Raw genomic sequence first — 57,818 nt, forward strand, 5'->3', positions numbered from 1 at the left:
TGAGATCGTATGGGACGATCCCATCGTTAGCATCTCTTCACCATGTATGAAATGTTGTCTCCATTTACCCTTTATATTTTTGTGAGAACTTTTCATACTCTATATTAATTATTTATTAATATGCTATTTAATATTTATTGTGAAGACTTATATGTTATTAAATCTTAAGTCTAGTATGAGATATTTTCTTTAGTTGAAAGATGGCACCATTCTTGTTTTCCACGTGTAAAGACTTGGAATTGATTTTTATCAAATCATCATTGCCATGCCACCTTGCATGCTAGTAACAAGTGGTGTTGAGATATCATTGGTCAAAGGGGGATGAGTCACATTATTTCCTTACTTTTCTATCTTATCTTATTATATATATATATATATATTATTTGGTTGCATCTGTAGCCTCTCATATAAGTATAATCATTCCTTACTTCAATCATTCATTCCAATTCTTTAGAATAGATTTCTACCATGAAGTAATGTTTGAGAGAGAGAGAGAGAGAGAGAGAGAGAGAGAGAGAGAGAGAGAGAAGAAAAAAAGAAACAAGATGAAGAACGTGTGTTTTTGTCTTGCAATATTTCATACTTATCATGGTGAGTGGGTTATGTAATGTGTCCTAAAAGTTCTTATTTTGTGATAAATGTGAAAATCATGGATTTATTCGATTTGCAAATCTCTCTCTCTATTTTCAAGTCAAGCATGTCTAATTTGTGCAATATTTCATACAATATATATATTATTTGGAGTTTTTGTGAAGTACATATTATTCATGGAATATGAGAACTTCAGTGACTGGTATCCGATTGATAAATGTACCAGACGGGGACATAGGGCAGTGAGGCCAATAGGGGTCACGTGCTGGGTACAATTTGTGAAGGATAACCAAGATATGAAGTAATAATGTGATATGATTTGGATTGTGTATCTCTTTATTATATTTTCTAGAGTGTGTAAAATGACATTGTTTGACTGGCATATTACATAATCTACTCACTGAGCGGTGGTTTGCTCATCCCTCACCTATTTTGTTTTTCAGATCAATTAGTGGGCAAGATAAAGACGAAACCAGAGAAGTTGGATTAGTTTAGAGTGATAAAATTTTATTTATATCTTGTACACTTGTAAGATTATTATTGTTTTATATATATAAAGGAAATGTATTTTAATCATTTTTTCAGTTTTTTTATTTTATTTCATTTAATTCACGCACCCTGATTCGAGAATATTCTTTATTCTCGGATCGGGTTGTGACAATATTGATGACTTTTGTTTGCTTATTATCTGGCTTCTTTAGGTAAGAAAAAGCACCTAGTAAAACAGGCGGATCTTGAAAGGAATGTAGCCGAACAAGCAGTTGCTAAGTCAAGGATGAGGGAAACGATGACCGAGGTTCAGTTATCTTCACCTTTACCTCCTTCATTTGACACAATGGTATCATCTTTACACCTAGATATTTTTATGACTTTGAACCACATTTTCCCAATATGAGTCCTTTATACTTTTGTGTAGGTTGCATGTGTCAATAGCTAATCCTTCATCTAGTGTGCGGCGGTACCTTTGACAGTGATGGCTCTTTCCGCTATAGAAATGACTGCAACTTCTCTTGTTATGACTTTGCCTAACACCTTCCCACATTCATCTCTCGTTAGTTCAATCATGATGATGACTTCGACCCCACTCAACACCGTATCAGTTTTTGTTCTCTTGCCTAGTCATACGTCATTATTAGCCCATTTCCTGATTGGTTCTAGCCTATCTCCTCTTACGAAGATTTCCAAAGCATGAGAGTGTATTTGTAAAAACATAATTTGTTTTGCACAAAACCACAATCACTCTACAACACTGCAATCTCTTAAAGCCAATTTAATCAGGGGCGATCTTACAGCAAGTGCAAGGTAGGCAGCCGCCTACTCAATTTTTTTCCCAACAAAAAAAAAAAAACCTATATGTAATCATACCTTTTCCTACCCAGCCTATGTGATTATGTGAAACATACAAAGCCCATGCCTACCCAAACACATAAAAAAAAAAAAAATTAAAAGCAACCCACAAATCAAAGCCGAGCCCACTCAAACTATTATAATTTTTTTTTTAAAAGAAAAAAAAATAAAAAAAGGAAAACAAGCGAAGAAATATAAGCAACAAGACTTTTTGGTTTTTTTTTATAAAAATTATAGAAAAGATGGTATTTCAGTAAACCAAAAGGAACAATACATGGTAAGAACTAGCATGTTAAATGTGGCCTCGTTAAAACCTTCTCAGAGAAAACAAAACCTCATGGTAGGAAAGAGTACCACATATGCTATTGACTAAACATAAGAGTCAAACAACTTATATAAAACAAACAAACCTAGAACCCAACCTCAAAACCCTTAAAATAACATCTCATTATTACGTATGTACTGTCAAAGAAGTCTTCCTATGATCTAGAAAAAGCATCATAGTTCTTCGTACATAGTCAAAAATGTACTTTGAGTATCAGAATAGATCCAGCTACTATAGGTATCAAAATAGATCCAGCCAATCACCCAACTGCAAAACCATTGAAACACATCCCATCACTACGCATATACTGTCAAAGAAAGTCTCCTATGAATATGATCTAAAGAAAGCATCATAATTCTTCGTACAGAGACGTATTATGAGCATCATAACATATCCAGCCAAACACCAACCGCCACCTCCAATTTTCTTAATCTAGAACCCCAATTAACAAGTAAGGGAGACCAAGATTGGCCTCTTAGCCTGAAGTAATTTCCAAAGAAAGATCTTCATAGTAGGAACGTTCATCGGTTGCCAAGCCCACGAACGTTAAATAGGATAATTATTAGGGAGACCTTGGAGACCTCTCGAGGCTAGTCTCCTCCGCCTTGTCAACAAAATCCTTGATACAAAAACTACGCTTACCAGAAAAATCCATGCCACTAACAATCAGATGTCCAATACTAGTTTCTGCACACTTCTGATTTCCGCAGGCTGCATACTTGTCACCCCTCTTGAGCAGAAGAGGCGGTGGCCACCTCTATAACATTAAGATGGAGACCCCTCACTAGTGATTGGCTCTTTGGTAACCCAGAAAGGAAGGTGACGCAGCCACCCCACAGAGAACAAAAGAACAAAAAAACGTTGTACCCAATACACCGAGAAGAACTCAAAAAGACAATCAGAGATGACTGAGAGAGATGACGTAGAAAATCAGTAAAGAAAACTGGAGAAACCCTAATCCTAGCCGTCAAGGCTCTCCTCCCGTGAACGAGAAAGCGACCCACCAGCCAGCCCTTTTGGTTGCTCATAGGCATAGCCAACAGTCCTCACCTCCTCTTGGCAGCTTTAGCAGTAACTTCTATCTTTGGGCTGACAATAACCTCTCTCGTGGCAACATATTCTCCTATATAGCAGAAAAACTTATATGGAATGGGGATAACACTGATTTGCTATCCCCAGCCAATCACATAATGTCACGTAGAAAAGTTATCACGCATGTCATACTGTGATTGGTCGAGGATAGCAAAATAGTTATATCCCCATTTCATTTAAGTGTTTCTCCCTATCTAGGCAACAAGTATTCTTCTCATGCTCTCCTCTTTAATTATCTTCTCATGTTGGATTTTTCCTAAAATAAATATGTGCATCTTAATTTTAATTTTAATTTGAAATGAGTATTCTAGGGTTTAATTAGGAATGAATTATAATTTGGAGATTTTATTGAAATTAATAAGGTCTTTGATTTTAGGAATTTTGTTGAGATGTTTGATTTGTTGTTAGTATGTTAATGTTTGATTAAATGCATTAATGCTATTATGAGAATTTGTTTGATTTTTTGTTGGGATGTTTGATTAAATATGTTATCTTTTATTATGTCGGATCACAATCGAAACTCTAAGAAAACAAAAATTTGTTATCTTTTTTTGTTTTTTGGGTCTGAATTTGTTATCTTTTTTTTAAAAAAGAAAAAAAAATATTTAAATAAAAAAAATGATCATGACTTTCCCACTGTTAAGCCTCAAGTTGAAAAAGTTGAGGTCCAAAGAGTTGATAATGGTCAAGATTTTTTTAGTTAAACTTTTATTTATGTATATTTGAAGGTAATGATCATTACGTTCCCTGCCTAGATCCACCACTAATTTCATGTGTCATTGGTTGATCATTACGCACCCACATTCCATGTTGCCAAGTTCATGCATCCCTCATGTTTCAATTTGATAGCCACCGTACGGCAAAACTCAATTAACTCTCTGTCAAAACCATGATTACCTCTACCGATCTCCATTAGCCTCACTCAATTATTCCTTGATTATTGTTATAGTATTTTCCTTTTCTAGAATATATATTTGCATAAACTTGGTGCTTTGCACTTTATGAAGCACCACACACACATTATTTTACAGCCTCTTAATTAACACAAGGATGGTGGTGGCAAGGGTGGTGACGACAGTCGTTGCTTCTTTTCTAAAATCACAATGTGGTGAAATTTGAAAATAACCCTCAACTCCCAATTATTATTATTATTTATTTCCATGCTGAATTTAACAATTTTCTTGTTTTACAACCAATGTTGTTTACAAAATTTTGAGTTTTGCCTAGTAGCAATATTTATATTTTTTAATATAACCCATATTTAGGATGGGGGATTTGGATATAAAACCTCATGGGTGTAGGGGTAAATGTTCTTAATCACTTAAACTACAAACTTCTTATGCCGAGTATTAATTTTCTCCATTCCAACACTTAAAAAACAAAAATACAAACGATGATCTAAACTACAAGAAGTTAAATCTTTGTTTTCAATATGAGCTTCTATGACTAGGTTACCTAATTTATTTAATACCATGAACGTATCAACGGTCATCATGTAATTGTTCACACCTTCCCAAAGTCAATTTCAAATACTTCTTAGCTTCTCCAACAAGAAAATAAAAATAAAAATTTAGCTTCCTTTTACAAAATCTGCCCATTTATAAAAGTCATAACCAGCGAATATTTTTATTTCTTACATAATTGACTGGCAAGACACCAACCAAATTTAATGAATATTTTTCTCTCCGTTAATTTACGATTAGATCTAAATTTGAAGATTTCTGAACATGGCTCTTTTTCTGTCTTTGAGGAAATCTAAATCCCTATGGAGCCTGTATAATCAAGCTTGAAATATAGGAAGGAAAAAAGAGAACAAATATAGAGAAATCTTCTGGGTATATTATAGTGATAAGCTTGGTTTTTCAACTGTTAGAAGCTGACGTATGTTTGATCTACGGTGAGATTCACATATATCAACAGTTGACAATCGATCCTCTGTAAGTCGATGATATCAACGGTTGACAATAGATCCTCTGTAAGTCGATGAGCGTTCTACGTTATACTTGAAAAAAAAAAAAAAGGTAACAACATCAATTGATCATGAAGTCACTTCCAAATCATTATACTTTGTTCTTGTTCTCTCTGGTGTTTGTGTTTGTTCCATGACCTTTCTCTTGTTGATGTTGGATTGGTCTTCCATAGCCCTACCCTTCAACATGTGGGGTTTAAGCTTGTTCACATCTGACAATTGCACTGGTTTTAGAAAGAACTCTTCTGCTCCTTCCTCCAAGCATCTGATCAAAAACCCATCAAGCCACATGTCAGATCATGATCATAAAATGAACCAAGCATTTCTAATTTGAGATCTGAAATTTCCCCTAACCTGTTGATCCTTGATGGCTCATTCTCTGAGGACATAATAACAACTGGTATGTCTTTAAGAACATGAGATTCCTGCAAATCAAAGTAAACTTTTATTAGTCTATCCTAGATGATGCACCAAGTTTAATCATTCATTCATGGACAATAACAACTCCAATTATACAAGTCTAGGCCCAAATATTAGCTTGATTGAAATGGTTTTGGGCTGGAAACAATTCCAATTGTGAAATCTGATACTGATCCTCAAAACTTTGCTGAATTGAAAGTAAGATGCATAATGGTTTTGGGTCCTCTTTTTACCTTAATCTTTCTGAGGAGATCATAGCCTGTCATTCCTGGCATACAGTAATCTGTAATGATCAAATTTACTTCTACATCCTGTAAAAAGAGGCAGGGGGAAATGAATCAGATCAGACTGATGAAATTGCAAAATAGAAATTCAAATAAAAAATCACAAAATTGAATCAAACAGGAAACACAATATAAACCTGGTGATGATTATCTGGAGACAGAGAGGGAATATCTGCATCAATTTGATCATCTTGATCATGCAAACCCAAAAATTCTAAGGCCTTACTTCCAGAATCAACAGCAGTAACTGCAGAAATTGACAAAAAGAAAACAACCCAGAAAGATTTTAGCACTCAATTAAAGCCAAAACAATGATTCAAAAGCAGAATTGAACAAAACCAAAAGAAACCAAAAACTCCATGAACATATAATACCTTGGTATGAAGAAGTCTTGAGAAGTCTCTCAATCAACTTTCTATCAATAACGCTATCATCAACAGCCAGAACATGAAATTGGGCCTCTGCAGACAAACCCATGATTGATGAACTCTTGTAATATCAAAAGCAATAACACCGGGAACAGAGGAGGAGGAGGAAGAAGAAGAAGAAGAAGAAGAGCAGAGGATAATGAAAGGGAAGAAAGGGTGGGTGGGTTTTAAATGGGAAGCCATCGGAGTCAGAGAGATACAGAAAATCCTCTTGAAAATCTGACAGTTCGGAAAGAAAGATCCGACAGATTTCGTCCAGAATCTCGAGGATCTTCTTGGTTGATTTTTGAATTAGTGAAGAAGCAAAGAAGGTGCTGTTTTTACTGTTTAAAATGTGGACTTGTTCATTATATTCCATTTGACCCTTCAGAATGACTATTTCGGTCCAATCCATTATCCAATGGTATTACTGTTTAGTTTTGGAGGAATTTTCCCCATTCAAATTTTTTAAACGAGATTTTGACATCTTTTTGGATTTTTTATTTATGAAAATATATATACGATCTTGTGATCCAATTCAAAACAAATTGACACAAGAGACAACCATTTCGTCTAGTCACAAAATTTCACGAATGCTAGCATGGTACTTAGGACAGTAGAATAATTCCAATTGCACACATTCTCATTTCATGTTTGCTTATTAGAGATAACAGAAGTCATGAATCGGGGAATATAGATGGGGTAATCAAGGCACGGAAATCGGATCAATAACTTCCTCTAGTTGATTTCACTTGATTTGAAGGATATTCCATTACGGATTTTAACATGTGGAACACACATAATTTTTTTTATAATCCCTTATGTGTAATAAACACATGAAGAGTAGAAATTGGAATCATTCCAATACCCATTCTTTATAAGTAAACACTCATATTTGCCAACACATAAAAGAATAAAAATTATATAAGTATACCCTCAAAATCAAATCAAAAAGAATAATTTATCCAATTCCAATTCATTGATTTCTCCAACTAAGTTTTTCGATTTAGTGGGTAACTAAACATGTCAAAATTTCACCAATGCTATAGATATATGTGAGCATGATAGTTATCACAAGGGGAGAAAAAATAATGGGACTTAAAAAAGTTGTGGGAGATTTTTTATTTTGTATCTTATTAAAATAACTTATATTAGTTGCTTGTCCTCAATATATTTGTTTTTTATTTTCATTTAATAAAAATAAACTTGGTGAAATAAGGACGTACAAAATATATTTTCTACAAGAATGAAAGAATACACAGTAAGAGAGACGTTTCCAACTTTCCATGCACGTGCATGACCAACTTCGACCCCAATAATACCAAATTCCATGTGTACTTTATGGGCAAGTTGTATGTCCTTTGTCACTTTTGAAGGGGCAGTCCTGCCAGAACAAAATGTTTGTATCATTGTATCGACTACATCAGTCACGAAGTCATGAAATTGACGCGTGTCACACTAATTCCACACTTGAAGCTCTAAGATGAATTCTATAATGCTGTTATGATTTTCTTTGGGTTGCCCGAAAGATGCGGAGCGGTGGTCCTATTTGATGTGAAACGGTAGTCCTATTTCTTAGTTTTGTTTTAGACCAATAATTTTCAGAAATTCTTTTGGAGTTTGTTGTGATTTGTTTTCTATTTAGGATTTTATTTCTTTTTAGCTTTTGGTTTTTGATATGGATTTGCTTTCGCTTGATGGATTTGTATTGTAGGTCCGAGTACATTTTTGTTAGATCGTGGATTTAGTCATTATTTGGATTGTGCGTGATTCTCTTCAAATCAATTCAACATGTTGTTATGTTTGGTCACCGGAGAAGATTTACTCATATTTAACATATAGTTGCTTTGTACTTTTGTTTGCTCATCAATAATATACTATTGCTTATTTTCCACAAAAAAAAAAAAAAAAAAAAGAAGATGAATTTTACAATAATATAATTATTTGTACTCAATTGAATGAATTATAGATTCAAGGTCGACCATGATGCTCGGACTTTAATTTTTTTTTTTTTAATTTAGAAAAGAAGAAGAAAATTTATAGCTAGTGATTGTAAAGAATGAAACACCCCACCCCAACGTCCCCAACCCAACATTGTCCTTGTTTTTCAGTGCATGCCCGAATGAAATCTCTAGTGATTCTCTTGCATGATGTTGGAATCTTCCCCCTCCCGTTTGGTCTCGTTTTTAACCAAAAGGAAAAAGAACAATCAAATCCCTGAAACCATGATCCCAAGTATCAAATCAAATCATATCCTTTGTTCAGGTTTTCCTATATACAACTTGATCATTTCCTTCAATCCCTGCCATTCAAATTTTGGATTTTTAATTCAATAGAAAAAATCTGCTTCGAGCATGTTCATTGGAATAATTGGTGGGATTGAGTCTAAGACCTCGAGTGCACACGTAAATGCTCTTACCCCTTAAACTATGCGCATTATTTTAAGGCATTTTTCATTAGGAATTTCAACTTAAAATCAACGACGGAATGTGTTTCCTCTCAAATAAATAAGTACTTCTTGTAATTGTCGAGCTTAACTTCTAGCTGCTAATGGTAGAGCACTTTATCCTAAGTTTAAGTTTGTGAGTCTTAGATTTGTACTTGCTCTAATCTTGCCTTTTATGTCTCATGTCTCTCCATCATGGTTCTTTGCAAATAAGCTCATCTCTGCCTTTAGTTTCTCTTCTCCTCCAACCTTTCTGTACACAAAAGCCCTTGCAATTAACACATAAACACACAAACTCAGTGTGCTCAAAACTGCTAGCACCCAATAGAAGTAATCAAGGTGAGCCCGATTAATATTGTCCCCAAGCCATTTGTCACTATTTCTGGAGGTAATGGACTGCACAATACTTATAATACCAGAGCTTATGAAGCTACCAACGCCGATAACACTAATAAAAGCCGCTGCCCCGATGCTTCTCATCTGCTCTGGCATTTGATCATAAAACAGTTCTTGAAGTCCTACGGTTGTGAACGCGTCGGAGACACCGCAAATTAGGTATTGTGGAAGTAACCACCATACCTTCATTGGTATTATTGTTTTAGGCTTGTCAATGAGATTATAATGTTTTGCAACGTCGAGCCTTTTGGCCTCTACTAGGGCTGACACAACCATATTGAGTATTGATATGACTAGGCCGATCCCGATTCTTTGTAGCACGGTAATGCCTGAAGGGTGCCCTGTATATTTTCGGGTTAACGGGATGAAAAATCGGTCGTAGACTGGAACGGCGATTAAGATGGCAATGCCAACAAGTCCTTGAAGTGATGCTGGAGGGACTTGGAAATGGGGACCGATTGATCGGATTGTTGTGCTACTTTGTTTGGTGAAGAAGGTGTGAAGTTGGGCTTGGATTACACCAAACATTAGGCAACTTAACCATATGGGAATGAGTCGGAGGACAAGCTTCACTTCTTCCACTTGATTGAGAGAGCATAACCTCCATGGATTTCTGGTTTGGTTTGATGCATCTACTTCGTCTATCATCATTGCCTTGTCCAGAAATCTGCATTTTGTTTTTCAACAAGTTAATAAGCCTCCTTGACCAAAAAAAAAAAAAAAAAAGTTAATAAGCCTGCAAATTGAAATTACTATAAAGAAAAGTTCCTAAACTTATACAAATGGAAAAAACAACTATATTCGTTTTGTGATGAGTTTTGTTCTTGAGGGTTTGACTTTAGGGCAGTAGAGGTTGGCACACCTATACGTATGCTGTTTTGTCACTAGCATAAAAGTGTGTAGAGGTTGAGGTATTGGCTTTAGGGCACCAAAGGTTGGCAACACCTACTTTACTAATCACTAACATAAAATTGGTGCAGGCCCACAAAGTGTTATGTGCAATATTAATCAACTAGCTCTTGGTCATAATAAAGTTTAAACATTATAAAAAAAAAACGTAGTTATTGATAAGGGATACTTCTTTTCCTAACGTTGAAATATGTCCCGAGATTTCAAGGTACTTCTTTTCCAAACATTAAAAGATATTCTGAGTTCAAATCTCGTAGCCATTGATTTACAAAAATTACTAGCATTTAATTATAAAAGTTACCTCAGTTGTTTAGTACGAGACAAAACTAGAGCCTGAGGTTGACCTTCTACCGTGGCTCCACCCTTCTCGTCCTCATAATATACACTCTCGCAATTGAGTGTCTCATTCACGTGCCATTTCCGAGCTGCTGCCACAAACACTTGTGCCAGCGTTGCAAATGGGCTGCCAGGAGGCCTTTGCTTCCGGTACCTCTGAATTCCCACCAAGAATAATAATAGTGACACCATCAAGACCCCTGCCAATATGCCAAACCCTAATCCCCACCCAACATTATCCTACAAGAAAAATATTGATTTTAATTACTGTTCATATGTAATTAATCAACCCCAAAACAGTATTCTAAATACTTTTTTATTATTATTATTTTTTTTACAATATATATATGATGAATGATTTGGAGCCAATGTGGGTCTTAGTACAATGGTAGAGCTGTTGGTATGCAGGCTAGTGGTCATTGGTCAGCAGTTCGATCTTCTATGGCATCGTGTGTGTGTGTGAGAATATCCTTTCTTTTTTAATTAGAAAAAAAAAAAGATGTTAAATTAATGCAAGAGGGAATAGATGAACCAACCTTGACGCCATGACCATTTAGTTTTTTTTATTTTATTTTTATAATATTAGTTTGAATTGAAAAGAGAGAGGAAACAAGAAATTCAATGAAAGGCAACAAGGTAGTTTAACGAATAAAATATTTTTGGGGTCCAATTATGTAGTTTATCCAACTTTATTGACCGCACAAAACTTTTTCTTTATGTATTATTATAATATAAATAATACTGTGGGGGATCTCAAACGTAGATTTTACCTGGAGATATACAACTCCGAAGTGTGGCAGAAGTGGCACCAAACACCAAACCCAAGTACCACCAGTTGAAAAATGAGCTCTTAGCCTTTCTTTCCGCCGGCGTGTTCTCATCGAACTGGTCTGCTGCAAAGGTTTGCACGCAAGGCTTTTGCCCGCCTTGGGCAACCGATAAAATGTACAGTGCCACGAAGAAGACCGCTCGGCGACTTTGCGAAGGAATTACTGAGACTGAGAGAGTTAAAAGGACCATGCCCTATAACATGATATATCATATACAATCCATGAACACAAAAGATATATATAAGTACTCAACACGAGCAATGATTTCTCGGTTTCGTTACATAATTAACATGCTTATGTTGTCAAACTGTAAATCTGATTTACGTACTCACAAAAGCATCCTACACATATATACTTAAATATATGAAGTAGTGAAAAAATAATAATAATGAATTTGTTTTTGTTTACCATGAAATAGATGGTGATGGAGAAGAGGACGGTGGTGAAGCGACCCAAATACGAATCTGCAACGAAGGCTCCAAGCACGGGGAAGACGGATGAGACACCGAGCCAGGTGTTGACATTCTTAGCCGCCGTGGCCAAGGGCTGGTCCAGAACATTTGTGAGGTACATGATGAGGTTACTTGCCAACCCATAGAATGCAAACTGCTGGGCCACCTCAACAACTGCAGTTAATAATAATCAAGCAAACAAATAAAATTCATAAAATTAATGAAAAGAAATTCAGATAATTGTGAGAGTTAAATGAGAAAAAAGATGAAAAAAAAAGAAATTAAATAGCTTACAGATGATGAATATAGCAGCATTCCAGCCACCCCTACTGGGTTTTCCCTGTGTAGGAGAAGCAATATTGTTCATCATTGATGGTGTTAGAGAGCTGAAATATTGGACATGGCGAAGTGGAAAATTATTTTTTGAGGTTTCTCTGCAAATTTGGGTGTGATTTGTGTGTGTGTGTGTGTGTGTTGGGGGGTGGGGTGGTAGTTGCTTGTTGTGTGACCCAAGACAGGAGAGTGTACGTAGAGCTTTGATTGCATGAGTGGAGGAAGGAGGAAATCCACGTGTATGTGAGTCATATTGATGATTTTTATGAGGCAAAATATACTATTAAGAGGACTATGATTATTACAATTCAGCTCGTGAGATCTATGCACAAATTGTCAATGTCATCACCGACTATTTTAAAAGTTTATCGCTTGTATTAAAAAAAAAATTATCAATAAATGTTGTTGATGATTTTAGGAAATTTTTTGTCTTTGCATGGCATTATGGTATGCTATATTTTCTAAGACTTATTAAATATTTGACGCATGTGAAATTGTGAATAATAACGTGGAGGAACTTGATACGTATGTCTAAAAAGGGCAAAATCCAAACTAGGAGCAATGTATATTTTAGCAATAGTGACCAAATATCATATCTTTTATGACTAGAGTTCCAAAACTCCAAATAACAAAAAATTATTAAAATTCACACTTCAGAGAATACTTATCTGATCAGGATTATCATGACACTGCGTATCACACAAAAAAGGCATATTAGTTGGAATGACAAGAAATTTGATATCGCCACCATCAATTTCTTTTTTTGACGTCTTCATTCGATAGAGCACCTTTTTGTATGTTTGTAAAGAGGACTTTGCTTGCACATATGAGTGAAGGAGAGAGAGTTGGAGTGTTAAGGGAAAGAGACAGCCAATGACGTAGTCAATCATATTTTAGAACACACCGGATATCTGATAAGTCTTAGAAAATAGGATTATTCATTTTATTAGTCCCTGAATTTTGATCCGATTTGCATTTGAGTCCCTTAATTTTCAAAATCGTTCTCGTGGTCCTTCAACTTTAGTTTCGTTAGGACAAATGATCCTGACATCAATTTTGTCAACTTTTTCTGTTAAATGCAAGGGACCTAACGAAACTGAAGTTGAAGGACGATGAGAATGATTTTGGAAATTGAGGAACTCAAATACAAATCGGGTCTAAGTTCGGAGACTAAAAAAAGAATAACCCTAGAAATATAACATTCCAAAAATATAGTCAATCATTTTATTATATATTATTTTTACAAACAATGTGCTATTTACAATATTAAACTTTATCACAACTACATATCCTAATCACCTCATTCATGTGAGGCAAACTCCCAAACCAAGTTGAGACAATTTTTGCCCTTGTAATTTTCATGAGAAAGTTAAGACCATACTAAGCTCACCAAATAATCGTCATGACATAATTTCCTTTGAGATTGATTCTTCATAGCCTCGATATTTCTCAGAAACTCATGAAATGGGCTATTGAATTGAGTTAGTATGACCTCCTCTACTGGCCGAAGACTGCTATAAAAGCCCAGGCTTTAGCAAATTTTGTTGAAGAATTCACTCTATCCTCAGTCGAAAAATGGAAGCTGGTAAATATAAATAAAGAAAGTTCAAGAGCAAACGAGAGCTCCTCCGCCGAACTTGACCAACCTAAAGACATGTGCCAACTGCGCGTAGATGGAGCATCAAATCATAAAGGAGCTGGAGCAAGCATTGTCATAATCCCCCCAGACAGAACTATGTTAGAGTAAGCCATCATACTTGGCTTCAAAGCTTCAAACAACGAAGCAGAGTACAAGGCATTGCTCGCTTGACTGCACTTAGCAAAAGAATTGTCGATCAAGAGGTTAGCCATCTATTCAGACTCCTAGCTTATCACTAATTAAGCCTAATAACAGTACATGGCAAAACACCTAAGAATGATCAATATCTCGACAAAGTTCAAGAACTTTTGAAGGCATTTACGACCTTCACTATCTAGCAAGTTTCTCAGGCAAAGAACACTTATGCAGATACGCTGGCAAGCCTATGATCAGCGTTGGACACCCAGTTCAGAAGCTCAATCCCGATTGAAAGCACCTTGATTAGCCAAGCATTGAAGAGGTAGAACAGATAGACTTAATGCAGATTGATGAGGCTCCTAGCTAGCAAGACCTTATCATCGACTACTTGGTGAATTAAAATTTGCCAAAAGAAAAGTCTGAGGCTAGGAAGATCCAGCAAAAAGTCGCAAGGTACTACATGCAGGGCAACAATCTTGTTAGTAAATAATATTCTTGTCAAATTGTCCTTATCTCATATGTGTAAAGTACCATCAAACTTTTGAGGTGCTCTTCAAGATTCATGATGGCAAATGTGGAAATCACTTTAGGGCAGGTTACTCACCCAAAAAGCCCTAAGCATAGGCTACTTCTAGCCTGCCATGAGCCACGATTCCATAGCGAATGTCAAAAGATGTGATCGATGCCAACTATACAAGCCAGTTCCTAGTCTACCTGCAGAAGTATACCACCCGTAGAACAACCCATGGCCATTCATGCAATAGGCCATTGACTTAGTGGGTCCTATGCCAATGGCACATGCCAAGGAAATACAAAAAGTGGTGGATTTCAATTGATAATAAACTAATTTTAGGCCACGACAAATAAAAGAGATTTTGATAGATATATTATGTTTATTCTCAATATATGATTTCACCACTTCTACTACCACCGTCTTATCATGGCTATCACTTAAATCGAGTGTATTATGGGTATTTTTGGTAGTTAAATAGGGTTTATTTAGTTAATTTTACATTTTGATTTAAATATTAGGATGCATTTAGATCATAGAGTGTACTCAGTTAATTTTAAGGTTCGTTTAGCAGCACTCTAATTAATTTATGTGATTACTGCACACAAGAAGAAAATTGGTATGTTGTAACACTGTATTGCGATGGTGCACGCAACCCTCGCAAATACTCATTAATTTGGCACAACGTGTGTGTTGGCGCGAATGTATTTGCAACACCATTATAAGTTCGCACTACTCACACCAACTAAAAGCATGAAAATGTAAGTTCTTCTTGCAATTTAATTATAGTAGCACGAAATCAACAGATCCAATCATCCCTCTTGAATAAGAGGAAAAGAAATTAGGGAGCACTGGGGGCTGAAATTTGTCCACATCCTACAAGTTTCAAGAAATCAGACAAGGCTTTGTGTATTCCACACATACGTACTAATTTAAGCAAAAACTCATAAACTGTCTGGTAATATGCTTTTTAAAACTATTTTCGAAAAATGTTTTTGGAAGTGAAATTAAGAGAATAAATGTATATTTCTAGGATTGGCAGTTGAATTGAAACGTAATTTATGTGAACGAATCAAGAACAAGTAGATTGTTTAAAGTTTTGACAGTAGCCTCAATTGTCGAAATCATATACTCCAATAGAGTCTAGCCTAGTGGAAAATGGTCTTGATTTGCTGACTAGTTATCTCAAGTTCAAACCTCCCATCCTTCCTGTAGTTTAGACTATTGTTACTAAAAAAAAAAAAAAAGGATTTAACTCTATCTATTGTGAACCAGTAGTTGCTTAACAAAATATTACCCTCAATTTTTCAATTTAATTAACCACATTTTTTTTAGGTTTTTTTTTAATACAAGCGATAGTCTAATTAAAATACAAGGATAAAAGGGTTCAAATCTGAGATCAATGGTCTGAAACTCAATACCATTTTCCACTGGACTACCCTATTGGTCACATTCTTTTGAGTTATATGTACTACATATAAATCCTTTTGATTGAAGCTATGTGATGCAAAGCTAATGCTCAACCCACAAACTAAAAGACAGTTTCTTGGAAATGCAAAGTTATAAAGTTCCACGTTGAAAACTTGACTAAACAACTTACAACATATAATGAGTAGTTCCACTACTAATAGCGCCGAGCCCTTTTGTGGTAAAGCCCCACACTTACAAGGCCTTGTAAGTGGTTAAGTTTTGGACAATATCTATGTTATTAGTGATAGGCCTATGGTTCGTCTCTGGCTATCTAATTACCCTAATAAGCCATGTACAATATATAATTTATGAGTGGTTCAACTATTAATAGTATTGAGACTTTTTGTATAAAACTCCACCATTTGTCAGACTAGCCGGGGCCACGATTTTGCATGCTTCTAAAGATTACATTAGCTCTGCATGGTTTAGTGGAACTCATACTGTTAGAAAGTCCAATTCTCATGTACATTATACCTTTTTTGATCAAATAGAATCACTAGCACCAAACAAACGATAACAATTTACAAACGAACGGAGGGCGTTAGTGTGGCCTCATTAAAACCTTGCCATTAAAAACTTCTAATGGGGGAAAATCCGGTCAAGGAAAAAGAGTACCACCGCACCTCAAAAATGCAAACAAAGATGTACACCATAGCTATATCCTTATCTAAAAGAATGCTTAGCCATAGAGGAGCATGGTCTTTAAAGTCGAGATCTCGCACTCAATCCATGCTGGGCTAGGCTATGTGCCACCCTATTACCTTTCCAGTGTTGGTAGAACACTCCAGCCACCTCTCGATCAACCATTAACCGACGAACATCCTCCACCACATTACCAATATTACTCCACCCATCCAACCCATCCTTGAGAATAGAAACAGCTTCTTGAGAATCAAGACCAATGGTAAACCGAGTAAAACCCAGGTATCCCATCATCAATAAACCTTCATAGACAACTACCAACTCAGTGCCTAAAACATCCAGACCCGGCGGACCAAAAGAAGCAAAACCATAGATAAAGTTTTCATCATGATCACGACAGCATCCCCCCTAACCCCGACTACCTTGCTCACAACCCACAGCCCCATCACAATTAAGAATAAGAGTATTGACCTGTGGTTTCAACCAATGGACCTGTTGAGAGATGAAGGGGAGCTTGGACTGCTCCTCACAAGATTTGAACACTGCCAGCATTTCCATCGTGTTTTCCACCATATTATCCAACTGTATAATCTGTTTCCCATGCAAAGAGTCATTACGTAGTTTCCATGCACTCCACACACAACAAGCAAAGCGCTCTAAGTCAGCTTTCGACATCATTGAAGCCACACCTCAAAAACATCAGCAAAAGTGCCACCCGCCAGATTAAATCGCGGGATAAAATAGGTACACTTCCAAAAAAATTGACTCATTTTACAAGACCACTGAGTGTGGTAGGCATCTTCAGGATATTTCCCACACCTTGAGCACACATGAGATGTAAGCACCCTTCTCTTAAATAAATTGACTACAGTTGGTAGAATGTCAGTACATATTAGCATTTTAATTTTATTGGGGACTGCAAGCTTCCAAATTCACATCCAGAAACCTTCTTGAGCACTCTGATCCGATCCCCCCACTCCAAAATCCTCATCGCACTGCCTTACCGCCACACGATACCCAGTCTTAACGGAATATTTCCCGTTCTTTGAGAAAAACCAAAATTTGCTATCACCCAACTGTGAAACTGATCCCAAGGCGATGCCAAAAATGATATCTTGATCTTCCAAGCTAAAATGTTGCTCTAACAGTGGTAAATTCCATGAGCCATAAGCAGTTAGAAGGTCAGAAACCGTAGTATTCCAATCCAGCCCTCTAGTCATCAACGGCTTAAAAGTAAATGGTTTTGGAATCCACCTATCTTGGAAAACATGGATAGAAGCTCCATTGCCCACCCTCCAAATCAGGCCATCCTCAATAACCTCACATCCCCACAGAATAGATTTCCATATCATTAACAGCGAGCTCCCCAAACTAGCCTGCATAAAATCATCATGCGAAAAATATCGGGCTTTAAGTATCTTAGCCACCAGATAGGTGAGTTTCTATAAAATACGCCAAGCCTGTTTTGCTACCATGGCTTTATTAAAAGCTTCAAAGTTTCTGAAGCCAAGGCCTCCCAAACAATTTGGTTTACACAATTTCCTCCAACCCAACCAATGAATTCCTTTCCTGCCACTCTTCCCCCACCAATACTGAGCAATCATAGCAGATAATTCATGTTACAAAGATTTTGGCAATTTAAATACTCCTATTGTATAAGTAGGTAGTGCCTGACCAACCGCCTTAATTAAGACTTCTTTGCCTCGCTGACAGAACTTCAGTATCCCAAGTATTGAGCTTTCGCCACACTTTTTCTCGCACATGATTAAACATCTGGGTTTTGCTGCGTTGAGCTAAGGTAGGCATCCCAAGGTAGCGTTCATGACATGTAACAATTGGCACTCCAAGCATTTCATAAATTAGTTGCTTCATCACCGGATCAGTGTTGGGGCTAAAACATACTGCAGACTCATCAAAATTAATTTTCTAACCAGATGCTCTTTCATACATGCTGAGAATCTGAAGCAAATAAGCACAATCAGCTAGATGGGCATTAGAAAAAAATAGACTATCATCAACAAAAAATAAATGAGAAATAGTAGGTGCTCAATGAGCCACGAAAATGCCGCTTATACGCTTGATTCTGAGTGCGTTAGAAAGCAAAGCAGACAGTCCCTCCGCACAAATTAAAAACAGATATGGAGAGAGAGGATCTCCCTAACGCAGCCCCCTTGATGGCACAATCATTCCCTAAGCCAGCCCCCGAACTTGGACAGAGTATGTAACAGTGGATATACAATCCATGATTAGCTCTACACATCTGTCGTTAAAGCCCAAGCACTTAAGCATAGCCTCAATAAAGGTCAATTCCACTATGTCATAAGCTTTAGACATATCAAGCTTTAATACCATTTTCTTCAGCTTACTCCCACCACGCCGTTTAATAGCATGTATGCTTTCAAACACAACAATAATGTTATCCGTAATCAACCGTGTAGGGACAAATGTGCTCTGAAACTCAGAGATGATAAGAGGCATAATAGGCTTCAACCTGTTAACTATAGTCTTGGAGATCATCTTATAGATCACCGTACACAAACTAATCGGCCGAAACTCAGTAACTTTTACTGGTTTGTCAACCTTAGAAATGAGCGTCAAAAGTATGTGGTTAATTTCTTTTACACTGGCACCCCCATTCAAGACATTAAGGTAGAACCCTACCACATCAACGCCTACCACCCCACAATACTTCTGATAAAACAGTGCCGACATACCATCCACTCCTGGAGACTTAGTAGGAAATATTTGTCCCAAGGAAGTTTCAATCTCCTCCCTTAAGAAAACTTGATTGAGGCGCAAATTTTGAGATGGAGTGAGTATCGGCTTAATCACCTCAGTGACTACTCCTACCTCATGTAGTCCATTGGAAGCAAACAAGCCTTGAAAATGCTCACAGAAAACACTACCAATACTTTCAGTAGATGTACACCAAATCCCCCGATCATCTACAATAGCCTTAATCAGATTCTGCCGTCCCCACATTTTTGCATGTTCATGGAAAAATCTTGTGTTTTTGTCCCCATATTTCATCCATGAGACCCGCGATCTCTGCCTCCACAACATTTCTTCTCTTTCCAGTAACACATCTATTTCCCTACATATATCTCTCTGTTGAAACTCAACTACTGGGGAGAAACTTCTCCTTTGGATGTCATCTAATTTCTACCGCAGACTTTGGAGCATTGTGGGTATTCGGCCTACATGGGCATTATTCCACGTCCGCAGAGACCCTTGACATGCCTTCAATTTCTCTACTACAGTTCCAGTCTCAAACTCCCAAGCATGCGTAATGACGTTTTGGCAACCCTCAACAGTAGTCCACATTTCCTCGAACAAAAACCGCTTATGCTTCCTCTCCCAAGTACTTGGTCTCAAATACGACAACAAAGGAAGATGGTCAGGCACAATAGAATTCAGATGATGCGTTGTTACCTCAGGAAAAGTCCTAAAAAAGTCACCATTAGCCACCATTCTATCCAGCCTTAGCTTTACATTCCCATCACCTTGCCATCTGTTAGACCATGTAAATTTATACCCCTTAAACCCAATAATTATCAATCCACACTCCTCCAAAGCTTCCCGAAAGGCCCTCATCTGTGACCAAAGTACTCATGAGCCTTAAGTATTTCATTGAAATCCCCTCCTACAATCCATGGCCCATGAACAGTCCCTGCAATTTGTCGTAACAAATCCCAAGAGTGCCAACGTAACCCCATTTCAGGATTACTATAAAACCTAGTAAAACGGAAAGTCTCCATATCCACTCCCTTTAAAATAGTATTAATATGCCATAGAGAAGAAGATAGAATAGTTACTTCCACACCATGTTGCCATAATAAAGCTAACCCCCCTTCCAATCCTTCTCTACCAACACCAAGCACCCCCACCCCATCATACCCAACTGTCGTGCACACACTCCATCTGGAGCACCGTCTTTTTGGTCTCCGACAAAAAGATGATACGAGGCTTTTTATCTCTGAGAAGGAATCTCAGGGCTCGGAATGTTCGTGGGTTGCCCAGCCACCGAACATTCCAGCATAATATTTTCATTTCTTGTGATGGGCCCGACCCCAGGGACCTATCACGGGTGTGCGCTTAGCACCAATTGTATGATCCGCACCATGCCTCCCCTCTTTGCAAGCGGCTTCTAATTGCGTTTGATCCTTGGTCGTCACAGGACTCCTCCGGGGCCTGGCATTGCCCATCTGAAAGCCACGTTGTATACTACCTTTGCATAATGAAGTTGGTGGCCTCAAGGTAGCATAAGTTGTAGTGGTATCTTCCCTCAAAACAGTTTTACCTTTATCAGAATGCTTTTGAGCAATAAGAAGAATCTGTGAGATATCCCCATCCAATCTCGGTGGCCTATATCCGACAAAGGCACTCAGGGGCCCCTTGGTTCAGGGCTTACACCTACCTTCTCTGTGGCCAACCACATCATCATCGGCCCCTTGTGAGGAGGTCATAATCTCATTCTCCCTGTGCACTCGGCGCCTTTTAAAGACTTGCGCCAAGGGGCAATCCATCCCACTATCCATCTCCGTCACTCCTTGCCAGCCAAAAGCCTCATCGAGGGATCTAACCACCCCATACGCTGGACGGCGTGAAACCTTATCATTTTTTTAGTATCGTCGTCAAACAAACCTAGCCACTTGCCTTTTAAATTATTCTCTGCCTGGATATTATACACATCCTTCATTATCGTTTTCCACCTTCCATATTGTTCAACTTCAATAGCCCCTGAGGCCTTGACATTGCATGTAGAACCTACATGGTCCAGACGCCCACAATATAAGCAGAAATATGGGAGCCGCTCATATTCTATTTCATATTGTTTAGCCGGTTCATCTGCAGACAAACGCAGTGTGACACACTTTTTTAGCGGCTCATTGATTCTCAATCCCACCCTAATACGCAAAAAGCTCCCCAAATAGTCTCCATTTAAGCCACGATCCACCATGTAGAATGTACCCAAAAAATTCTCTAGTTTCTCTCCCATGGCCGGGGTCAAGAATATCAGTGGAATAAGCCGCACTCACACCCAAAAACTTTGCGAATCCACTGAAATGGACATAAGGTCCACTTCACCATCAGTGCTTGTTAGTAGCAACAACGCTCTATCAAAAGTCCAAGGGGAGCCCTTCATCACCTTCTTCCTATCGAAATCTGATTTGAAAGAGAACAGGAACCTCTTGGGGTCGTCCAAAGACACCGCAGTGAACTCCTCCCTTGTATGCCATATCCTCTTCAACGTGCCAAATAAAGCCTCCTTATGAAACGCCTTTGAAGTGAGCAACTTCCCAAGGTGCAAAAACCGTTCAGCCTTCAAGTTTCCTAGATCCTCTAACCCGACAACCTCCACTGATTCAGATTCTGAAATTGCCAAGGAAGAGGTGAGACTAGACACCAAATCATTAACAACCGCCATCATCCACTCGATGCTTCCCTTTGTAAACCTAAGACAACACCCTACACCCGCTTGAACAATAGTGCCGCCGTATTTCACACCGTACATGTGATGAGAAAGACACCCTTGAAAGCAGCCGTAAAACACAAGCAATCACCTAGAAACCAACCTGTGCTTGAGACTGGCAGCTCTAAAACCCTAACCTTGGAGGAAGGGACTAGTCACTACGTGTTATGTACACTACACCTTAATCACAATTTTATTATTGTTGTCAAATTAACCTTCGGAGCAATGTCAAGAAGAAAAAGTACATTTTAGCAATAATGATCAAATATCATCTCTTTTATATGCTTACAATTTTCTCTTTCTCTTTCTTCAGTGGGTGGTTAATTCAGTTTTCTGACTAGATATCCAAAATGCAGTCATAGGAGAATTTTCTTTCTTTAATTTCAAATTCATCAATTCGATACCAAAAACTTTATAGTGCACTAATTTGGAAAAACTACATGATCGAAGTAGGCCATACGGTCCTGAGGTTGCCTGAAATTCTTTCAATGGGAAAAAAGGGTCACCAAACCAAACCGTGGGGAGAGCTCAGAGAATACTTATTTGAACAGGATTAACATGACATTGCGTATCACAAAAAAAGCATATTGGTTGGAATAACAAGAAATTTGATATCACCCCATACACCATCAATTTGTATTTTTGACGTATTCAATCGATAGAGCACTTTGTGTGTGTGTGTGTGTGTGTGTGTAAAGAGGACTTTGCTTGCACATATGAGTGAAGGAGAAGGAGAGTTTGAAGTGTTAAGGGAAAGAAGGAGCCAAACGTAAAATCTTTTAGAAGACAACTCCAGAAATATTGTCAATCATTTTATTATATACTAAGTATATTTTTACAAACATTGGGCTAGTCACAACTTTATCACAACTACATATAGTAATTGCATCCATATTGGGCGAACTCTCAAATCAAGTCGAGACAACTACCACTACAACAAAGGCTAATATTTGGATTATATTTAGGACACTAGGCGTTATGTAATTGATTTAGTTTGGTTACGAGGGGATAAATTCTGTCAGAAGTCAGATGCTTGGATTTTGTTTAAATGAGACTTGAAGCCTTAATTCTTGCCCTAATAATTCTAAACTTGTTGCAAAAGGATGAATTTGGGCCACTTTTGAGTACATATGCAGTTGAATGGGAAAAAAAAAGGTACAAATGCAGTCCGTAATTTATGGACCCAGGAGATGTGTGAACAGACGCTGAACTTATATTTTTGTCATCCTAGATGGAAAGAAATTCTGGATCCTTTTAATAATGAATCCCATGGAAGGAAAGTAAAATATGGATGCATATCTGTTGTAATAATGAATCACAGATTTCCTTATCTGTAATTGCAGAGAAGCAAAATCTGGATGCTTAAAGGCTAAGGTTTTTGAGCATTCTACTATAAAGTATTGTTCACCAGTTAAGGTTTTGAGCATTGAACAATGGCTAAGCATGGAGCATTCTTGTTTACTTATGCTTTCTTCATTCTCATACTCAGTATGAGCTTATTGTGCAAAGCCATTGGTCATGAAGACAGAAAGCCATATATTGTGTACTTGGGGTCACTTCCTCATGATGAGTTGTACTCACCATTGTCTCACCACCTTGGTATACTCGAAAGAGTTGTCGAGGGCAGCTCTGCTGCAAATGCCTGGATAAGAAGTTACAGAAGGAGTTTCAATGGATTTGTGGCGAAGCTCACTGACCGTGAGAGCGAAAAGCTTGCTAACATGAAGGAAGTAGTCTCTGTCTTCCCAAGCAGAACTTACCAACTTCAAACAACAAGATCTTGGGACTTCATGAGTTTCGGTGAGACAATCACTCGAAATGACACGGCTGAGAGTGATGTTATTATTGGTGTGATTGACACTGGAGTTTGGCCTGAATCAGATAGTTTTAAAGATGAAGGTTTTGGGCCTGCTCCTATGAAATGGAAAGGTGCTTGTAATGGTGGAAAAAATTTCACTTGCAACAAGAAGTTGATTGGAGCTCGGTTTTTCACATCAGAGGAGGAATCTGCAAGGGATGAAATTGGTCATGGAAGCCACACTGCCTCAACGGCAGCTGGGAATGCCGTAAAGGATGTGAGTTTTTATGGACTAGTACCAGGTACTGCAAGAGGAGGAGTTCCCTCTGCGAGAATTGCTGTATATAAAATATGCACTCTTGAAGGGTGCACTGGAGAGGCTATCTTGGCTGCTTTCGACCACGCTATTGCCGATGGGGTTGACATCATTACAATTTCAATTGGACCAAATCATGCATCTCCTTTGGATGTTGATCCTATAGCAATTGGTGCTTTTCATGCAATGGAGAAAGGGATACTAACCTCAAACTCTGCAGGCAACAATGGTCCTGAAGAGGGTTCTGTATCAAGTGTGGCACCGTGGATTCTTACAGTTGCAGCAAGTAGCACAGATCGTCGGATTATTGACAAGGTTGTTCTTGGAAATGGAAGCACACTCGTTGGGAGTTCGGTGAACTCTTTCAGTTTAAATGGAACAAGTTTTCCACTGATACATGGAAAAGATGCTTCAAGTAAGTGCCCCGAAATCTATGCTGGGATTTGTTCACCAGGTTGCCTAGACAGAGATTTAGTTAAAGGAAAGATTGTGGTATGTGATAAGTTTGGTGGAAATGTTGAGGCTCATAAAGCCGGTGCGCTAGGTTCAATTTTACACTCTTCCACACCTGATGTTTCTTTTGTTGTCCGCTACCTGCAACGGGTTTAAGCAACCAAGATTATACTGTCGTGAAGTCCTTCCTGAACTCCACAAAAGAGCCTCGAGCCAACATATTAAAAAGTGAAGCCATAAAAGATGATGATGCACCTATTGCCGCTTCCTTCTCTTCACGTGGACCTAATCAAATTTTACCGGAGATTATTAAGCCAGACATAAGTGCCCCAGGGGTAGATATTTTGGCTGCATATTCCCCTGTTGCTTCTGTCACAAGTAGCCCTGAGGACAAGAGGAGTCTAAAATACAGTATACTGTCTGGAACATCCATGTCTTGCCCACATGCTGCTGGTGTAGCTGCATATATTAAAACATTCCACCCTGATTGGTCTCCAGCAGCCATCAAATCATCTCTAATGACAACTGCTAAGCCCATGAATGGTACCAGCACTTCTCCTGGTGAATTTTCTTATGGATCTGGACATATTGATCCTGTGAAAGCTATAGACCCTGGGCTTGTGTATGATGCTTCGAAAGAAGATTACATAAGGTTGCTTTGCATAGTGTTAGATGAGGCCAAAGTTAGGCATATATCAGGAGATAACAGCACTTGCCCCAAAGGTTCTGAGAAAGGATCACCGAAGGATCACAATTACGCTTCACTGGCAGCAAATGTTACACCAATGAAACCGTTTACGGTTACATTTCACAGAACAGTGAAAAATGTTGGCCTTGCCAACTCCACTTACGAGGCCAAAATCATGCCAAATCCTAATGTTGACATCAAGGTGGATCCTGAAGTTCTTTCCTTCAGGACCTTGAATGAGGAGAAGACTTTCAATTTGACCATTGTTGGAGAAGGTTTTCCAGATGGATCACATGTGTCTGCGGAGCTGGTTTGGTACGATGGAACTCATAGTGTTAGAAGTCCAATTCTTGTAAGCAGTGTGGGAAATTAACCACAATTTCCTTAATGGAAAACCATCTGCTGCAAAGCAGACAAATTTTCTTATTGTATCTGTACCTTTGTCTAACTAGTTAAGTTCTGAAATAAATGTGCTCAAACCTTGGAACTGTAGTGTTACTCAAAAAATCTGGTTATGTGATCACCCAATTTTTTTTCTTTTTTTCAGCAGCAGTGACTAGAAGTTATGCTTTCTGTATGTTTACAATTTTCCTTTTCTATGAAAGTGGTGAAGTTTTCTGCAGTGGGGGAACTCAATTCTACAACTGTCCCTAAACTAAAATAGTTAACTAAATAATTATCTGCACAAGCCATGCTGCTAGAAAATGTGGGAATTCAATTTTCCTTTTATAATAAAATTGTTATGATTCTGTAAAAATGTGTGGGTCTTCAATTTTTTGAAGAAGAGAGAATGTTTGAGAGACTTTGTGCATTACAGCCCTGCATATGATGTTTCCAACAAAAAGTGACCATTGAATTTTATTTAAATGGGATTTGAAGAAAGCAAGCAAGGGGTGTTTGCATAGCTCTACTGGTTGAAGAGTGTTTACCGTTGCGCTCGAGGTCCCGAGTACAAATGCTCATAACTTATAAGTTGTCATCCTATACCACTTTCTGGTTGAAAATACCTTATTTATAAGGTACTCAACTGCAATATAGGCCAATAGCTTCACTTCTTGATCATCCACATTATGCCAGCTCTTTCTCCTTACCGGTTTCTTCAGCTTCAAGTTTTTTGTATACAAAACCTTTAGCAATCCACACATAAACACACAAATTTAAAGTGCTCAATGCTGCAATTAGCCAATAGAAGTAATCTAGGTGGGCACGATTGAGATTATCAGTAAGCCACTTTTCACCAGACTTTGAGCTAATTGCTTGTACCAAAGTTATTATAGCACTGCATATGAAGTTTCCAACACCTACCACACTGAGGTATGCTGCTGCTCCCATGCTTCTCATTGCCTCCGGTGTCTGATCATAGAAGAATTCTTGGAGCCCAACAAATGTGAATACATCAGACAAACCACATACCATGTACTGTGGAATTAACCACCACACTCTCATTGGCACTATTGCTTTCGGGTTGTCCAAGAGGTTGTGGTCTATAACAATGCCAACCCTTTTGGCTTCTACCAAAGCTGCCACCATCATACTGATTATGGATAGAAATAGGCCAATGCCAATTCTTTGTAGGATGGTGATGCCAGAGGAGTGTCCCGTGAATTTTCGGGCTGTTGGGACGAAAACACGGTCATAGATTGGAATTGCAACTGCAACTGTGAGGCCAATGAATATTTGGAGTGATGCTTGGGGAAGCTTAAAGTTTGGACCAATTGACCGGATCATCGTGCTTCCTTGCTTGGTGAAGAACGTCTGAACAAAGGATTGGACTACTGCAAACAATAAGCAACACATCCATACGGGAATGAGCCGTAGGACGAGCTTTACTTCTTCTACTTGATTTAGTGAGCATAATCTCCACGGATTTCTGTTCTTGCTTGAAGCATCAAGATGGTCGATGATAATTGCCTTGTCCAAGCATCTAAAGTTTTCAACTAGTAAGACAAATCATTGGGGATAAAAAGGAAACAAAAAACAAATCATAATTGAACTTCTAAAACTGAAAAAAACACACACACACACAAACTAGCAAGGCAAATCATGTTGGTCTTATGTGCATTAGTGCTAGAAGCATTAAAGTTATGGAGACATAAAGTTCCATTTTGATTTATATAATTTATAGATACAACTATTCTAACCTCAAAGGATGTCATGACTATGAAGCTTTGTCTATGTAAAATTGTACCTAAAGATAAGATGAGGCTTTGCTTTATGGTGGCCTGTTAGCATACCTCAACTGACTGGTCTGTGCCAAAAACCTCCTAGTCTCATGCTGATCTTTGTCATCTCTAGAATACACACCAAAACCAGTGGATGTTCCATTGATGTGCCGCTTCCTCACCGCCGCCACAAACACCTGAGCCACCGTGGTGAAGGGGCTGCCTAAGGGTCCCTGCTTTCTGTATTTCTTGTAACCAAACAGAAACACAGCCAAAGCTACCGCCATTGCCCCTGTCAATATGCCAAACCCTGCCGCCCACCCAACATTATCCTGCACCAAGGAGTGACAAATTTTGGGAGATTCAGAATTCCAATGATCATTAAATTTTGGGAGATTTAGCATTCCAATAATCAGTAAATGATTGTGGGGCTAAAAGGCCCGCAGTATTATGGTGTTGATCTTAGCATTCATACATAAATGACTACAGGCACAATTCAAGGACAAAGTTTTAAAATTCTGACATATATTTTGGAATATTTTGAACATAAGGAGTGTCACCAAAAAATTTCCCAAATTTTAATCACCAAGCAACTTACATGTCATTTTCTTACTGGTTGTAAATAAATGAAAAACTGTCACAAAAGGGACAGAATTTTTGGATTGGATGCAAAAAGGTAAATGAATTTCGCGTCTAAAATAACCCCCAAAACAAACTATTTGTGTATGTAAATATGATAAGAGGAAGAGGCTGTTGACCTGCACATATATGACTACTAAAATGGCAGCAGAGGCACCAACTGTGATCCCCAAGTACCACCAGTTGAAGAATGAGCTCTTAGCCTTTTTCTCCTCCGGTGAGTCTTCACGGAACTGGTCTGCTGCAAAGGTTTGCACACAGGGTTTGTGCCCAGCTAGTCCAACTGACAACATGTAAAGTGCTACAAAGAACATTGCCTTCTGATAATGCAGAGGAATTACTGAAACTGTTATGGTTAGCAGTACCATTGCCTGCAGAAAGACATGAAAAACTAACAATCATGGTTTTTATTTCAAAGGGTAACAACTGAAATCAGTTTTGGCTGAACTTTACCAGTAAATAAATGATGGAGGAGACAAAGATGGTGTTGAATCTGCCAAGAAAGGCATCAGCTATGAAGGCTCCAAGTAATGGGAGGAGAGATGAGACTCCAACCCAAGTATTTACATTTTTTGCAGCCATGGGGATTGGCTCATGGAGTTCATTTGTGAGGTATGTGATGAGGTTACCAGCCATACCAAAGTAAGCAAATCTCTCTGCCACCTCAACAACTGAAACAATCAAATACAAAAAGATTTTGGAGATTAATTTTAAAAACTCTAAGAGAAGCAGAAGTGGAAGAGGAAGAAGTTGGCTTACAGATGATGAAAATAGCAGCACCCCAACCACCTCTGGAACTGGAAGGTTCTTCTTGGCTGATGAGATTCTGCTCTCCGTCTTCATGGTAATTTTGAACCCTTAATGGTGGTGCAGCGCCAGAGGTAGCCATAACAAATTGGTGAATGGACTTGGTATCTTATCGGTTAAAGTTTGAGGTTCAAATTTGAGTATTTTCTAAGTGCACTCACATACATACAACTGGTACTTAGCAAACTCTGTGGGTATTTATTATAGCATGTCATTTTATGTAAAGTAGTTGCTCAATCAGATTTAATTGATGTTGACCGAAAAAAAGAACACATTTGAAAAGACAAAATAAAAAGAGAGGAGGAGAAGTAAAGGACCCATTAGTGTAGTGATTTGGCGTAATTATTCTTCTTCAGATAAGATTTTAGGTTCGAATGATATAATTAGTGTAATTTGTATGAGTTTAGTATATTATCGCTCATCTCATAAAAGAAGGTCCTCAACAAAACTTAAAGAGAGGAGAGAGGAGGGGAGTAAGAAAAGCTGGCTTTTTACTTGGACAGTGTGCGGACACAAAAGAGACGTGAACATTTTGAGGTTTTGCTGCTATTGGAAAGGTAGAAGAAAACAAAAAACAAGGGCACGTAGTAGTTGATCTCTCAAAATCGTGCAAGTGTTTTCTTTTTTTTTCTTTTCGCCTTTTAGCAAAGATGCAGGCTATTCTCAGAAATTAGCATTAAGGATTAGGCAGAGGAATTTTTCCTACCTCATCACTTGTTGGTGATGCGCTCACGAAATCATAAAATAATGCTAGAAAATGTATACAATGTATTTTATTTGTTGGCAAGTTGATTTTTTTTTTTTCCCATTTAGAATTCTAATTACTTGGAACCTCCTCTATTAATATTATTAGAAGCTTTTCTTACCTATTTAGAAGTGTTTTTCGCAGCTTTAAAAGCACTCTCAAATGAGTCAATAATTTATTTTCACAGCTCCAAAAGCATTCTCAAATGAGCCAATAATTTAAGTACTTATTTCTAATAAGTAAACATGCTACAAACACTTTTCAATTATATAATAGGGTTTTGAGTAAATGAAACACTTTCATTCACATTATTTGGTGACTATATTTGATTATCCAAGTAAAGTCATTAATTCAATTAAATCATATGAGTCCAAAAAACTATAGATAACATAAGAATAAACAGGGTTTCACAAAAACAACTTATTTTCCAAGTTTTGCAGCAACAATTAAATCATAAACTACAATTAAATAAGCAAAGGACCCACTAGTGTAGTGGTTTGGAGCAATTGCTCCCTCATGAAAGATCCTGAGCTTAAGTCCTCCATGTACTATGTGCGAGTTTAGTATGTTATCGTTCCTTTCAATAAAAAAAAGTTCTCATAAAAAAAATTACTGTTAAATAAACATATTATTGGGGACTGGCTATTAAGATGGGTTGATCCAGGAGTGAAATTATTTGAACGTGTGATTGAAGAAGCTATATTCTCTTGGGCATGGAGGTTGTCATGAGTGTGTTCTTATATGTGTTTGTGGTATCTGTGGACTATTTGGCTTCAATCGCCTCTTAAAGGCACTAGCGTAAGCACTATTAAGTTACGAGCTTTTTTGGCCCTAAGGGTTGAACGAGCTGGAGCCGGTCATATCTTAAGTAAGCTAAGCTCAAGTCCTACCCAAGAGTCAAGAATTTTTGGGCTCCTGGGTGGGCCTATATGTCCTTAGCAAATAGGCTACATGTAAATAAGAGTGCTATTTTCCATCCTTGTCCTATTTTTTCATATATCTTATCTTCAAAAAATTTAAGATAAATTTACTTCTTTGTAAAATGACTTCTAAGGACTTAGGAAAAACACATCGGATCTGAATCCTCGGCTTATTTTTTGTCTGCTAGGATGTACTAGCCTTTTACTGATTACTCAATTTGACATCGTAGTTCCTTTGTTATCAATTTGACCATTTTGTCGAGAGTTACCATTAAGATAAATCTTATTGTTAATTTTATTTAATTTTATTTTTTGAACTGATTTTTTTTTATAATATCTAAATAATTAGATACTACAATTAGATAATGAACCACATTGGGTAACGAAATCAAATATATAAACAAAAAAATCAACAGTACATTAACTAAATTGGCCTATTTTGAGTTTTCTATGGCATAACCACTATGAGATACTTCAGCTTCATAAATTAAAATTTGATATTCCGCTGCCATGTTGAATGTATGTTGCGGTAACCATTTCTCCAATTTAATGAAAATGTTTGCGTTTTGTGATGCTGATCACAATGCAAAATTAAGCCATACTTTATGTCTTTTTGTTGTTAGCAAGACCTAATTCAAGTTTATGCTTAAAAATCATCCACAGATAGCAATGAAATTTGTTTCTTAATGTGAGCTAGACAAAGATACTATTTAGTTTTCTGTGCACTCAAAACCAAAGCATATTGAGCAAGGAAACAGTAGCTACAATACAAGAGCACAACTTTGTTTTTTTTTTCTTCACTATTGCAAACCCACTAAAACCATCATCTCATCTATGGCCTCATACTTCTCCAGCCCTAGTGCCTGCTTTTTTTGCCCCAGTTGGTTTTTGGGCTTCAACTTTTTTGTACACAAAACCCTTTGCAGTCCACACATAAACACACAAATTCAAAGCACTCAATCCTGCAAGTACCCAATAGAAGTAATCAAGGTGTGCTCGGTTAAGATTGTCTCCCAACCATTCCTCCCCCGACTTGGAGCTAATCGCCTGCACCAAAGATATAATGGCACTACTAAGGAAGCTTCCAACTCCTAGAATACTAATATATGCTGCTGCCCCCAAACTTCTCAGCCCCTCTGGCATTTGATCATAGAACAATTCTTGGAGCCCCACAACTGCGAATGTATCTGACAAACCACAAATTAGGTATTGTGGGAGGAGCCACCAAACCCTAATTGGTATGATTGCTTTAGGGTTGTCCATGAGATCATGCTGTTTAGCCACACTAACCCTTTTGGCCTCCACTAGAGCTGCCGCAACCACGTTGAGGATGGAGAGAAATAGGCCAACGCCAATTCTTTGTAGCACGGTTATGCCTGCGGGGTGTCCGAAGAGCTTTCGGGCCATTGGGACGAAAATCCGGTCGTAGATTGGGACGGTGATAAGGATCGTGATGCCGACGAAGACTTTAAGCGACGCTGGGGGAAGCTGGAAATGGGGTCCCATGGATCTGTTCATCTTGGAACCTTGCTTGGTGTAGTAGGTGTGGAGTTGAGATTGAACTACATTGAACATTAAGCAACTCAACCATATCGGAATAAGACGGAGGACCAACTTCACTTCTTCCACTTGATTTATAGAGCATAGTCTCCAAGGGTTCCTCGTTGTGCTCGATGCATCAAGGTTGTCAATGATCATTGCCTTGTCCAGAAACCTATAGTTATCAAAAATCAACCATACCTTTATTCAAAGAATATAACTACGCGTATACATCTTCTCTCCAAATTCTCTAGCCACTCAACCAAAATTGAGAACATCACAAATAGATGTGAATAAGTCGCGTTTCTTTTTAGAAAACATTTCAGTGTGATTGTAGATAACATTACGTGAGATATTGACGTTATATGCACATCAGAATCTTATCAATCCACCTAAATCATAACACATATGGCAAAAGATTAAGCACGAGTTATAAATTGAGTGCCTTGAACATATCAGCTGTTACTGTCACACTAAAGCATGACGCATAAGATATAGTTGAGATATTTCTACTGGACTCTTCCATGACCTTTTTTTAAGTAGTTGCTTCAGGGTGCGAACATGGCCCTGCTGAGGTCACCATCCACAATCTACACTTAATAATATGAGCCACATTACCTTACGTTTTTATTTGTTTGGTCGAACGACCTTGCGTTCTACTCATGAAGTCCAACCAGGAAACTTGGCAACGGCCCACGTCACCCTTGGACATACCCGCCAAATGGACTCACTAAAATAACTGACTGAACCTTCTTTTTTTAATGCGATAAATAAAACCGTTTTTTGTTGGATTCAAATTCCGATCTTGTTGAAACTCATTACGTCATAAGTACCTGAATTGTTTGGTCCTAGCCAAAGTCTTTTGCTTGGGCTGAGCCTCCATATGAGTCTCACTCCTCTCATCTCCATAATACACATCCCAATCATGCGTCTCCTTCACACGCCACTTTCGTGCCGCTGCCGCAAACACTTGCGCCACCGCGGTGAACGGGCTCCCGAGGGGACCTTGTTTCCGGTAACTTTTGATTCCTAGCAAAAATAATATGATCCCGGCTGCTATGACCCCGGCCAATACACCGTAGCCTATAACCCAGCTCACGTTGTCCTGCAGTGTATATGATATGAACTTTTTATTAGTGGGATCTTTATACTCCGGCCCTAATCTCACAAATTTTATTTAAGTTAATTTTTTATATGATTGGATTAAGTCTCTCATATACTGATTAGTACACGTGCTTGTGATGAATAAATTAATAAATAAAAATTCACAAGATTTTTCGATTAAAAGATAACATGTGTCCAAACTTAATTAATTCATTAAAATATTATATATCCCCATAATGTTTAATTGACGAATATATAGCGTTGAAGATCTAAATAAAAACAATAGAAAAATCACACAATTAATAAGCTTGAGAAGTCTGTCACCTGAATGTAGATGACCACAAGTGAGGCAACAGTGCCAGCAATTACTATAGCTAAATACCACCAGTTGAAGAATGAGCTCTTGGCCTTTCTCTCCTCCTCCGAGTCCTCGTCAAACTGATCGGCGGCAAAGGTTTGGACACAAGGCTTGTGCCCACCTTCGCCGACGGCTAAAATGTAAAGTGAGACGAAGAAAATGGCTTCGCGATAATGCAGAGGGACAACGGAGACAGATAAGCATAGCAGAAACATTCCCTGTGTGATAAAAAAATCATGGGACTCTGTAAGCTTAAGTTATCGGAAAATGAGCCAACAATGTATAGCGTGAAACTGAATGGAAGAAATTTACCATGAAATAAATAGAGGAGGAGAAAATGATGGTCTTGAAGCGACCGAGGTAGGAATCGGCTACCACGGCCCCAACCAGAGGGAAAAGAGACGACACACCCATCCACAAGTTGACGTTCTTGGCAGCCATGGCTGTAGGTTGGTGGAGTTCATTTGTGAGGTACATGATGAGATTTCCAGCCAAGCCATAAAATGCAAATCGCTCTGCTACCTCCACAACTGCACATCCCACATTGCATATATATAAATCTATTAGAAAATTACAGAACCCAAAAAAAAAAAAAAAAAAAAAATTTTGAACACTAGTTATACAAGTTAATTGAGTCTCAATTTTTAGAAAAATAAAAATAAAAATAAATTAAAGAGCTTACAGATGATGAAAATGGCAGCGTTCCAGCCACCCCTTGAGGGTTTGGGGTGGGTGGAGGGTTCCGGCTGCGTAACTGGAGGCCATTTTCGGCCATGATGTCTTTGGGTGCAGAGAGAGGAGGGAGGGGGTTGGTATTAAACGTTTGGGATTTGTCTTGATGAAATGTTTTGAGGGCTTTATGGATGCTTTATATAGAAAAAAAAAAATCCAGGATGCGGTTGCTTTCTGTGAACATTTGTTTTTGGCAGGACTTTTAGTAGAATTTGGCAATGATGTTTCACACTAGTAGTGAGTCATCTCTCACATTCCATTTTGTGATTTTTTTTTAAATAAAAATATATATATGGTTATAGAAATTATATATTTTTACATTCTCAGTTTCTCATTTTACATTCAAAAATTAATATTTTGTTATTTAATAAGAAAGATATTTGCGAACGAACTTAGAATAATAAATTAAAAGATATTCGCAGAACGAGTGTAGAATAACAAATTGAAATTACAAATAGGGAAAAAGTTATTTGTTTAGACAGTGCTAAATTGTGAAAATGATGCTACACTGATTTGTGAATTTTTATTTGAATGTTTGACAGTGCAGATTTAATTATTAAGTTTCTCTTATTATTGATTTCTTTAATATAAAATTTCTGTGAGTGGACTCCATACATTTGGTTGAAAATGAAGGCTTTAGGAATTTATGGAGTCACGAAAGAAATTGTCATCATATAGAAACTCAAACTCATCAAAATATTGAAATATATATTATTAAAATAACCTCCAACGAACTAATTTAGTTATGTATTGTCAGGTAGATTCGTCAAAGATAATAATTAGTAACACTGTTGGGGTGTTACCACCTTCTTCCCACTTTTTACAAATTCACTGTGGAGTTTGGTAAGTCGGTGAACCCCTGCAATTTTTTATTTTTTATTTTTTTATGTGAAATAGAGAAGTATTTTATTAGGGCCCGTTTGATAATCATTTTAATCTTAGTGTTTAGATTTTATTTTTTGTACTAGAGTATAGAGAAAAATGAGAGTGAGAATAAGAGAGAGGATGAGATTAAGAGAGAGGATGAGAGGAGAGGATAGGAGGGATGAGTAACAATTACAATCTGACGCATATTTAGAACAAATTTTGTTGACGTGTGATTCTTGTGTGATTAATATAGGGCTTTGACCTTATCAATGCCTTCTATCGGGTCGGGTAAGAAGCACGTATCTTCTTATCTTCTCTGCATACATGGGGGCACACGAAATAGAATTGGTCACATTGGAAGCACTGGTGTAGTACTAACGAAACTCTTTCTGATGCCAAAGTAAGAGTGAAGTAGAGAGAGTTTGAGAGAACAAATGAGCAAAGTTTAAAAATGATTGAAAGTTATTATCCTTATCTGAATGTAGGTGACGAGTATTATAAAAGCCCAATAAAGAGCATGTCGGCTTAAATCCAAGAAGAAGGGTCTCCGGCCATATTGTCATTATGAAAAGGGGAAGTGACCATGGCCGATGACGCGGTGACATGGTGAATTATCAAGCACGACCATTATCGACCATGGCTGATAACATGGCGAATTAGGTCAGCGTTGCTAGGTATGATTGGGTACAACCAAGTAGTGGGATTTTGTTGTCAAGGCCATTCATGTGGTGTACTGTAAATGGTCAATCGACTCAAGGAAAATCAGGTGTCAACAAATTCATTAAAAGCGCAAAAGGGAAATTTTATATGCATGCACTATAATTTGTCCCAAAGGAGAAATGACTCCTTACAAATATTGAGCCATATATTTTTCTTTCCATAATTCGAAGCTTTTAATATTTTGTAAGTATTAATTTTCTAAATTCATATATTTAATTTAATTAATTTTCTAAATTAATGTAATTTTTCTGAAATAATTTTGGTATTCTCAATTTTAACTCAAGCGGTTAATAGTATTTATCCTTACACTCGAAGTCTCAAGTTCAAGCCCTCACCTTTTCAATATCACATAAATTAAAAAAGTATATATCTTCACTCGATTACAAGTGACCCTGAATTCAAATTTCAAAATGACACCAAAAGTTTTGTACACAGCACATAGAGTAGTGCATTTGTAGTTGCCTTTTTTAGAAGCCGGTCCATAATTTAACCAAGTGGGTTCTTTTTGTCAAATTGATTTGACTGTGTTCCACTATCCTCAACATTCCTCTGATGTTTGCAGTGGTGAGGAGGTGGCGTGGTTTCCTTCAATGCATTATGCTATCTTTAATCCAACACCTCTTGGACGACATATTCCTTATCACCATAGAAATGTTTAAGTTTATATTGCACCTCAAAGTTATAAAGATTATCTTGTTTATAAATAATTAATTATAATAGTTTATTTAAGTGTGTAAGAATCCTATATATTATTTGGTACCCCTCTTCATTTACTTTCACAAAGTTTTCTGGAGAATCCCAGCCAGGGCACCACATTCACTGGGTGGAGGGGGCGGGCCAGGCAATCCACTTGCCACCCTAAGGTTCTGTGTATCTATTCCTCATTACAAGAGGATTAGAAACAACTCCAATCAATCGGACCCCCCAGAACAAAAATAATAATAACAAAAAAGAAAAAAAAACTCGTGTTGCATTGCACTTTACCCATAAAATTAATTCTTTTATTTATTTATTTATAGAAATAGAATAAATTAAACCACCCTTAAAACAACATGTGTCAATATTAAGAACCACATGATTATTTAAAAAGATTGGGAAAAAAAAAATCCTAATAACCCCTCTCTCCCTCTATGAGTCCCAAAGAAGAACTCCATAAAGGGGGGAAGAGGAAGAAGCATCACTTCCCCTCCTCCCCCTCATCTCTTTTCGTCTTTTCCTTTAGGATTAGTAAATAAGTCCACTGGAGCGTTTTGAATAAAAAGCCCATTACGGTGATTTCTTCTAAGCCATGCTCAGATTGAAGTTTCCCGTCACTCTTTTTAGGTTTTGTTCTCAATCAAATCATTCTCCCAAAATCTGCTCTCTAACACTACTCATGTTCTCTAAACTTGGTTCTACATCGTCTTTGACGGAGGTTGTTGCGAATAACCTAATTGTTTTTTGGCAAAGTTATTGTCTTCGTTTATTTGTTCACTCTTATGCGTGGATAGATCGCTGGAAATCATATTTTCCCCAGATCTGTTAGAGATACGGTGGTGGGTGTGGCGGTGACAGTGCCTCTTCGATGGTGGTGCTAGGGTTCATTTAGGCTCATGTGATGCTTTAGGGTTTCGGTTATGTTGGGGTTGTTTAAGCTGTCTTATGGTTAATTGTATGTGGGCTAATAATTTTGGTGCATGCACTTAGGGAGTGTTCGCATAATCCTCTAAATGTCAATGGTTTGTAAGCATTTACCTATCAATAAAATACTATTCCTTGGTATAAATTTTTTTATAAATTTTTTTTACAAAAATGGGCTAAGCTTCCATCTAAGAGAGAAGTATACTCTTCCCAAATACTTTTGGCAAAAACACATCGTTAATAAATGATCTAAAAGCTCTTATAGAAAAAATAGATGATTTAAAAACTCATAACCCAAAAAAAAAAAGGAAACAGCTTTGATATATGTTCTGCATAGCTTTACTAATTTTGCCTTTGTGATCAAAAAGCTGTTAACCATGAATAAATTTAAGCATCACAGATTCACATTCATTTCTCAAGCGGTTTTTTTAATATTAGGCATCATGTTCGATATTCAAAGTTTGCATCCAATCCAAGTACTTATTTATTTGGAGAAACTTTCATTAGAAGCAGGGCACAATCAATAAACTATTTTATTGTTTTGAATCTTAACAGGGTTACTAAGTGACAACTTACTAAATGTTGGGTTAAATAATGCATTAGAATTAGTGTACAATGCTAGATAATCCGAACTTTTTGACAAATTTTTTTGGTGTGACTGTAAAGCTGTCACGCGTTGCTATCAATTTATTCATATTAAAATATGTGTATGCATATTAATTCGGCATATGCTAATCGTTCACCTATGATATCACAAGTGGATTAATAACATTACGTGACGATGTTGCAGTTACAAACTAAATTTCTTTAACCTTTTCTCCCAAGTGGCATTTTCACATTACGAAGTGTTATCTTTTTATGCTTACAATGTTGGGTGTGTACTTGTCACCTAAGTAGGGATAGAGAATTGGATTTAGTTAATTTAATTTACCGAATTCATTTTCAAAAAATTAAACCCATTGCCAAATTTACATAACTCTTCCAAACTAATCATAATGTCTCCACAATAAGGTAGCAAAACATGCATGGTACCAAAATCCAGTTTCAAAATTTAGAAAGGTTCGATGGGATTACCAAAACCCACAAATGAAAAATGTTACAGTTACCTAAAATCCACAACTAGCATTATAAAATTTTCTTCAAAGGAGAGCCAAATATTGCTGGTTCTTTGATCTTGGGTTGTGTGGAGGCCGACAAGGTTTACAGATTTAGAGGTTTTGATGTTGAAATTGCGTTGAATATATTATCCATACGAGTTTGGTGGGCTTCCTTTAAAAGTTTCCGGGTTCACAAGTTACTCCAAAAACTCAGGAAACGAATTTGAACATATTTTCTAGCATTTCAAAAAGGACTATTATGGCATCTAATGGAAAGGGAAAAGCATTACGGTATGAAATAGAATTATATATAGCATCATCAATTTATAGTCTAAAGTTTATTGTGTGATATTGTGTTATTATTAGAAATCTGAAATGACATTGTTTTTCTTGAGGGATAATACTTAGGGTGCACCTCTTTATGCACGCCGTTTTGATTAATGAATCTTCACTAAATTATCGTTTAAAGATTTCAATAGAAACTGTTCATTCTCTAATCATAGCGGTGTAGATAAAGAGGTACACTCCTTTATACGAAGAAAAAAAATTAGACGAACATCCTATCTCACACTTATATCCCCAATATGTTTTTAAGAAACAATTTAAAAAAGGAATATTGAATTTAGAATAGTAGCATGAAACCAGACGCTACCATTCAACATGCTTTTGAATTATCAGATAAGAAACGTAAAAGAAAATCTGGCTTTTGAGCTTCACTTTTATATGGACACCAACCCTTTATGCAAAAGTCGACCTCAGTGCATATAGACTTGTAGACCCACCCTCTCAGACCAGATTATTAAGTCATCACTGAAAGCAGCTCCATTCTTGGGATTTTGGGACCTTTGACAAACCCTTAAAATGGACCCCTCCATACAATTATATGCATGCAAGAAATAAGTTTATTAGGTTGATAAAATCCACACACACACACACAAAAAAAAAAAAAAAAAAAAAAAAAAAGGGGACATAGATATATCTCTGAGAAATCTCATTTAATTAGTATAGGGTAATGAAAAAAATAGGACACCAAAAGAATTTGATCGCTGAGCTGTATGAGGTCAGAAACTCTCAAGTACGGTTCTATACCAAGTTAACTACTGTAATTTGTTTGCACAAATGAAGGCTGCAAAAATTCTCCTCCAAATCAACCAAGAAAATGAAGTAAACGGGACACATTAACAAATGACATACGACATGGTATGTCTACATGGCCTGTCTACTATCCATGGCCTATGCCAATTTAATGAATATGTGTTTTAACTAGTAATTTTACCGTTTTAAGATAAGGCTAGATGTGACTATCTTATTTAGAACAGTTTTTCTTACACTTATTATTTAAATGATATATTGTGTTAGTGACAATCACGCACATATCTTGCAGGTTATTGTCAATTATTGATACATTGTCATCGTGTAGGTTTATTGTCAATTATTGATGCATTGTTGAGTGTAATTGTGGACATGTGGGGGACTTTCCTTGATATCAATCTTAGATGGTAAGTGAAAACCCACCAACTTAATTCTTTGTGAACAAGCGTACGGCTACAATATTAATGGACTCTAGTTATTTTGGCTACTTTCCACCAAATATTAACACTGTTTCATGACCCGCAGATGAACACTAATTATTTTCCGTCTTTTTTTGAACTCTAAATGTACCCAACCAAATATCAACCAATTAAGAAAGCAACATGCAAAAGAGATGGAAAATTATATTCTCCACTTCATGAGGTTGTGATGCATTCACTTTCTGCCTGCCAGCAGATATCATATTTTTGACAAAATCAGCATCCAAATTTTCAAAGCAAAGAGGCTTCTTCTTCTGGTCATATATACAGCAACCCAAAGATTGCGTGTTGAAGATTCATAGGAACCAAAAAAGAAAAAGGCAAGCGACTACTACCAAACACCAATAATGTCTCTTTAACTTGACCACTTGCGCATAATTCAACAGGTTTGAAATTTTATCACAAAAGACTCTGGTGTTATCACTAATCACATCACTCGTTATATTTCGTATTTTAATTTGTGAAGTTTTTGACATATGAGACTCTAAATTCTTCGTATTCTAATGGCAAAGATGTACGTGGTGCTTTGATTCCCTTCAAATATGGGATTTCAGATGTAACATGGTCGAGCTAAATTGGGCATGTGCTATAGTTATAGGGTCTTAGAGCAAGTCCACCCCAAAGGGTAAGGTCAGGGGCAAGGGCAAGGGCAAGGGCAAAGGTAAGGGCAAATACTATTCATTTTACTTTATTTTATATTTTTTTAATACTTAAATCATTAATTTTAATAAGCTTTTTAGATAATATTTTTGGTTGTCACATGTCACTATTTATTATAAAATTCTCACTTAAAATTTCAGATAACATTTTTCGGATAAAATTTTCAAATAAAATTTTCGAATAAAATTTTCAGTTGCCACGTGTCCATATTTATTATAAAATTCACATCTCACTCATCATACAATTGAAATACCTACTCATTCATCATACAATTGAAATATTCTCGGTCCTCATAGTCTGACACAATGGAGTACAAGAACGACTCAATCATTGGCGGAGGCGGTTCCACCGGATCACGACGTGGGGGAGTATTTTCCTTCGGAGGACGTAATAGTGCCATTATTTCAGACATGGAATGCACCATTGGAACCAACTGCGGGCATTGTTCACTTGAGGAGCCATGTGTAATGGTTTTCCTCTTCTTTTTTTTTGCCTTGACTAATCTATTAAAAAAATGAAATTGGAAATGCAAGAAATATATATATATATATATATATATAAGACATTAAATTGAATAAAACGGAAATTAATTTTTTTTTACCTCGTTGCCAAGATTTTGACCTCTTCGAACATTTGTCCACGACCCTCCAACTTCGATGGAAGAGGCCATTTGTATTTTTGCACAAATGAAATTTTGTAGTAGAAAATTTGGTGTGGAAAGTGAAAATTATTGGAAGGAGATGAGTTTGTATGAAGATTTGGTGTGGAAAGTGATTAAAATTGTTAGGTATTTATAGAAAAAAAATCGAATTTTTTTGCACTGTTGAATTTCTGGAAAAAATTGCATTGGAGCGTCCGAAGCGCCACGTGGCATATTCTCGTTGGGGTCACGTCACGACGTCGAGTGAAAATCAATTTTTTTGTTAGAGCTTGAAATTCATGCGCCAACAGTAAAAGAAATTGAATTTACTATTGTCGGCTTTAGCCTGTAGAATTTTGTCCATGGCTAGCCTTGGTGGGACCCATCGCTTGCAGGCTGCTACTCATATGGAGGCCTTCGGGGCCTTTGCTTGGTTTCAGTGTTGGGGTGGACTTGCTCTTAGAAAGCGCACCCTATGAAAGCGTGTTTTGAACTGACTGCAATGCATGAGAGATTTTTCGTACACCAATTATCACTACTAGTGTGCTAGCTAGGTTAGCTAATTGGGTAGCTTCACCCACAAATAATCACTCAACAAACTCTCCTCCTTGTGTTTTCTACAAATTGGCAAGGTATTGAATTCAAGACATAAAGATAGGTTTGAATGGAGAGAATATTAATTGAAGTTGAACTTAGTATAATTATACATAATTGGGAACCATAATCGAAATCTCTAGCTTGCATGGTATATATGTTACAGGTATTAATGAAATTTAAAGTTTTTCAAAAAGAAACCAACTAGAAAGAATTTACTATAACAAAAATAGAAGTAAACAATTATCTAAAGGAAGACAAGTTTAAGATATTATATACCCAAGCAGAGGAATGATATTCATAAAAGGAAACGAACTGAAACTTTTAAATAGGACAAATAAATATATCATGAAATTAGCATAAGCATTGGCGTATTAAGGAATATTTATTTTGGAGTCGACATGTAAAAATATGAAACTCATAATATTGTCCTTCATGATTCATAAAAGAAACAACGTTATAAGTTACAATTATTCATGATGAACTTTTATATTCCAAGAACATCATATTCAAGTCTCATTTATCAGACAAATTTTTCAGAACAAAGTTTGCTTGAAGCATTACCTTTGTGTATCTTTAATTTCTGTGTTGTAACACATGCATACCCGAGCTAATAAGGTTATCCTTCATTTGAAAGCACTTGGTGATGAGAGTTTGTGAAAACCTACCTTATTTTAATTTGGTGATAATGTATGGGTCATGGCTTGTTAAATTTCAGAGAGATAGGCCAGCAGTCTACTACTAACAACATCGATATTTTCCCCAACCTAATCACCTACAAAGCCCAAAAGGTGTGAGATTTAATCACAAAAGGCCTCGGTGATGTTAGTAGTTGAACTATTCATTATATATTTTATTTTATTTAGTCAAGTTTCCGATGTGGGACTTATATTCTTCAACATGCCCCTCATGTAGGACCACCACATAGTGGGCCACACGTTGAGCCAAGTCTACATTGGAGTCAATCATTTAAGCCAAACATGTGAACACCACATATTGGAAATAAGAGTAAAGGCCCAATTAATGCCCAGTCAATCAACCCGCTCTGATACCATGTTAAATTTCAGAGAGATGGACCAGCGGTCCACTGCTAACAACACCAATATTGTCCCCAACTTAACTACCTACAAAGCCCAGTAGGTGTAGAGTTTTATCATAAAAGGCCTCGGTGATATTAATAGTTGAACTATTTATTATATATTATATTTTATTTAGTCAAGTTTTCGATGTGGGAATTATATTCTTAACAGGTTTTGCCTTTTACCATCAAGATAATAAGATGATCAACCAATTGCTATAAATGGATGAGTTAGACTTCGACTTAGACATAACCTATTCGGAAAAATCTTTGTTTCTATGATCTTTTGGAAACAAATAACTGAATTATTTGTTGTTGCTTGATTGGAACACTTTTAATTGTTAAGACCAAATTAATAATTAGAAAAGGCTTGAAAACGAAAAGGAATTTGGTGAGTGTTGTCACCCCCAGAAATTTCGGTCATGTGACAGTGGCACATGCCTCAATAATCTCAAGAGTACAACGTCCAATCGCCAAAGAATCATATTCCCAAGTATTCCTGAAACACATTAAGTGCATTTGCTTAATTAAAATAGATTTGATTAAAATTTTATTGGCAGCATATATTAAAAATAAAATGTTTTCAAAATAAATATTTACATTACACCAACCTCTGAGATTACAAGAGTTTGTCAAATACAATAACCTCACATTTAATTTACAACAAAATAGAAGTTCGAAAACACAACCCTATCAACAAGATTACAAGTCATAGATACAAAAGGATTCACAAAGGTCCAACAAACTAGGAGTTGATAAGCCTTGATCACCACGTTGTTGACCTAGTTCAGGTTGTCGACATGTATATGATCTGCACACCAAAAATAGGGGTGAGCATCACATACGTTCATTTGCTTAGCAGGGGGCACCCGAGCCAGGTTTGAAAGTAATTAGGTTAAACTACATTTTAGTTATTTAATGTACAATAATCGTTAAAATAATGCACAACCAAAACAATATATTATGTCATAAATATATTGACATGTTCAACTACCACAAAAACAGCCCCGTAAGCATCTCTTGATGACGAATCCTTAAGGCCAACTACCCATACCACAACAACATATAATTGAACTCAGGTAGCACAGTAGCAAGAGTCTATGTCCATGGTTATACTATCCTTACCTAGGAATTGGGCCTTGGAATAGTCGATTGGTATAACTGCCTCCAAAGGTTTCTGGAATCCAACCCCAAAATGGTTGCCATGCTCCCTTCACTTTGAGGTCATCTCAATCGGAACACCATTAATGCACAAAACTAGTGCCCATCATATATCCAAAAATCACATAAAAACGGCAAAAAAAGAGACTTATGCAAAGTTTTCACGCATCACTATCTACTATCAATATACATGCAAGAAAACTACAAGTCCCTGAGTGAGTTCCCTTACCAGGAATCCAAAGCTTTAGCTAGTGCAAGTGTTCTCAATCGTCCAACTCACTCTACCGTTACGTTCATGCTCAACTACTCAAACTCCTAGTTGTACAACAAATAATATGCTAAAATGTGTCATAGGGACGAACATCACTAACTAGGGTTAAGTCCAATTAAGTCTTGCTAACCCTATGTCAAAGTCAAAACTCTAAGTTGAAAACCGTAAATCATCTTACGTGTTCCCTACCCTAAAAGTCGGATTAGGGTTAGGGTTGAGTTCTCATAATAGGTTTGAAATAATGTTTGGATAAGGTTTAGGTTCACAACTTGAAACTAGGGTTTTATGGTTAAAAACTATATTTGGAAAATTTAAACTAATTTAAAGAATTAAATTTTTTAAAACTAATTTTAGATATTAATTACTAATTTTAGAATCCACAAAATAATTTAAAATAATTAATTACTATATTGAGTAATTTTTGAAATTAAAAAAAGAAGAAGATTAACTACGTATTTTTAAACTATTTAAAACTAATAAAATAAACTGATACAATAATAATAATAAAAAATTGATCAATTACAGTAAATCCTCCAAACTATGGGCGTCATTATGAAGGGAAAACTATGTCTATACATTTCTCAAATACATGAATAGGATAATGAGCTATCTAACATGCATTTCATCCAAATACATAAATGCAAAAGCAAAATATAAATTTAGAAAATCATACAAATCATATTAAACCAAAATCTTTCTAGGGCTATGAAATGTTGCACCATATACTCTCTAAAACTACCTTAAAAGAGGGATTAAAAGTGTAGTTACCCTTGGAGCGAATCTTGAATCCTAATAAGGTGTTCAAATAGATTGTTTGATCTCTCCTAGGTTGATCTTCCATTACGACTCCCCAATAGGTACAAAAGTATGTAACTCCCCGAAGCTTTTCACCAAGGATGGATGGAGATAAGAGAAAGAGAACTTGGAAGAGCACAAGAGTGCTAGCTCTTGCTCTCCAAAGTGGCCGACCAAGGAGGACTTGAGAGAGAGATTTGATGTTTCTTCTCTTCCAATTTTCCCGACTTGAAAAATCCTAAAATGAAATGGTGTTATGACATCACATATATAAACCCATATTGTGATACATGTGGACTTAAATACACATGTGTACCGCACCCTCCCCTTGGTGGCCTAATTTTGGGCCTCTTGGTTCACCACATTTATCCCTTAATGTGTCACACAAGTCTAAAGTCTTATGGTTCATTTCTTAATTCTTTAAGTCATGAGGGACCCAACTATGTTCATTATCTTACAAGTATTGGTCCCTGTCAATTCTTATTGACCATGTCAAGTGTTAGGTCAACAGTTGACCTTTGACTTTGACCAAGGCATAAAATCTTTCTGTATTTTATTTCTCAATCCATCATTTTGTGGTGTGTGATCTTATAGGTTATAAATAGCGACATAGTGGGTAAGTCTTATTCCTCTTGTACCGAGCATGAATTGAATCTCATCATTCAATTGTCCCTATTAGTGAAGGATAATAATAATTAAACCTTACGACCTTGTTTGTTACACAGGACTATCTTCGCATGGACTATGCTTAGGGACTATCTTGACTTGGCTTGGTCTACGTTGGATAACACTTATCTTGCATTTGTATGCTTGGACTAGGACTAGATTTTTTTTTCCCCCAAAAATATCTATATATATATGTCTATATGTATAAATATATATATATTTTGTACGTGTATATATGTATTTTATAATATATATGTATAGACACCCTTTAGGGTACCAAACGAATTTTTTTTCCAACGTTCCAAACCATCTATTTTTTAAGTCTACATTCATAGATCATCCTTGCAAAAAATTAGACAAATTGGAAATCGTTCGATTTCCAATTGTATCATATAAAATCAATGAACACGGTGCTTTAACAAAATACTAAAATTTCAATAACACAATTGAATGGTCAAATGATATCGGATTTAAGTAATATTTTGTAGAGATGATCTTTGAATGATTATCTAAAATATAGACTGTTTGTATTAGTGAAATACAATGCAGAGTGAGCTCTACAAGGGTGTCCCTCAAATAAGTTAATTTGAAAGATCCCTTAATGGAAGCTATATATAGATAGATGGATAAATAGATATATATATATATATATATTGAGGGATCCTTCAAATAATTTTATTTACAGGACAACTTTTAGGTATCCTATGAATTTTTTTTTCAACAATCTAGACTATTTATTTTTTAGGTCTTCATTCATAGATCATCCTTGCAATAAATTAGACAAATAGGAAACCGTTTAGACATCCAATTATGTCATACAAAATCAATGAATACGGTGCTTCAAGAAAGTACTAAAATTTTAAAAACTCAATTGAGTGGTCAAATGATATTCGGATTCAAGTGATTTTTTTTTATAGAGATGATCTTTGAATGATTATCTAAAAAATAGATAGTTAGGATAACGAAATACAATGCAGAGTGAGCCTTATAAGGGTGTTCCTCAAATAAGCTTATTTGAGGGATCCTTCAATAGAAGCACACTGTATAACATAAATGTATATATGTATATTATAATTATATATATTATAAATAATATAAATATACATAAACATATACATATATACACATATTACATATATTATATACATACATACATTACATATATTATATACATACATAATATATATATATATATGTGTATACATGTATGGCGGACTGCTAAGGAGCAAAAGAGGTGCAGCTGCACCTCCCTTTACCAGAAAAACCATTGTTGGTGCTTGAAATTGCCCATTTGATCCTTATTTTCATCTTCAACATTTAAGTAAATGTCTTTATCTTTTTACTTTCATTTATTTTTATATTACTCCATTTATTTAAGTTTACAATGTAAATAAGGAAGTACCCCCCATTTGGATTCAAAGAAAAATACTAGAAAATCAAATTCCCCCCAAATCAAAATTTGAAAAATCGGTTTTAGTGCAAAATACGATTTAGGCTATAAATGATAGCTCATTAAGTCAATATATACTTCATAATAAAATCAAGTTTTCTTATTTAATGTTGAGGAATAAAAGCCGCCAAAAATTATCTTGAGAAAATAATTATTCCGAAAAACCATTTTTCATACTTAGTCAATATTTTTACATAGAACAATTTTTCATGTATGATATGAATGCATGAAGGGACCTAAGGTCAATCTAGGTAAAAAGTCTTAGTTGTTCAATCCACAAAGAGTTTTTAACCTTTCAAAATTGCATCTCCGCTAAAAAATTCTTAGGTCCGCCAGTGCATGTATATATGAATTTATGTATAATGTATATATTTATATTGTAATGCCAAAAAAGAAAACTTAAGCAAAACATGAAAATATTTAAGTGGGGAGAAACTGAAACTAATTAATTAAACAAAAAATGAAACTAATTAAGTAAAAATAAAACAAAATTTTTTGTTTTTCATTCGTAATCTTCAATAAGAAGTGAGTTTAATCATGGCAAGTAGGTTCCCATTTCTTAATCACTTTAGATACAAAAAACCATCACTATATGATACCCTATAAAAGATATTCGTTTCTCGAAGGAATACCTTATATTTGTCAAGTACAAGGATTTCCTTTTATTTCAAACTCTCCTTTGAAAATACACCTGTATGAGATATTTAGAATAATATCCCTTCAAAATGAAATAGAATTAATAATTAGAAAATAAAATAAAATAAAGCCATAATGAAAGATTAAGATTCAAAATCCAATACATAAAGCAATTTAAAAGTTTGTTTTTATGTCACCTAATTAGATAATGAAAGACGCAATTGATTAAAACGTTGATATCATTAACATCTACTAAATTTCATCGCCAATAGGTTCGTGTTCCAAAACTTCATGTAAGTATATGTTCTCAGGGGACACATTTGTGCTCTTAATCATTGTAGTTTATGTAGGTCTTATAGTCATATAATACATTCAAAATGAAAAGTGTATACAAGTGTTAACCCCATGAATTTATATTATGTAGTAAGGTGATGGAAGTCTAGTGGATTCAGAAAAGAAATTAGACTCAACGGGGGATATGTTATCGGATAGCCAAAGAGTTATACATTTCACACAAGTTTTGTCCAATATGCTATTGTATGAACCCAATGTCATGAGGGAGTACTCATATGATGTTTCTAATTCGAGAAGGAGCTTGAGTATCTAAGAAGGTCTAATCTAATATTGCTTTGTGAGTGGTTTGTCCTCAATTTTATTTTCAATCTTTTAATATGGTTTTGTAAGTGTTTATGCATTTAATCATTTATTTGTTGTCATGGACCATAAGCATAAATGAGAGAGAGAGAGAGAGAGAGAGAGAGAGACAACTTTGAACTTTTTTATCTCATCTAATGTGCTTGTCTTTGAACCTCCCAATGTATTGAAACTGACACAATGTCAGTATCGCGAAAGAGAACCACTACCTCATCCTCTTTCATACATATATTAGACATTTATAAAAATATCCATTCAAGATGAAATATAATTAACAATTAGAAGAAAAAAAAAAAAAGACGTAATGAAACATTAAATTCAAAAAAAATTAAAGAGACTTACTTCATAATAGACTAAAACAATGATAACATATTATGATATGAAGCTTTTTTCCTTCTGCCCTGTTTTTTTAATTATTTTCATATGTGATGGGAAAGACGACGTTTTAGTCCCTGTCACTATCATCATTTTCAATAAAAATCAGTTTAATTAATTAATTTAATTTATTTATTTATAGTCCACACGATCATGAAATTCCTTTGAATTCAAAAGCCTCTGCCTCATGAGAGGAGAGTCAACAGCAACTGGCAAACATATAACTGTCAGTAAAGCCCGAACAATATGATAAAATTAAAGAGACTTACTTCACAATAGACTAAAACATTGATATCATTAATATCCACTGAATTTCATCGCAAATATGTTCGCGTTCCAAAACTTCATATAAGTATATGTCGTGGAGGGACACCTTTGTGCTCTTCACCATTGTAGCCTATGTAGATCTTATAGTGATATGATACATTAATAACAGAAATGCAAAGTGTAGATTAATGTCAACCCTTTGAATTTAGATTATGTTGTAGGGTAGTGGAAGTCCAGTGGATCAAAAAGAGAAATTAAACTCATTGGGAGATATCCGATCGAATAGTGAATGAGTGATACATTTCGCACGAGTTTTGTCTAATGTGGTCTTCCATGAATCCAATGGCATGAGGGAGTACTCATATGATGTTTCTAATTCAAGGAGGAGCTTGAGTATCTAAGAAGGTCCAAACTAATATTGTTTTGGGAATGGTTTGTCTTCAATTTTATTTTCAATATTTTAATATGGTTTTGTGAGTGTTTATGCATTTAATCATCGATTTGTTGTCATGGATCACAGAGCTAAATGAGAGAGAGACAATTTTGAATTATTTTACCTTATCTCATGTGTTTGTCTTTGAACCTCCCAGTGTACTGAAAGTGAAATAATGTCAATATCATGAAAGAGAACCATTACCTCATCCTTCCTCATAACTACATGAGATATTTATCATAATATCCCTTCAAGATGAAATATAATTAACAATTCGATTGAAAAAAATGAAGACGTAATGAAACAATAAATTCAAAACATTAAAGAGACTTACTCCACAATAGATTAAAACATTGATATCCTTAACATCCACTGAATTTCATCGCAAATAGGTTCGTATTCCAAAACTTCATGTAAGTATATGTTGTGGGGGGACACATTTGTGCTCTTCACCGTTGTAGTCTATGTAGGTCTTATAGTCATATGATACATTAATAACACAAATGTAAAGTGTAGACTAATGTCAACCCTTTGAATATAGATTATGTTGTAAGGTAGTGGAAGTCCAGTGGATCAAGAAAATAAATTAAACTCATCGGGAGATATCTAATCGAATAGCAAATGAGTTATACATTTCACACGACTTTTGTTTAATATGGTATTATATGAATCCAATGGCATGAGGAAGTACTCATATGATGTTTCTAATTCGAGAAGGAGTTAGAGTATCTAAGAAGGTCTAATCTAATATTGTTTTGGAAGTGGTTTGTCTTTAATTTTATTTTCAATCTTTTAATATGGTTTTGTGAGTGTTTATGTATTTAATCATCGATTTGTTGTCATGGATCATAGAGCATAAATGAGAGAGATACAATTTTGAACTTTTTTTACCTCATCTCATGTGTTTGTCTTTGAACCTCCTATTGTACTGAAAATGAAATAATGTCAATATCATGAAAGAGAACCATTACCTAATCCTCCTTCAAAACTATATGATATATTTATAATAATATCCCTTCAAGATGAAATGTTATAACCCGATCTTAAATTAATATTTAATTAATAAAATATTCAAGTAAAAGACAAATTTACCCTGAGAATATTTTAATGGGTTTAAAATTAACTTTTTGTTTGGGAAGAAATTTGAGGATTTGGGTGATACCATGATGTAGATCACGTCAAGATGGGTCCGTAGACACGTAGGGAACTCAAATCGGAGTTGTAACGAAGAAGTTACAATCTATGGAAGCTCAATGGCATAACCATAAATGTTTGGAAGTTCATTTTTTTAAAAGTCAGAATTCTCTCTCCCCCCCTCCCGGGGCACGATCTTCCTTTCTCACGCGATTTGTGCCACCCTCACCAGTCGTTGATGACGGGACTGGTCCCAAATGAACCTGCCCGGCGTCCCCGTCCTACCCCACCCCATTCCCGCCACATCCAACCACCACTGTCGCTTGAATTTGCTCCAAAGTGGCTGAATTTTTCGTAAAACTTCCGACATTAGTCCTGATGATTTCGGCCACCAATTCCTCCGATCTAGGTATGCTCCTTCATCCATTTTTCGTGTTCTAGCTGTTTTCATAGTTGCTTTGGATCGATTTGGAGCTGTAAATGTTCGATTAGAAAGCCTAGCTTTTTAATTTGAGATTTCATCAGTTCTATTGGGACTCATACTATGAATTAAACACCTGATTTTTAGTTCACCCATGTTGAAGATTTGTAAACAATTAGTCTTTGCCTATGGTGACATATTTTGAGTATAATTTGGTCTCAACCTCTCCCAAACTTAAGTTATTTGCCATGTTTTGCTTTCGTAAAATCAGATATAGGTCCTTGTTTTTATATTTTCATGTATGCTTCTAGCTGTTTCATTTTTATTTACTTTTTAAATGATTATACTAAACACTTGAATCTCAATGTACATAGCTTGTTCTTTAGTAGGCTAGCTCCTTTTTGTTTTCGCATTTAACTTAAATGAGATCATTTATTTGCTAGTTTCTGCAATTGTAGAAGTGTATGTTTGTTAAGTCATGTTCTCAGAGAAGTTATTGGTTAATCTTGAGTCTTCAGGATTATGAGAAATTGATGGGCTTTCTCAGGGATTTGGTTAGCAGGCCATGTTATCAATAGAGAGGGGACAAATTAGATGTATTTCTTAAATAAGATCTCTTAGATTTCTATTTTAATTAACTGGTATTGCAGCTTGTATTCATTTTACCTTGTTGCTGCCCTTTTAGTCTACAACATAATTTTTCGTTTTGAGCAATCTACTATATCATTGTCCTTGTGTTTTTATTAATTTTTTTTAACACTAAAAGGAATCATATTTTAAATTAAAGCTAGTCCTATACCAAAATACCTTCATAGCTCTGCCAAGGACTTCTGTATACTATTATTGTTTTTGTTATTAGTTCACTAAACACGTTGAATATGAGATGCTTCCTTTCTGAAAAACAGGTTTGTGGCCTTTATGTATTTTCATTGGGATGGTAATTTGATTTGAAGTTTATGAAATCAATTTCAACATATGTGACTTGTGTGGTAGTTATCTGATTGGAGCATGTTGTGGTGTAAAAAATAAGTAAACCATGTCTTTACTGTTGTGTGAATTATAAGATTATGTTACAGTATTTTATGGTATTCCTGAGTGTTATTTTGATACTCTAAAGTTATTTTGTTATTTATTATTATTATTATTATTATTATTATTATTAAGTTTATGATTGAGTGATATTGGATTATTTAAATGTTTATGAGTTACTATGTAGTCGTTTTTACTTTCTAAGGATATTATATTATGTTTGATTGTGTGAAGTTGGGAACGGCTCATTAACCAGATTTTGGTGTGGATAAGAAGTTAATTAAATGTCTAATTATATACCTATATTTAATATATATCCAGCGCTTGAAATCGATGAATCATGAATGCTAGTTCTCAATAGTATGTGGTAAAAATTTAAATGTAGTTGAGAACTGATTTTTGAAAAGTTGATAAAAGATTTGGAAAAGGATTTGTGGAATAAGGGAAAGTTTACGATAAGTTTTGGAATATGGTTTTCAAACCCACCACAGGAGTACTCCCCCCAGTTGCCTTTGGAACAGTTTAGTCATTTATGATAATGCCCGACGAGTCTTAGGGATATCCGAACTGTAAGGAGCGAGTAATGCAACTCAGGTTGACTAAGTATCCCCTGAGTCTTACGAGGGATGCGGCTCAGGTTGACTTTGTGTTTTCGAGGTCTGCGAGGATGTGTTGCTTATGTGATACATTGGAATTTATGGAATATCATGGAATTGACGGAATATTAGTGGAATTGACGGGTTATGAATAGGAATACACCTAGGTGGAGAGTATTTAAGTTTTGAGATATTTTAAACTAAAATTGATGATTTTATTTTAGTACTTACTAGTAAAGGTTTTAAATACATGTTTTTCGATTTATGAGACAAGGATTAAGAGTTTTCTAAGTTTTAAGGATTTTATATAATTCACAATTATTTTCTCAAGGGATGAATTTGTTTTTACAAGTGAAAGAGGAAAACATGTTTTATTTAAATTAATGATATTGACATTAAGGTTTCACGTGGTCAATGCTATTGTAATAATTTCCTCGTTATCCCTACTTATATGTAATAAGTTTATTATATATATATATATATATTTGCAAATTACATTGAAAATAACAATTGATGAAGATTTACAAGTGCAAATGTGAAAACGTGTGACTTGATCCTTTGTAAAGGTACGTAGGCAACCCAGAGTTATTAGGTGCAGCCATAAGATCAAGTGTTGAAAATTTGTTCAGTTAAGTATCTTGGAACTTGATAACGTACTCATGTTGTTTTAAGAATTGAGATCAATTTCAGATGGCAGAATGATTTATTTGGTATAAAGAGGTCTGAAACTATTTAAAGTTATTTGTCTAATGCATGATGAACGATTGTGATTTAAATGTTCGTTTTACAAGGGAGACTCTGCCGATTTTTTGGTAGAAGTAGTCAAACCTTAAAAGAATTGTTGAGTCTTAGTTAGAAGGGCAATTTGGTCAAGTGTGCCAGGCACTTGCCAGATGTTTGACATGCACAAGGTTCATTGCAGATTCCAAAGTGGAATTTGGGCAGGGTCCTATCATGAAATATAATTAAAAATTAGAAGAAAAAAAAATAAAGACATATGAAACATTAAATTCAAAAAATTAAAGAGACTTACTTTACAATAGACTAAAGCATTGATATCATTAACACCCACTAAATTTCATCGCAAATAGGTTCGCGTTCCAAAACTTCATATAAGTATATGCCGTGGGGGGATACATTTGTGCTCTTCACCGTTGTAGCCTATATGGGTCTTATAGTGATATGATACATTAATAACATAAATGCAAAGTGTAGACTAATATCAACCCTTTGAATTTAGATTATGTTGTAGGATAGTGGAAGCCCAGTAGATTAAAAAAAGAAATTAAACTCATCGGGAAATATCCAATCGGATAGCGAATGAGTTGTACATTTCGCACGAGTTTTGTCCAATATGGTCTTGTATGAACCCAATGGCATGAGGGAGTACTCATATGATATTTCTAATTCGAGAATGAGCTTCAGTATCTAAGAATGTCTAATCTAATATTGTTTTGGGGGTGGTTTGTCTTCAATTTTATTTTCAATCTTTTACTATGGTTTTGTGAGTGTTTATACATTTAATCTTTCACCACGTTTCAACTTACATCACTTACCCGACCATTCAACCGCTCACCTACATTTCCTTACCCTTCATATCACATTCCTTTTGGAATGGAATCGAGTAGTTCAAGGAAAGAATCTGAGACTCAATCTTCAAATGATTTTGCTTATGGACAACGTCAACAAATCTCGGATCCATATGGGTGGCATATTAACAATTACATGCAAAACTATTTTGGGGATTCATTATTTGATGTTGATAATTTCGCTCACATTTCAACAATATTTTGTTAAAATATTGCTATAATATCGCTAAAATATGGATGTAATGGGAAAAAAATGAAAAAAAAAGGAAAAAAAAGAAGAAGGAAAAAAGGGCAAAAAAACACAAAGGGGATTCAAACTCCTCCCATTTCACTCCTCCAACACCTTAACTACCATATCACTTATGTTTTTGTGATAATATGCTAAAATATTTATATTTGTTTTATTTTGAACTCTTTTTGCAAGAATAAAATTTTCACATGAGAATAAATCTTTCACATTCTTTTTCAAGTTTCAACTTTTGAACTACTCATCATGTTTCAACTTACATCACTTACCCCACCATTCAACCACTCACCTACATTTCCCTACCATTCATATCCCATTCTTTTTGGGATGAAATCGAGTAGCTCATGGAATGAATCGAGACTCAATCTTCAAATGATTTTGCTTCTGGACAACGTCAACTAATCTCGGATCCATATGGGTGACACATTAATAATTACATGCAAAACTATTTCAGGGATTTATCATTTGATAACTACTCTTCACAATACATTTACTCTACATATAGAGATGATGAAGACAGTGAAAAATTTGAACCTCATAGGAACTCTATGTGGTACTAAGTCACTTATGCATCTTACCATGAGCCGATAGGGGCCCACCCAGCATATCAAGAAAAAACCAGGCCTGCCCGACCATTTGTTGAGTGGGTTGTATAACTATATCTTTATATTTATGGAGAAAAAAAAGGAAGTATGAAGTTGTGAACGAAGAAATAAATAGATACATAAACATATAGACAAATATAAATAGGGGGCTAGGTAAAAAAAGAACTATATGTTTAGCCAACACTTATTTGATGATTTGTTTTTCTTCTTCTTTTTATATTTCATAAATAAATAAATAAAAGAGAAAGAATGTTTATCCTTGTTATTCAATTTTGTTAAACGGCCTTAAAATCCACATGTTTAGGTTGCATTAATATCTAGCTTTATGTTCTAACTTCGTTTTTTTAATATATTAGTGCCAAGGTGAAAAATCAATATGAATCCCTATGAGGATGCAATTTTCTGCAACTACTGTGATAAATTCTCCAGCTATGATCCTCAAGAAGAACTAGCTCACATGATTAAACGTCATAAGCACGCACTTGAGGTGCAGGGGCTGAAGGCACAAGATAATCGCAAGAGATGCAGATTATGTGTGCACAAGAATGAGTATGACCATGCAAAGGTCTTCACTGATCAAAGTACTATGGACAAACATATGGACAAGGTCCATCCAAGGTGGGAGGACTTGTACCCATAGTGCTAGAAAAAAAAATAGCCACAAAGTATTTTTGAACAACGAGGAGTATGAGGCCCACAAATAGTGGTCATCATTAGGCCCACGAGACCATTGGCCAATAAGAGCCCACCAAGCAAATCAAGAAAAAGCCCTGCCTGACTCGACTATTTGTTGAGTGGGTTGTATAACTATATCTTTATATTTATGCAGCTACTGCTATGAGTTCTCCTATTAGTTGAAAATCAGTATGAATCCTTATGTGGACAAGATTTTCTACAGCTACTGCTATGAATTCTCCGGTAATGATCCTCAAGCACTACTAAAGCACATGATTGAAAATCACAAGCATGCACCTGAGGTGCAGGGGCAGAAGGCAGCAGACAATACCAAGAGATGCACCCTCTTTGTGTCCAACAATGGTTACCAGTATTCCAAGATCTTCACCAGCCAAAAAGCTTTGGACATCCATTTAGACAGCGTCCATCTAGGGTGGGAAGCTTCATATCCAAATTGCCAGAAGAAGAACTGCCACAGAGTATTTCTTAACCAAGCGGAATACGAATCCCACAAACCCATTTGTGGGAAAAAGTGATACGAAGTGCAGAAAGTAGTATCGTTTTTATATATTATTAATATTCTGGGCACTCTTTTTCCTTAGTTTTGTAACCACTGGGTTTTCTGAAAAGGTTTTAATGAGGCCATGCTATAATTTTTGAATATTAATATATTATTAATTATATAAAAAGGAAGAGCAATTTGCACGATAAAGATGCAATCATTGAAGCCATGGCTCATCAAAACCATGGTCTAAAATATCGATAATATCGACGAAATATCGAGCATATTATCATTTTTTCGAATCACGGATATTTCGAAATGCATCTATGCACATATCGTTGAAATATCGATAATATCGGAAAATATCGATGTCTATAATTTCGTTCACACTTCAGCAATATTTTGTTAAAATATTGCTATAATATCGCTAAAATATTGAAAATATCAATGTAATGGGGAAAAAAAGGAGAAAAAAAAAAGGGAAGATAGGGAAGAAAAAAAATGGAGAAAAAAAGGGGAAAAAATGGGAAAAAAACAACAACAAAAAAAGATTCAAACCCCTCCCATTTCACTCCTCCAACACATTAACCACTATATCACTTATGTTTTTGTGATAATATGCTAAAATATTTATATTTATATTGTTTTGTTTTGATCTCTTTTTGCAAGAACAAAATTTTCACATGAGAATGAGTCTTTGACCTTTCCTTTTCAAGTTTCAACTTTTGAACTACTTACCACGTTTCAATTTACATCATTTACCCCACCATTCAACCATTCACCTACATTTCCCTACCTTTCATATTTCATTACTTTTGGGATGAAATCAAGTAGCTCATGGAAAGAATCCGAGACTAAATCTTCAAATGATTTTGCTTATAAACAACGTCAACCAATCTCGGATCCATATGGGTGGCATGTTAAGAATTACATGCAAAACTATTTTGGGGATTTATCATTTGATGACTACTCTTCACAATACACTTACTCTACACATAGAGATGATGAAGATAGTGAAAAATTTGAACTTCATAGGAACTCTATATGGTACCAAGTCACTCATGTATCTTACCATGAAATGTATAAAATGTAAAATATTGTAGTAAATCATTATATATAAATGATTATGATGTGTTTAATCTTCTTTCATTAATTACTACATATTTTCTTCACATACACTCACAGTGTTTGTCA

At 35.9% G+C, this 57,818-nt stretch overlaps 6 protein-coding genes across 6 annotated transcripts; 1 reads left to right on the forward strand and 5 right to left on the reverse strand.

Moving 5' to 3' along the window:
* Window positions 1-5,174: 5,174 nt before the first annotated feature.
* On the reverse strand, window positions 5,175-6,801 carry LOC103343772 (two-component response regulator ORR9-like). The gene is made up of 5 exons (XM_008247410.3): window positions 6,403-6,801; window positions 6,166-6,275; window positions 5,978-6,055; window positions 5,679-5,749; window positions 5,175-5,589 (listed from the first exon to the last, which is right to left on the reverse strand). Exons 1-5 carry the CDS (start codon window positions 6,503-6,505, stop codon window positions 5,394-5,396), a joined length of 558 nt encoding a protein of 185 aa, XP_008245632.2. The 5' UTR covers window positions 6,506-6,801; the 3' UTR covers window positions 5,175-5,393.
* Window positions 6,802-8,911: 2,110 nt separating this feature from the next.
* Window positions 8,912-12,295, reverse strand: LOC103343771 (protein NRT1/ PTR FAMILY 5.4-like). The gene is given in 6 exon segments (XM_008247409.2): window positions 8,912-9,944; window positions 10,488-10,762; window positions 11,293-11,310; window positions 11,312-11,545; window positions 11,761-11,978; window positions 12,099-12,295. Coding segments are annotated over 6 exon segments (1,704 nt in total). The 5' UTR covers window positions 12,175-12,295; the 3' UTR covers window positions 8,912-9,061.
* A 5,174-nt stretch (window positions 12,296-17,469) lies between these two features.
* On the reverse strand, window positions 17,470-19,015 carry LOC148916712 (uncharacterized). The gene is made up of 4 exons (XM_089052264.1): window positions 18,775-19,015; window positions 18,240-18,438; window positions 18,072-18,129; window positions 17,470-17,913 (listed from the first exon to the last, which is right to left on the reverse strand). The coding sequence occupies exons 1-4, from the start codon at window positions 19,013-19,015 to the stop codon at window positions 17,470-17,472; spliced, it is 942 nt and encodes a 313-aa protein (XP_088908390.1).
* A 4,348-nt stretch (window positions 19,016-23,363) lies between these two features.
* LOC103330747 (subtilisin-like protease SBT4.3) lies at window positions 23,364-25,811 on the forward strand. The gene is given in 2 exon segments (XM_008233352.2): window positions 23,364-24,710; window positions 24,713-25,811. Coding segments are annotated over 2 exon segments (2,193 nt in total). The 5' UTR covers window positions 23,364-23,443; the 3' UTR covers window positions 25,639-25,811.
* Window positions 25,812-26,096: 285 nt separating this feature from the next.
* On the reverse strand, window positions 26,097-29,058 carry LOC103344209 (protein NRT1/ PTR FAMILY 5.4-like). The gene is made up of 5 exons (XM_008247832.2): window positions 28,826-29,058; window positions 28,520-28,737; window positions 28,186-28,437; window positions 27,500-27,759; window positions 26,097-27,189 (listed from the first exon to the last, which is right to left on the reverse strand). The coding sequence occupies exons 1-5, from the start codon at window positions 28,953-28,955 to the stop codon at window positions 26,334-26,336; spliced, it is 1,716 nt and encodes a 571-aa protein (XP_008246054.2). The 5' UTR covers window positions 28,956-29,058; the 3' UTR covers window positions 26,097-26,333.
* Window positions 29,059-31,200: 2,142 nt separating this feature from the next.
* LOC103330861 (protein NRT1/ PTR FAMILY 5.4-like) lies at window positions 31,201-34,379 on the reverse strand. Its single transcript, XM_008233476.3, has 5 exons — window positions 34,222-34,379; window positions 33,852-34,069; window positions 33,506-33,757; window positions 32,911-33,182; window positions 31,201-32,252 (listed from the first exon to the last, which is right to left on the reverse strand). The coding sequence occupies exons 2-5, from the start codon at window positions 34,014-34,016 to the stop codon at window positions 31,379-31,381; spliced, it is 1,563 nt and encodes a 520-aa protein (XP_008231698.3). The 5' UTR covers window positions 34,017-34,069; window positions 34,222-34,379; the 3' UTR covers window positions 31,201-31,378.
* Between the last annotated feature and the right edge of the window lie 23,439 nt (window positions 34,380-57,818).

This window comes from Prunus mume, linkage group LG5 (assembly GCF_029339155.1).
Source record: "Prunus mume cultivar Tortuosa linkage group LG5, ASM2933915v1, whole genome shotgun sequence".
In the NCBI taxonomy this organism is placed as follows: domain Eukaryota; kingdom Viridiplantae; phylum Streptophyta; class Magnoliopsida; order Rosales; family Rosaceae; genus Prunus; species Prunus mume.

What these genes read in the sequence shown, in the direction of transcription:
- LOC103344209 (XM_008247832.2), bottom strand. Translation starts at nt 28,955, where the DNA reads ATGGCTACCTCTGGCGCTGCACCACCATTAAGGGTTCAAAATTACCAT. An exon ending in TAGTAGTCATATATGTGCAG is followed by an intron (nt 27,760 to 28,185) that starts GTCAACAGCCTC and finishes TCCTTGGTGCAG; the next exon opens with GATAATGTTGGGTGGGCGGC. An exon ending in GCACAGACCAGTCAGTTGAG is followed by an intron (nt 27,190 to 27,499) that starts GTATGCTAACAG and finishes TGAAAACTTTAG; the next exon opens with ATGCTTGGACAAGGCAATTA.
- LOC103343772 (XM_008247410.3), bottom strand. Translation starts at nt 6,505, where the DNA reads ATGGGTTTGTCTGCAGAGGCCCAATTTCATGTTCTGGCTGTTGATGAT. An exon ending in CAAGACTTCTTCATACCAAG is followed by an intron (nt 6,276 to 6,402) that starts GTATTATATGTT and finishes CAATTTCTGCAG; the next exon opens with TTACTGCTGTTGATTCTGGA. An exon ending in CTCCAGATAATCATCACCAG is followed by an intron (nt 6,056 to 6,165) that starts GTTTATATTGTG and finishes CTCTTTTTACAG; the next exon opens with GATGTAGAAGTAAATTTGAT.
- LOC148916712 (XM_089052264.1), bottom strand. Translation starts at nt 19,015, where the DNA reads ATGCCTCTTATCATCTCTGAGTTTCAGAGCACATTTGTCCCTACACGG. An exon ending in TGTAGAGCTAATCATGGATT is followed by an intron (nt 18,439 to 18,774) that starts GTATATCCACTG and finishes ATGAGTCTGCAG; the next exon opens with TATGTTTTAGCCCCAACACT. An exon ending in GTTGGGTTGGAGGAAATTGT is followed by an intron (nt 17,914 to 18,071) that starts GTAAACCAAATT and finishes GATTTTATGCAG; the next exon opens with GCTAGTTTGGGGAGCTCGCT.
- LOC103330861 (XM_008233476.3), bottom strand. Translation starts at nt 34,016, where the DNA reads ATGTACCTCACAAATGAACTCCACCAACCTACAGCCATGGCTGCCAAG. An exon ending in TTGTGGTCATCTACATTCAG is followed by an intron (nt 33,183 to 33,505) that starts GTGACAGACTTC and finishes TATACACTGCAG; the next exon opens with GACAACGTGAGCTGGGTTAT. An exon ending in GCTAGGACCAAACAATTCAG is followed by an intron (nt 32,253 to 32,910) that starts GTACTTATGACG and finishes TGATAACTATAG; the next exon opens with GTTTCTGGACAAGGCAATGA.